Below are 72089 nucleotides of genomic sequence, written 5' to 3'. Positions count from 1 at the left end.
GTTTTGGTACTTGAAAACTTGTTTTAGTTGGTGTAATGTCTTTGCTAATTCATTTACGACAACTAGTTATCAAAATTACAAAGTTTTAAGTGTAATTTTGATTTATGAATGTGTTCATATTCATGTTCTTGTTCTTATGATGTTTTAGATGATCATAGGAATTATTTGTAACCTATGTGGTAGATTAATTCTTGATCATAATGTGTTTTAATGGAGTCCATAACTTGTCCTCAAGTTATGGAAAACCAAGAGTCACGCTTGAATTAAAACCATTAAAAAGAACACAAGAGTTAGAAAAATGAAGAGTCTTCATTTTATTACTCTATTAAACTCATAAGTTACAATAAATGAAAAGTTTTGAAAGTTACAAAACTTTCCCTCAAGTTTTGGAACAAGTAAAGTAAAGTTAAAACTTTAGTTCCAACACTTAGAATTTTAAAAGTTAAAATTCAATCCTTATACTTATATTATGATGATTTAATAATTATATATATATATATATATATATATATATATATATATATATATATATATATATATATATATATATATATATATATATGTATAAGAACAAAGTCGTCTTACCGCTAGTACGCCTCATTCACGAAGCCGGTCTATAATGTGGGTATAAGGTTGTTGCCTATAAAATAGTGACTTAATGGGTGTCTACTCTCACCCACCGCTTGCTTGACTGGTGGAGGGTCGTTAGCCGAACGGGTAAGACAAGGACTTATAAATTCTCATTCAAAGTATGATGAATATAATAAAGTAACTAAATCTTTTATTAAATTCCCAATCTTAGTTACTTTAGGAAAATGTGAATAAGGTGCTAATCCATGAAATTACACTTTACACTTTGTCTAAGTCGTTTGTGGAGCGTGTGTGGTTAACCGGCACACTAACTTGGACTTAACAAGGTAGGTAAAGGGTAACTTAAGGTTTATTATAGTATCGGTGGAGCGTGTGTGGTTTACCGGCACATCGATTGAGTGATAAACTTTAAGGGTACCAAGTGATTTGCATGGTTACTTCACACCTCGTTTTGTGATCCTCGGTATCCCAGTCACAAAACTTGGAGGGCACACTCGAGATTGAAACATGCCTTTGAAAAAGCTCATTGAATCTCAAAGAATCTAGGAATTTCTAAGAACCAAACAAAAAACCTTATACTTAAATGTTTCGGTTTTCGTGGTGGAAATTGGTGAATCGTCATTTACCTACCTTTCAAATATGGTATAGCTTAGACTACGGCATACCTCTTCTAAGCTATGTTATATTGTGATTGGATCCTAGCCTTAATATTACATTTGGGTGTTTTATTAAGGACACTCTTAATATCTAAACTAATCTTGTCCTCTTCTTTCAGATGTCTTCAAACAATGTTGCTTCTGGCTCGAATCCTAATGGCTCCTTTACTCTTATGAGTTTGTGTGGGAAAGTTACCTTTGATGGATCCAACTTCAATGAGTGGATCAAAAACATCAGGATGATTACCCGCTACGAGGACAAAGAATATGTCCTTGACAAGGAGCTTAAGGAAATTGATGAGTCCACTGCAACTCCCCAGGAGATCGCTGACTTTCATACTCATGAAAGAGATGCGACCAAGGTCGCTTGCATCATGTTGGCCACAATCACAGCTGAACTCCAAAAGTCTTATGAAGATTTCTACCCTTATGAAATGCACCAAGATTTGATGGAAAGATACCATCAAAGTGCACGACAAGAAAGGTATGAGATCATCTGCTCCATGATAACAGCCATGATGAAGGACAGGGAATCCGTCACGAGCCACATGCAGAAAATGCAAAGGTATGTGGATCGGTTGCTGAAGCTTAATGTGAACTTCCCTGAGGAGCTTGCAATAGATATCATTTTGCACTCCTTACCATCGTGCTATGATCAATTCCGCATGACATATCCCATGAACAAGGAAGAGGTCACCCTCAGCAAACTTCAGGGACTTCTCAAGACCGCAGAAACAGGTCTTAAGGGGAAGTCGGTTGCTATCACTCCTACTCCAAACTCAACTCCGGTTTTGGCAATCGGGAAAAGTCGAGGGAGGAAGAGAAAGAGATCTTCGAAGGGTACCAAGGCTCGGACCCTTGATGGCTCTTCTTCAAGTGGAACCAAGAAAGGTTTCATTACTCCTTCTTCTGACCCAAAAGAGGCTGAATGCTTCTATTGCCATGAAAAGGCTCATTGGAAGCGGAACTGCCCAAAATACCAGCAGGATGTGAAGGATGGGAAAGTCAAACCCAACCATGCAGGTATTTACACTATCATTTCTAATAACTCACCCCATTCTAAATCTTGGGTCCTTGATACCGGTTGTGGTATTCATATTTGTTGTGACTTGTAGGGACTAAGAAGAAGTGAGGATGTGGAGCAAGGAAGAATAAACTTGATCATGGGGAATAGGAAAGCTTCACCTGTCACCAAGATTGGAGTTTATACTTTATCGCTAAGTAGTGGGTTTAGTTTAGATTTGAATAAATGTTGTTACTCTCTAGGAATGGCAAGAAATATTATTTCCTTTCATGCTTGATACAAACAAGGGTTTACCTTTTCGTTTAATAATGAAGTTGGTTCTATTGATTCTTTCTTTAATAATGTTCTTTATTTTAAAGCATTACCTTGTAATGGTGTGTATGAAGCTGTGTCTGTTGTAGATAACTTAGGAAATAATGTTTTGTGTATTGATTCTACTAATAATAATAACTTGGATAAAGCATCATTATGGCATTGTCGCCTTGGACATATAAGCAAGAAACGCATAGGCCAACTCCAAAAGGATGGAGTCTTGGAGTCGTTTGACCTAAAGTCAGATGATAGTTGCGAATCATGCTTACTTGGAAATATGACAAAGTCACCCTTCACAGGCTCGTGTGAAAGGGGTGAAGGTTTGTTGGACCTTATACACACGGATGTGTGTGGACCATTCAAACATGCCACAAGGGATGCTAATCGTTATTATTTGACTTTTACTGATGATTACAGTAGATACGGATATGTCTACTTAATCAAACATAAGTCAGAGACTTTCGAGAGGTTTAAGCAATTTAAACAGGAAGTCGAGAATCAATTGGGCAGGAACATTAAGATGCTTCGATCCAATCGAGGTGGTGAGTATCTTAGTTCAGAGTTCCTCGACTATCTAAGGGAATGTGGGATTGTCTCACAATTGACACCTCCCAGGACACCGCAGTTGAATGGTGTGGCTGAGAGGCATAATCGAACCTTGTTAGACATGGTTCGTTCCATGATGAGTCGAGCTTCGCTACCAATCTCATTCTGGGGGTATGCCTTAGAGACTGCCGCCCATATTCTTAATCTAGTCCCTACAAAGAAAGTTGCCAAAACTCCTCACGAGATGTGGACTGGTAACGTAGCTAAACTAGACCACATCAAGATTTGGGGTTGCGAGGCTTTCGTGAGACGCGAGACTCATGATAAGCTCGAACCTCGAAGCGAAAGGTGTATTTTCATCGGCTACCCACAGCAATCCTTTGGTTACCTCTTCTACAGACCTAGTGACAATGTGGTCTTTGTAGCAAGAAGAGGAGTCTTTCAAGAAAGAGAGTTTATAAGCCAAGGAGACAGTGGGAGGCAAATTGATCTTGAAGAAATTCAAGAGTCAAGTGGTGAAGGAACTTCAAACTCTAGCCCTCAACTTGAGGAGGAAACTCCTGTTGAGCCAATTGACGAATCTGTACCTCTGAGGCGTTCCACGAGAGTTAGGAGTGCACCTGAGCATTACTATGGATTCCATATTACTGCAGAAGGTGAGACACTTATTAGTGATGGGACACTGGTAAGTCAAGATGACCCTAACAGCTACGAGGAAGCCATGGCAGGCCCCGAGTCTGCTAAATGGAAAGAGGCTATGGATAGCGAGATACAATCCATGTATGACAATCAAGTTTGGAACTTGGTTGAAAATGTACCAGGTCGTAAGACGGTGGGGTGCAAATGGATCTTCAAGAAGAAGACCGACATGGATGGTAATGTACACACTTATAAGGCTAGACTGGTTGCAATGGGGTTCTCACAAATTCCTGGAGTGGATTATGATGAGACCTTTTCTCTGGTAGCCAGGATTAAGTCTATTAGGGTTATGTTAGCCATAGCCGCATTTCATGACTATGAAATTTGGCAAATGGATGTCAAAACCTCTTTCCTTAATGGAAAATTGGCTGAAGATGTTTACATGAGTCAGCCAAAAAGTTTTGTCAGCAACAAGTACCCTAATAGAGTGTGTAAGCTTGAGAAATCCATCTATGGATTAAAGCAAGCACCTCGCAGATGGAATCTTTGCTTTGATGAAAAGGTCAAGGAATTTGGCTTTTCTAGGAGTGAAGATGAATCTTGTGTGTATGTCAAGGCTAGTGGGAGTATAGTTAGCTTTTTGGTATCGTATGTGGATGACATACTACTCATAGGAAACGACATTCCAACCCTGCAGGAAGTAAAGTCCTGGCTTGGGAAGTGTTTCGCTATGAAGGACCTTGGTGAAGCTGCCTATATTTTAGGGATAAGGATCTTGAGAGATCGGAGTAAAAGACTAATTGGACTTAGTCAGAGTACCTACTTGGATAAGGTGCTGAAGAGATTCAGCATGCAGGACTCCAAGAAAGGAGAGTTGCCTATCCAGAGTAACGCCAAATTGAGTAAGACACAAAGCCCTAGCACTGAGGCTAAGATAGCAGAAATGAGTCGAATACCTTATGCTTCGGCTGTAGGATTGATCATGTATGCTATGACGTGTACTCGACCTAATGTAGCTTTTGCCCTGAGCATGGTTAGCAGGTTTCAGGGGAACCCTGGCAAGGCACACTGGACTGCGGTAAAGAATATTCTCAAGTACCTACGAAGGACTAAGGACTCGGTCCTTACCCTCGGTGGGAGTGATGACTTGAGAGTTGTAGGGTGTAGTGATGCTAGCTTCCAGACTGATAGGGATAATTTCCGCTCTTAGTCAGGCTGGGTCTTTACCCTAAATGGAGGAGCAATTTCTTGGAAGAGTTCCAAGCAAGAGACAGTGGCAGATTCTACTTGTGATACAGAGTATATTGCAGCTAGTGAGGCGGAAAAGGAGGCGATATGGCTGAAGAACTTCATTGGAGACCTTGGAGTTGTACCAGCTATTAAAGAGCCAATGGAAATTTTCTATGATAGTGAAAGTGTTGTTGCCTTACCCAAGGAACCAAGGGATCACGGGAGATCCAGACACATCGACAGAAAATACCATTTCATCAGACATCGGATCGAAGAAGGACTCCTCGTGGAAAAGAGGGTATCATCAGATGAGAATCCGGCAGATCCCCTCACGAAGGGACTGACTCGGGTTAAGCATCTCCAACATGCTCGGAGCATAGGGATGAAGGATGATATTAGATTTAGTAGTTAGATAACCTCGAAATTTGTAAAGTGTAATTGACATTTGATGATGAATAAAAAATGTTTTATTTATGAATAAAGTGTTGCTATATCTTGTCAATCGTTTACTATATTTCTTTTTGCATGTTTTGACTTCCAGAATAATTTTTTGTTTGGTATAACATATTATTCAAACCTCCACAGTCAGTCATATGTCGGAAGTAGGTATGAATCAAGACTGTCATGTTTGGTTGTAGAGGTCTTGGACAAGGCTACAGCAATCATGAGTGCTCATAAGTTCTGAGCATTGGACTCAACCCACGCTCACTGGAATCACTTCATGGAATTCTATCTCGAGTGATCGTGAGACGGTAATAGCGTATAAGTCTTCAAACCTAGAGATATGATTTGTTACTTACAAGTTGATTATGCATTGACTGTACGAAAACGCATTGGTAACTCGATGTTATAAATCGTGCTCTTGTTTGTAATTCAATGAGTGGTAGAACAAACATATGAGTCGAAGTTTATCTGTTCCTTCTTGGATTAGAAGCTGATATCTGGGCCCCTCGATGATTTTGTTTTGACCCATGTACCGGGCCCGGTTAGAACTAAGTTGATGTGTTCAATTAAGTTCTTTGTCAAACAAATCGGAAATCGGGAAACAAACTGTTGGACAATAAGTAAGACATTGTTCCATGTATTTGTCCGACTGATATCTAAGAATAGAGGATTATATGATCACTTATCTTAAATGGCGTACCATCATCTTCTCAGTTCCGAGAAACCTTGAAAAGAGCTACGATTACCGATCGGTTCCTGAAGTCATACTTGCAGTAATAGTTAATTGACTTATCCAAGTGGGAGACTGTTGGATAAGGTGTCTAAGTCCATAACTATTTCTGGTATGTACTTGACCCGACCCGGCATGGTCCATTTGGGTTGCATGGCACCATGCAATTGGATAGACTAAATGAGAGAAATAACACTTGGAGATTATTAATATATTATAAGTTCTAATATATTAATAATATTATTTGATTATTTTGATCAATAATTAATTTAGAATTAATTAAGTGATCAAAAAAGAACTAATTAAATATATGGGTTGATTATGTAAATCATCCATATCTTGTATAGTGGGCTAAGAGGCTCCATGGATTATCAAGTTGGGTTCTACCCATAGGATGCTCCATGGATGCTCCATGGGAGTTACAAACCCATGGGTCATGGAAATGAAGAGTCATGACACATTAGGGTTTACATGGTATAACCCTAGATGTGTCAACACTATATAAGGATCTCATTCTCCGCCAAAATCCGCGACACTAAGAAAACAAGAGGGCTAGGCCGATTTCAAGAAGTGTGAATAATAGAAGGTCTTGGAATGATCGATGGAAATTCTGTTCCATGCGACAAAGACGAATACTAAGTGAAAAATAATGAGTCAAAGGCAATGAACAAAGTTATTTAGCATTCAGCGGTTACTGTTCATAGTCAATGCTTCGACCGCTTCGAATTCGCATGATTGTCACTAATCTTTAGCGTTGAATCAGCGATTACTGTTCATATTCAACGCTTCGACCGCTTCGAATTCGCATGATTGTCACTAATCTTTAGCGTTCAATTAGTGGTTACTATTCATAGTCAACGCTTCGAAAGCTTCGAATTTGTACATTTTTTACTTTTCAAAGAATGTCAAATATTTGTTTGTTTGCAACAAATCAAAAACACAAAAAGATTTTCTTTTGCTTTTATATTTTCGAAAAATTAGAAATCCAAAAAGATTTTTTTTGCTTTGTCTTTAAATTTTCGACAAATCAAAAATCCAAAAAGATTTTTTTTGTTTTGTCTTTAAATTTTTGAAAAATCAAAAATCCAAAAAGATTTTCCTTTGTTTTGTCTTTAAATTTTCGAAAAATCAAAAATACAAAAAGATTTTCATTTTTTTGTCTTAATTTTCGAAAAATTCAAAAACAAAAAAAAATATTTTTAAATTTTGTTACAGCCTTTGCTGATGATTTGGAAGGGAAAAAGGAGGCAGTATTGGGGATAGGTAATTTTTTTTCGTATGCATCACTATCTTATTCATTATTCGAATTAGTTAGGTTGTCCCTAAAAGCATGCTGCTGCATGTCAACCAAAACCTCCATGACTCAATGTGTGTGTACGAAAGCCTTACTGAAATTTTTTATACGAAAAATTATTCCCAATCAGGCTTATATTCACAGTAGTCTATGAGCTACCTTACTCTTCCCACAATGAGTTAAGAGTTTTCTGTTTAGTCCAAAACATAACAGAGGTACTTTTCGTCTCTTACACCAATCTTTTTTATCAATACATTCTTACACAATCACGCACAAAGACGTATGTCCGAGAGGTCTCTGATCAAACCCATCGAGACCTAGATATATAAAAATTATGTGTTAATGACTGACATCATGAGTCCGTGATGAAAGTGAATCCCAAACATCTTGAAACTTAAGGAATTGATGGGGAACATTGTTCCAGATATTAACGAAACTTTTGATTCCATACCAAAATTTGAAACTCCAAATCATATTCATTTCGAATGCGTGGGCTTGATCAAACATTCGAAACCCAAGATGTTTGTTACCCAACAAGATCCAGCACACAAACTTTTTTCATGAATATGATTTCAGTGTGAGGTTCATTCAAATATCCTTGTCATGATCATATTTTTCAAAGCCAACTTGTCACTGACTACACTGGTCAAACAAGTAATTTCTGTTAAATTTATCACCTTATGTTTAGGTTGACATGTAACGAAATTTTAAACCAACCCAATAATTACTTTTAAAAGAAGCCATTTGATGCTTATCAAAAGGTAGTCGATTGTACTTCACGGGAACATACACAAGTTGTTGATCATCTCTCTTGATGATAAACAAAGCAACCTTTGCCCGGGGTTTAACTGCATTCGTGTGAAATTGCATTTTTGACATCACTACATTCCAATTTTTTTTAATTGTTTCTTGTCTAATCTTTCTTTGGCACACTACACACACGAAATCCTTGAGGTTCTGAGTAATACCAACTCAGACTAATGATTTCGAACATCTGGCATATGAATTCGATTTTCATCCCAAAATTGAAAGAGCCTTGCCTCCATTCGAAGGGCTCTAACGGTTACTATTCAATAAATGGGATAGTGACAGGCTGTATAACCGTGACGTATGGTATTCAACCCGGTTTTCTAGGAGATGTGACAGACACTTTTTAACGCATGGCTAACTTTCCGCCGAACTGGTCTGATTTTCAAGGTGCCACGTCGGATCTCATTAAATGCATCCCGCTTCAAATTCAAATCATCCAGCGTTACATATAAAAGGGGGTTTAGAGTACATTATATGTTTACGCGATCAAACACTCCAAAATTCCCAAAATTCTCTGTTCTTCATCTTCTTCAAACCCTAACAATGGAGACTACTTCTCATGTTGATGCTTCCACCGAAGATACATCCTCAGTACCAGTTATGAAGATTCAATCTACCAACTATTATGTAAATGGTGAACTTTCGCAGTGTCCGGAGGAATTCAAGATGCTAATTGTTACGTTAAAACACTCTGTTTTATCGAAAGCAATGTTCAACTATTTTTCTGTCCCGTTATCCTGGCTTTCTCAAGCAGGATCTACAGCTACATACAATCAAGCCACTGATTCGATTACCTTTCTTTTAATCAATGATAAAAAGGTTAGGCTTTCCAAGAAACTGTTTTGCCAGATTCTTGATATTCCAAATACACCTCCGTTTCTTGAGTTTCAATTCTCTCAGATCATTCATATGTTTAATGAAATGGGATATCAGCCCCCATTTTCAAAGATCTGTGATTTTAAGAAGTCTGGTCTTCCAAAACTATGGAATTTTTTGTTTGGAATATTTTTGCGCTGTTTAACCAGAAGAACAGTTGACTTGGATAAAGGAAGAATGGAGATATATGCCATGGTGGCTGGTCTGTATTATGATCTTCATACTGATTATTCAACACAGCTATGGCAGGAGTTCCAGAAAGGGGTAGAACACACGAATGTTGTTCATGACATTTCGTGTGCTCGATACTGGAGTCTTATTTTACAACATTTCTACAACAAGGAAGGTATCCTGGTTTCTAATCAAGAAGAAAAGGTTACTTTTCAGTCTTATCATTTTCCAAAGGAGGTCGTTGATGATACTGACGAATTTCCAAGTGTTGCTCAGATTTCCGATGCAATGCTTAAAAGAGTGGATCCTTTGAATCATGTCTTGCAGGCGTATTTAAAAACCTTCGATTCTTCTATACCTACGGGAATTTTATTACCACGCAAAGCAAAGAAGACTAAGAAGTCAAAGAAAGATGAGCCTACCTCTCCTGAGAAGAAAGCGAAGGGCTCAACCTCATCCAAATCCACAAAGCAGAAGCTAGACAATGTTGTTGTGACAGTCGAAGCAACGAAAGTGATTACGCCAGTAGTGGAAGAGTCACAAGAAAATGTGGTTATTCCTTCGAAAAAAGGGATGTTTTGAGGAATAAAGATGAAATCCAAGCATAAACGCAAGTCTTCATCTTAGAAACTGCTTAGTAAACCTCAACTTTCTCATCAAGGAGTAATGTTTCGTGAGGTTTATGTTCCTATTTCTCCCGCATCCAAGAAACGAGCAGCAGAAGATATGGCGAAACATTTATCCCAACCAAAGAAGAAGAAGACGAAGAAGGCTAGGAAGATTGTTTCATCAAGTGAGTCTACTGAAGAGGATGAACGCGTACCAGATACTCCAGAAGTCACCTCTATTCTTACAAGCTCAATTCCAGAGACCACTATCATATTCACCCCTGAAGTTTCGATTACCTAGTCAATTTTTGAGGAGGTAAGAACTTCAGGCTTGGGTGAAAATGTTTCGAAGGATGCAGATCAAGGTCCATTTATCTCTACTCCTTTTGAATCATTCGCTTCTATTACACCGACATCAACCATTCCTCTTACTTCAACTACTATCTCTCCAATCTTTGAACACATCCTCAATCAACCAATCACTTCCATGTTCTTCTCTCAATCAACTGATACCACCAAACCAACTTCACCCACTGAAACAGATCATGAAGGGTTTGGAGGGACATTTGAAGATTTGGAATTTCATGACGAAGAAGAAGATTTCCCTGATCACATGCTCATGATCATGAAATGATACAAAATTTTGAATCAAAATTTGAACTCCATTATTCAATCCCAAGTTGATCTTGGAGGGGGTTCATCAATTTCCAGTTTGGAGGTTGATTCAATGTTAAAGATGTGTGATTCAAGAATAATTGCGAAAGTGTCAGGTATGTTGAACGCTTCGGAGACAGTGCTTATGGAGAAGGTTGATTATTCAGATCAAACAAATGAGCTTCGTCTTAAAAATCAAAGATCTGATTTTCTGGGAGAAGTGAAAGATTTACGAAGCGTAGCAAAAGAACGACATGTTCTTTTTGTTCAGGAGGTTAAGAAGGTGAGAGAGGATGTGAATTTGAAAATCCAAGAGCTTCATGAAGAAATGAACAAAGAAATTTTATCTATTCAACATGATTATGTGTCTTTACATCAGAAGGTCGATATCATATGTGATGCAGTGACTAAATTTGTCAAAATGTACAAAGGTTTGAGTCCACAAATTGCTCAAATCTCCATGTCTGAAACTGAAAATTTTGAAGGAGTGATGAAGCTGTTGAAAGAGTTGAAAGAGATATCCACAAAACCAGTTTCGTCTCCCTTGATCACTCCTGAATTTTTGTCACAAAAATTTGTACAGTTCGAAGCTATTCTAAACAAGCAACTTGTTCCATTCTTTAGCATATCTAGTCTTCTTCCCACAACAGCTGCCCCTCCTGTTTTCACAGGGGTGCAAGGGGGAGAAAGGAAGTCCACAGAAGAAGAAGCGAAAGTTATGGGCAAGGTATTTTCTTCGAACATCCCATCAACGAAGCCAGTGTTTGTATCTGCTCAACCAGTGACTTCAACAATTGTTACAACATTGCCAACTACACAAACAATTTCGAAAGGAATTGTTATTGGTAAACCTTTGGAGTCTGGTGGGAGTGGTTCGAAGCCAAAAGACTTAACTGAAAAAAAAAATGCTTTGAAAGACAAAGGCAAATAAATTTTAATTGAAAAGTCCAAGGAAGAAAAGAAGGCTGAAGCTGAAGCTGAACTCGAGAGAATGAGGCTTGTTCAAAGCATCATGACTCAGAGGGCTGAAGATCCGAAGGGTATGAATAAAGGTGATCCAGCTAAGCATTACAATTATGAAACAATCGAAGCCTTGGTTGCCTTTAACCACATGTACTCATTTGAAAAGAAGCCAAAACAGAGTTTTGTGGTTACAAACACTGATGCTTGCCAGTTGGATTTCCATGTAAATGAGATGATGTTCATCTTGCCTCAATTTAAAGCAGAAGGGAATTTCAAAGAAAAGGATGAAGGAACCCATATGAAGATTTGATTTCATGCGGTTCTGGGTAAAACACCTGAGGAAGTCTGGTCACTAATCAAGATTAAAAAGGTGATTAGCATGAAGAAATATGTGGTCTTCGAAAATATTGTTCAAAATGTAAAATACATTGTGACCAGGGAAAATGGTAAAACATGCAAATTCACCATTGCTGACTTTCCTCTAATGAACTTGTATGATCTTATACAAATTGCATTGCTTCTTAAACAAAAATCTTTCTCATATTTGCAAAATACTGATCCTGAAGAATTCAAACTTGGAGTTGCTCAAATCAAAATTTTCATTGAAAACTATTATGAGTGCCTTGCACTAACTGATGTGGAGCTGGCAACTGCGAAGGAAATGGAAGTTAAAGTTCCAATGGCTCCTTCATTGACTCTGGCTGAGTTAAAGAAGTTTGTAGATGGAGAAATATGTTTAAAGCCATTTGGAATTGTTTTAGCTGGGAAGGATAAAGCTAGAAAAGCGAAGAGATTTTTGTTTCAAGCCAGCGAAGTGGAGAGATATTCAACATCTAAATATACGAATTTAATTTTTCGTATGAACCACTGTAAAAAGAATAATGAAGGCGATAAGAAGGAATGAAGAAGATTATTTCTTGGTACACTGAAGTTCGAAGAGTTTTGCTTTACTCCATCACTCTACTTATAAACTGAAGACTTCAACTTTTATTACAAAGGGGGAGATTGTTAGGGTCAAAGTGTTGTAATAGTCGAAGTTTGTATTTAGGGTCTTCGAACCTTTCTGTATTTTTATTTTACTAAGGCATAATATTCGAAGCATAATGTTTTAGTCCTTAGTATATTTTTTGTTCGCTTTCCTCTCCTATAAATAGGAGAAGTTACTATTATCTTAGTAACGAAGTCTTTACAGAATATTGATTGTACTCTGTAAACTTAGAAAAAGCGTAATAGAGCCAAATAGATCATATTTACATCGGTGTTCAAATCTCGCATACTTACTTTGAATTAACTCTATAATTCAATCTATACTTGATTCTTTGATTCATCAGTTACTTATTAACTTTTCATTTTCATCTTGAGGAATGTTCGTGTGCTCAATGAGAAGAGCATTGTATTCAGCTTGAGTTTTGATGATTTTCCTTGTTACAGTGTGAGAAAACATATACTAGGTTATTACTTCCCATATCAAGGTTCCATGTCCTTGAATACCCATAATGTAGTCTTCGATGTGCAACGCCCATACTTCGTAATCTTGCGGAAAAAGGATTGGGATTCTGGTAGTAAATTCAATGTTGTTGGACCAATTGAAGGAAAGAGTACGAGGAGCTTTCGTTTGCATGATGTCGATTCACAAAAAACCTATTTAGAATCGGATGTGTAAAACAATAATCGAGTTTAGGGCAAGATAAGGACCCAGATTAAACATCTACAATCGATGAAAACGATGAAGATGACATGAAAAGATCCACCAAAAACGGAAAACCCTAATTACACTCGACAAAAAATTGGTTATGAGTCACACAATCTCATGGTATGATACCAATTGATGAAATCATAAATAATAGATCGATAGATTCGAAATAGTAAAGGAATCAAAACAATAAGAGCAATGATCGAAGTTGTGCTGAATGAATAATAATAAATGCCTTAGAAGAGTTCGACTTGAACTTTTCTGTAAAGACAGTGTAGGGAATCATAAAGACGATTAACCCTACTATGATATATGCATGCTCTATTTATAGCCTAACCCTAGCAGCATAAATGTGGATGGATAGGCCCAATCCGTTTAGTAAAGGCTAAATACATACATAGTAAATTTGACACAACACATTAAATAACCCAACAATACATACACAATTCATACAAACTACTAGCATCTTAATCATAATAAACCATGGGCCGACATTGGTGCCTTCGACCCGCCAAGAACACTAAGGTAACTTACCTCAAACCGTTGAAAATTAGATAAATGCTTGGATTGTTGATCCGGATAATCCCAGCGCTAACCAATCAAATAAAACAACAATTAATAATTGGGCCATAAACCATAACTAGGAATTTGATTCATTTGTCCAACTCCCAGGGTAAAAGACCATTCTACCATTTCCTCACTTGGCCCAATAACCGAGGCCCAACCCAAAGGCACCAAAAGCCCAATATGGCCCAAATTTCTGAATGATACTGAAATCCCATCATGGCCCAATCCAAGAAGGCACAAAGTCTAATGATGGCCCAAAGTCAGAAAGACTAGTGGCCCAACAAGGCACAAAAACCTAATAGTCTAAATTTGGCCCAAAACGCAAAAGTCAACGAAATTCAATGGCAGCTGAGTACGCCCAACGCACTCAGGCTTATGCCCAAACGTACTCCCTCCGTGGCTAATATGCGCAACTCACGAGTTGGGTAAGCTCACCCAAACTCCCCATTAAGAGCTTAAATAGTTAAGACACTAAGCCAAATTCTCATATATGATCCTAAATGATGTCTTAACACATAAAGTTGGCAACATTACACCTTTTCATGGCCTAATGGGACCCAAAACTCAAAAAGAACCATAATAACAACCCTACTTATGCATGGTCCAAAATAACTCATCAAGATTATATTTTTATGAACAAAGGACCTAAAAAATGCCAAAATCTACCATCCCTAGCTTCTGGAGTAGCTCATACTCTCAAGCATGGCTTAAAAGACCATAAAAGCATAAAAGAACAAGCCCTAACTAGATCTAACTAACCGATCCATCAAGTTAAGAGCTTTATAACTCAAGTAGATTGCAAAGTTGATGAAGAGTCTGGATCTTTATGCTCCAAGTCCACCAAAGCTTCACCTCCTTCAAAGGATCTAAAAACACCACAACATCACAACAATGGCTCACAAACACTCAAATGAATTCTAAGTTTTCGTCCTTAGGGTTTTGAGAGATAGAGGTTTGTCATAAGAAACTACTAAGGCAACTTAAGTTGGTTAAATATTGCACAAACCCTAAAAATTAGGGTTTGCCCCAGCCGAGCGTACGTCCTACGTACTCCTACATACACCCAGCGTATGCTAGTTTCCTCCGCAACCAGACTTCGACCCTATATGCCCAACGTACTTATAGCGTACACCCAACGTACTCGGCCATGGAGTAAAACCACCAAACTTCCGAAGGCCATAACTTTTTCGTTCGACGTCCCATTTCGATGTTCTTTATATCCATGGAAAGGTAATGAGAATCGTTACAATTCTATCAACTCTCTTTCGCCTTAAAACTTCCTAAACATATAAAATGCCCGAATTATCACTTTACGGTTATACCTTTGGGCTCCAACAAATAGAAAAAACTCTCAGATCACCTAATCTACATTATCCACATCAAAGGGGTCTAAATCTCTCCTTCCTTAAGACCCATAGCCTTATGATAACTAATATCCGGGTCACGACCCCGAATTAGGAAACAATTCGGAACACGGTGTTACAACTATGGTATGATTAGATCGATGATTAATATAAACACATATGAATATATAAACAAATTTTAAGCATAAGGATAAGTATCTGGACGCAAAATTGTAAAAGATAAGCATGCGTGCAAAGAGATTAACATGGATGCAGATAACAACATACACACACACACACACACACACACATATATATATATATATATATATATATATATATATATATATATATATATATATATATATTCAACAAAACTAAGCATAAGGGTAAGTATTTGGAAGCAAAATTGTAAAAGGTAAGCATGCATGAAGATAACGATCTCAAAAAAGCGTAGGCGTTGAAATGAATGTAGATAAACATTTTAATATATAATCAGGACATCGACAAACGATACCATAAATTTGTGTTTCATACTTAAAGTTATGGATGGTCGTGTATTTTTTTTTTCTATCAAATGCTTAAATGTTTAATATTGATTCATTTTATATATATATATATATATATATATATATATATATATATATATATATATATATATATATATATATATATATATATGACACAACTTATAACTAGCTCACTTGGTTAACATGAAGGTTTAAAATAACAACTAACGGGAAGCTTTTGGATTGAATCTCAAGAAAATGAGAAAAATATATAATTATTGCCGTTTAAAAAAAAAAAAAAAAAAAAAAAACATTAGGTCATTTTGGAGAATTGTTTAATAAAATATCACCATCATCATTAATTCGGAAATGTTAACCCTCAATGCCCAATATACTCAAAAAGCATTTATGATCATTATACGAGAGAAAAGATTTTTTTTTTTTTTTTTTTTTTTTTTTTCCACAAACAGCCATCAATTTAGTATGTCTCATCTGCAAACTAGTGGTTTGATCTACGAAATTGTCAAAACAACTATGATCATTATACAAGAGAAACGACAAATTTTGCTAATTCATTTTTAATTTTTTTTTAGATTTAGACGAAAAAATTATATTTTCCACAAATAACCATGAATTTCGTACGTCTCATATGCGAATTAGTAGTTTGATATATGAAATTGTCAAAACAACTGTCAGTTTAAAGAAAATAAAATAAAATAATTAAATTGGTTATTATAATGCAAATAATAATAATAATAATAATAATAATAATAATAATAATAATAATAATAATAATAATAATAATAATAATAAATTTTTGTGGGATGAATCTTCAAAAAACCATTTTCACATCAATAAGAGTTTTATATTAATGTTAAAAAAAATGTCTAATTTCATAGGTTTAATCAGCAAAATAAATTACTGTTTAAAATGTGAAAATCGTTGGCCTTTATTTTGTAAACAAGAAAAAAAAAAGGTTTTTAGTATTTTATTTTATGACTTTTAAGGAACATTTTTACAATAAGAAATGGCTTTAAATTACTACAAAAATGCTAGATTGAAAATGATTAGTTAAAACAAAATTTGGAAAAACTCAATAAAATGTTTTATATTTTAATCTCATATTCGATTTAGTCATTATATGTTTTTTTATTAAATTAAGTTTCAAAAACTTATAATTATATTCATTTTGACCATTTTATTCAGTAAACATGTCATCTCACTTTCAAAAATTTACTTTTGTCATAAATTTTGTTTTTTAATACAGATTCGATTCAAAATTTATAGTTTTGGTCCAGATTTCAAATTTTGTTATGAATTTATACCAAATTTAGTTTTTCACATTATTTTTTTTTATTTCAAAATTTTATTTTGAATATGTTTTTTTTTGTATAAAATTATATTTATACAAGAAACAAAAGAAATAAAAAACTCATTTTTCACATAAAAATCTTATTTTATATATATATATATATATATATATATATATATATATATATATATATATATATATATTGTTACACAATATTTTTGTATGTAAAATACTTATATAAAAACATTTTTTTAACATTTTTGTATAAAAACACGTATTTTATAAAACATCATAAGTTGTCCATATGCTATTTAGAAATCTGACATTTGGTCCCTAAGGTAAAAAACTATAAAAAATTGTCAATGTGGTTTCAAAACTTTTAACAAAAGGTTATTATAGCTCATTTTGTCAAGTTTTGTCCGTTAACTAAAAAATATTTTCATCATTTCATTGATGGGCATTCTGCAAAACATATAAATTCTATATGTGCATGTAACCCTAAAATTGATTTATGTTTTCTCTAATTGAACATACAACTTGAACAACAAAATAGAAAACCATAGCATACTAGTATATTTTCGAAATACACAAGTCAAAATACACAATTAAGGTTAGGAGAATCATACCTTGATTGTTATATAGTAATAACAACACAAATCTTTGTGTTGTTGAAGCCTTGAGAGCAAGCGTCACAAATGTCTTGCCTCTAATTGTTCACACCCAACACTAGCAAATGAAGTTGATTGAGAAAGAGGAGAGAGGCTCAAATGTTTGGCTAGCTCTCCAAAGCATTGAGTGGCCGAAAATCATAAGGTTATGCCATATTTATAGTGCAGTCAGCAAAACCCTAGATAAGCTGAAATCCTTGCTCAACTTAAACCGAGTAATAATCCACTTCGCTGTTTATCCACCTAGGAAAATTCTAGAATCCCTTTAGGCTTCAAGAAACCGTCCAACCCATATAGAGGGTTCTATAGTGTCTCTTGCTCAACTAATGAACAATTACATTTCAGTTTGTCCACTTTTAATTAATTTCTTTAATCCTAAAATTAATTCAAATTAATTTATGATTAAATGTTAATTAAATATTACTAAGTCTAATTAATATATTATTTTCATAATATATATTTAAAAATTATTTATTTCAGTTTATTAATCAAATAATAAATCAAAAACTCTCTCTCCAAATAACATCCTATCTACTTGCTAGTCTTGAGGGCAACCCAAAAGGAATGTGCTACTATCAATTCAAGTACATACCAATTATAGTTATGGGCTTAGAAACCTAATCCAACAGTCTCCCACTTGGATAAGTCTAATAATTATAGTTTTTAGTATAACTTTTAAATCTGTTTAGCAAATTGTAGCTCTCAAAGCTGCTGTTGAACTCTGACCTAGTCAGAAACGTGTCCTAAGATAAGTGATCAAATATTCCTTCATTTTACAAGATATTGTACAGGCATGAGAATTAGATTATAATTAATCTCATTATCCAAGTTTTGTTTCCCGATTTCTGATTCATGACGACTGAATTCAGACTGCTAATTGATCCCATCAATTTAGTCCAGGCTTGACCAAGGACTAGTAAATCAACACCAAATCACCGAGGTGCCCAAAGACATCACCTTTCCCATTAGGGAAAAAGGAAAAAATACGTTTACAATATTTTGTCATCAAATCATGCATACCAATATGTTTTATAACATCAAGTTACTAATGTGTTTACACATTATCAATGCACAACTGAATTGTAAAGAACAACTCGTATATCTCTGTCTCATGAATATAAGATATTATTGTCTCACAATTACTCGTCGTAAAATCCATCAAGTAATTATCTGAGTGTGAGTTTATCCAATACTCAAAATACACATTATCAAAGTACTCGTAAACATTGTAGCAAAGCTATTCCTATGTTTTAAACCCTTCAGACAATTTACAATCCAAATCATGACAGTCTTAATTCACTATTTACTCCGAAAAGTACTAGTGACTGTGGAATGATAAATAATCAAATTATTTAGGAAGTAAAAACACGAAGTGAAACATAATAATAACCTAATTAACTATCATCTCAAAACCATTGAAAATAAATAAAACTCTTATTATCTAATCACCATATTAATTAGACTTTATTCATTGTATAATGTTTTGAGTAATCAACTAAACACTTGAACAAAACATTCGTCATGCCATGTTATAAACATGCATATTATGTCTCTCTATTGTCCTTCCTTTGTGAACATATCGATTGGACAGTATTCCAATGATGCTCGTTTTACAATTCTAAATTATTGTCACTACTAAAAGTGTGTTAGAATTCCAACCTTACATGCATTGTCCTTCTGTGATGTCGAAGCTTTAAAGTCACAAAGACTTAGTCAACGATATTATAGAATGTTCCATTGGAACTTTGTTACTAAAAACAATTCCAAACTAATGAAGTTTCAAATTCAAGATACACTCCTTGAACACATTCCTTGCATTAAAGTTTCTAACTCACATGTAGATTTTAATAATTAACTCCCTCTGTGGAAACATTTCCATATTCCCATATGACCATCAATTTTTACCAAGAATCATCCCAATCTAAAACATGTCACTATAGTCCTTCCAAGCAATACCAGACTTCCAACTGTCCATAAGCAACCAATTCTTTTGGTGTAACCTCATAATGTTCTTGAATGTTGTATAATAACTTTAGTCACACCAAGTTCTAGTCCTTTTCCCTTTGAATGCCCAAGACATTTGGAAAAATCAGAACAAGTGAATATTATAGAATATGTAATCAATCCTATATTTGAATCATATAGGACTCGATTCATTATGTCTTACATAAGGACCTGATGTCTAATCGGTCTTTTGCTATAATATTTCCATATATCGAATTTCCTATGTTGAACTATTTCAACATGATATTCATATATGACCAAGACTAAGTTCTTTTAAACCCTTCAATCTAATGTAATGGATATGTTTTTTTTGGCTAAGCATTAATGATAATGTAATAGTCTAAGTCAACCATTGTAACATGTTTGAAGTAATAAAGATGTACTATTTGATTGTTATGTGCTTTATACTTAATTATTATGATTTAATAAATTAAGAATAAAAATAAGCGTTGAAAACAAAATTTTAGATAAAACTGATATCTATTTAGAAAATTGTAGTGGTCGTAACAAGGATTCCGGAGATATAAAGAATACTAAAATCCGAGTTATAACGAAAAAGTTATGACCTGTAAAAGTTTCGCGACAAAACCGGCACGACACCGGAAATCGTAAAAGTTAGTTTATGATAAAGTACTTATTAGCATTAGGCTTCTAAATGAAAGTTGCAGATTACGTCTCCACATTTGTATGGATATAAAGAACGTCAAAAATGAACCTTGTATGCAAAAGTTATGAACTTTCAAAGATACAGCTGTCTGAGAGCATGCCACGTGTCATAAAACCCTAATCCGACTGGGCTCATGACGTGAGCACTAATTTCCATGACGTGAGGATTCAAGACACCACATTTTGAAGCTAGAAGACACATGGAAAGTCTACAGGATGTTAAGTCAAAAGCTGACGACGTGAGCAATGGATTTCTCACAAAGTGAGGAGTCAAACAGACACCATGCAAGCCTAGAACGCAGATGGCAAAGCTACGAGATGATCAGCCATGGATCACGACGTGAGCAATGAATTCTCACGATGTGAGAGACCAAAAATGACACTATAAATATAAGTGCGAGGCTGCCCGATCTATGTTCGCAAAACTTCCACTTTTACACCCTAAACTTTCTTGTAAGCTATCCTAACACCCTCAAAGCCTGGTGAACCACCCTAACACCCAAAGAAAGCCCCTGAACACCCGAAAACCCCGAGAAAATATTTTTTTGTGTCGAAACTTTGCCCGTGTAAATGCCCGGTTTTTGAGAAAACATTCCGGTTTCATCGAAAAATATTGTTTTAAGGGATGAATTGTTGTCCAATCACCATCTTATCAAGTGAGTGTAGTCACTTTCATCTTACACATAGATATGAAGTATTTTCTATAAAATACGTGTTATGTGGATATATATTTTTTGTTTATTTGAGATAGGTGTTGAATGAATGTTTTATACACGTTTTAAATTTTATATGTATTTTTATCTACAAATATGTTGGGTAAAACATGTGTAGATAGAATAGTAGATGTGTGATAAAATGATGAGAGGCCTCGATGTTGTTGTTGTTCCAGTCGTCTAGCGGAGTATAGATGACGACCACAGACCTTTCTAGACAGTCCAGGGGAATCGTATCAGGCTCGCAACCTGTAGGTGTTTGTGAATGATGTGTTAACTGGTGTACTCCATCCCCCTTATGGTAGCCTTACGAACATATATGGCTGAGTAATCCCCTTAGCAGTAAACTCCATCCCGTTGATGATCCTTAGGCTAGGTCCCTTGTATAGGTGTTTAGGGACGTAAAGTGAGGATAACAGGAACGGGTAATCAAGGTTATTGTTGGTTGATTAAATTAACAAATTTATTGTTGGTTAATAAAATTAATAAATTTATTTATTGTGGGTTGAAAACCATATATGCTCACCGGGCTCCCAAGCCTGACCCACACTGCTTTGTGTATTACAGGTAGTGGAACAAGAGCATAATTGGACGATGACAAGGGATTTTGGATTATATGCCAGTAGATGTAAATAATTGTTGTAAGGTCTATATTATATTGTTTATGCTTTTGATCTGTATCGATGTTGACATCCCATGTTTGTAATGAAATGGAAATACATTTCTTTTGATAAATTCTTTGTAAAATTTTATCATATTTTTTTTTGGGGACAAATTCTGCAACACTTTTTCTTTGAAAAATTACTCTGATTTTATTTTAAAAGCATAAACAAAATCGGTCTTTTCTGGCCGTGAAAATGGGGATGTCATAGTTAGTATCAGAACATTTGTTTAAGCGAACTAGGAATTTGTAGGATTTCTAGACTTAACTTAGAATGCTAAGTGATGATCGTGAGATGAGTGTTGAGCATATTTTAGACACGAGCACTAGTATATTTTAGGAAAATGTCTAAAATGATTTTATGTGTTAAATGATATATGTTTGACATATATGCCATTATTTGTTCGGATACATGATCTGTTGCTGACCGGATCTAGAAACCTTATGTGTTCAGGATTCTAAGCGTACAATACAACTAGCATGTAACGTTTCAGAGTGATAAGGAGAATTTATATATATATATATATATATATATATATATATATGTGTGTGTGTGTGTGTGTAAGTGTGTGTGTGTGTGTGTATATATATATATATATATATATATATCGTGAATAAAGATCTAAATTCGCCTAATTTAGTGTATAGATCATAATTGCAAGAACCTGAAGTGGAGCTGGAAATGCAAATAAAAATCAGCAACCTTAACCCCAAGTGATGTAGCAGGTGCCTAAAGCAGGAACTGCACCAGAACCAATCACAATGGCTGGAGCGCAAGCCATGATTCAAGCTATGATGGCTGAACAAAGAGAGGAATTGAGACAATTATTATTAAACAACAGGAATGAACCTTCAATGCTTGTTAAACAACCTGAATTAAATGACGATCAGTCAGAGGAAGGAAATTACAGTAGATTTGTTGGTCAAACTGAACCACTTATGGTTAGGAGGAATAACCAAGAGGACCGAGTCTATAGAAATGGCTGCAAGTACAAAGACTTTATGACGCACAAGATGTCAACTTTCATTGGAAAGGAAGATCGCATCGGAGTAATCGATTGAATCTCGGAGGTGGAATTAGCCTTCCTGATATGTGGCTGCAAAGGCAAGCTACAAACCATATTTGTAGTGCGTCAGTTCAGAGGTGGCGATGTTCGCTGGTGGAACAATCTGGGGAAGACCCTTAGCCCTAATGAGCCACTTCAACGGACTTGGGCAGAGTTCGTGGTGCAATTCAAGCACAAGTACTGCTCGACCCAAAATCTACTAGAGCTAGAGAACCAATTTCTGACATTAAAGAAGGGAAGCATGTCCATCGATGAATACACCAATAGCTTTACAGACGAAATGGAGTATGCTTTGCATATTTTCCAAGACGTGTTAACAAAAATCGACTGGTACGCAAAGGGATTTCAATGGGAGTAAGAGGTGCCAGTGCGTCAGGCACTTACTCTGGAGGCAGCTATCTGGGTTGTCAAGTCTTTTGAAGATATGATCAAGGGACAACCTCCAACTAGGTTGAAGTTGGCGAGAAGAGAAAGTTTAAAGGAACTTCAGGTTCCAATAAGAAGAGCAAGTTCTCTATGTCTGGTTCGAGGAAATTTGGAGGAGGAGTCGAAGAGAAGTGGTGTGATAAGGGTAAGAAGAAGCACTCTGGGAAATGTGACGGAGAAGTCACTTGTTTTAAATGTGGAAATCTTGGGCATTATGCCAATGAATGCACTTTCAATAAGAAAGTTTGTTATGGGTGCAGCAAAGAAGGGTGGATTTTGAGGGACTGCCCGAAGAAGAAAGAGGAAGCAAGGCCCAATCTCCCACCAAAGCCAAAATTCGGAGCTTTCCAGATGACACTGGAAGCCACAAAGGATACAACAGATGTCACTTCAGGTACCTTTCTTTTAAATGAATTGCCTACCAATTTATTGTTTGATTTTGGAGAAAATTACTCCTTTATATCACATAAATTTGGTGCAAGACTAACATTGCCTATAGAAAAATTTGATGATGCCCTAATCGTAGAAGTAGCTAGGGCAAATTCATACCTGTTAACGATTGCATTAAAAATATTGTCATCGACTTGAACAGAAACGAATTCCACGGGGAGCTATTACCCATTGAGTTGAATGGTTTCGACATCGTATTGGGGATGGATTGGCTTAGCGTCAATGATGTCGTGATACTGTGAAAGAAAAAGATAGTGAGGGTAAACCTGCCTGGAAAATAGTCATTTATGGTATATGGAGATAAGCGTAGAGTAAATTCTGGAATCATTTCCCTAGTGGAAGCCAGAAAATATTTATCTAAAGGATGCACCTCATACTTGGCATTCATGATCGATGCTAAGAAAGAGAAAAAGATATGCAAAGCATACCGGTGGTGTGTGACTATCTGGAAGTCTTTCCAGAAAATCTTCCTGGATTTCCCCCTGATAGACAAGTGGAGTTTCGAATAGACTTGTTACTAGGAACAACAACAATAGCAAAAGCAACATATCGATTAGCACCAACAGAGATGAAGGAGCTTATGATGCTACTTCAGGAATTGTTGGACAACAGTTTCATTTGACCTAGTTCACCACCCTGGGGAGCTCCGGTGTTATTCAGAAAGAAGAAATATGGAATCATGAGGATGTGAATAGACTACAGAGAGCTGAATAAGGCAACAATAAAGAACAAGTACCCATTGCGAAGGATTGATGACCTGTTTGATCAGTTGCAAGGTTCGAGCTATTTCTCAAAGATCGATCTTAGGTCAGGATATCATCAGCTAAAGGTGAGAGAACATGATATTTAGAAGAATAAATTCATAACAAGATATAGACACTACGAGTTCTTGGTTATGTCATTTGGACTAACAAATTCTCCAACAACATTCATGGAATTGTTGAACAGTGTTTGTAAACCATTCCTCCATGATATTTTGATTTTTTCAAAAAGCAAGCAGGAGCATGACAAGCATCTGCGAGAAGTGTTTGAAGTTCAGAAAAAGGAGAAGTTGTATGCAAAATTCTCCAAATGTTATTTTTGGATTCAAGAAGTCTAATTTTTGGGTCATGTGGTTAACCAAGAAAGGATAATGGCTAACCTAACTAAGATTGAAGTTATAATAAAGTTGGAACAACCAAAGAGTCCCATGGAGATCTGAAGCTTTCTGGGATTTCCCGGATATTAACGAATATTTATCCAAGGCTTTTCTTCGATAGATGCTCCATTGATAGTTTTGACCCATAAAGGAGCTGCTTATACTTGGAATGAGAAGCACAAGGAAGCATTCGAGAAGCTAAAGAAGACGTTGTGTGAAGCTTCTATTCTTTCGTTGAAGACTTAGCAGTTTATAGAGATACATTTGGAGTTGGATTAGGTTGTGTTCTGACCCAAAGGGATAAAGTGATAGGATATGCATCGAGGCAATAAAAGAACATGAAAAGAACTACCCCACTCATGATTTGGAGTTGGCAGCGGTAGTATTCGCCCTAAAGATATGGAGACATTATCTTTATGACACAAAATGCAAACTTTTCACTTATCATAAGAGCCTTTAGTATCTCTTTAATTATAATAAATTGAACATGAGACAACTACACTGGCTAGAGTTGCTTAAGGATTACGACTGTGAAATACTTTACCACCATGGTAAAGAAAATGTTGTAGCTGATGCTTTACACAGAAAAATGAGCCTTGAAAAGAAAAGGCCAAGAGCATAAAGAATCGAAGTTGTCTCAACCAATTTAGAAAGCATCAAGAAAGCTCAAGAAGAGGCTTTAGAGAAAAAATGACCGAAAGGAAGAATGCTTGGGCAAAACGTTAGTGTTTGATACAAACGGTCAAGGACTAAAGGTATTCCAAGATATGATTTAGGTACCTAAGATTGGAGGAATAATAGATCTTCTGATGGAGTAAGCTCACAAGACCATAAACTCGATTCATCCCGAAAGCACGAAAATGTATAAGGATCTGAAACCCTACTACCGGTGGCCGACGATGAAGCTCGATGTTGCAAAGTATGTGGCCGAGTGTGTGACATGTGTGAGGGTTAAGTCACAACATCAGAAACTGTATGGGAGTTTAGAACCTTTAATTATACCCATGGGTAAATGGAAAGACTTCACCATGGATTTTGTGACTAAACTACCCAGAACAAAGAGCGGTCACGACATGATTTGGGTTGTCGTTGATCGGTTTACTAAAAGTGTACACTTCATAGTAGCCAATGAAAAATGGTCTATGGGTAAACTTGCAAATGCTTACGTGAAGGAGATAATGAGACTTCACGGTATTCCTTTAACGATTGTATCAGATCGTGATAGTCGTTTCACGTCAAGGTTTTAGAGAAGTCTCCAAGAGGAATTGGGTACGAAATTTTGTCTAAGTATAGCCTACCATCCGCAAACCGATGGTCAGAACGAACGAACGATTCAAACATTGGAGAATATGCTAAGAGCATGTTCCCTGCAATTCCAAAGTAATTGGGATGAACATTTACCTATGGTAGAATTTTCCTACAATAATAGTTTCCACTCAAGTATCAAGATGGCACCTTATCAAGCTTTGTGTGGACAGAAGTGTCGAACGCCATCATGTTGGGTTGAAGCTGGAGAAAAGCAGTTTATAGGACCCAAGAGAGTCCATTAGACTGCTAAAAAGCTGAAAGTGATTAGGGAAAGGATGTTAGCAGCTCAAGATCGCCAAAAGAGCTATGCTGACAAGAAAAGACAACTGATAACATTCGGAGTTGGAGATTCAGTTTTACTTAAAGTCTTGCCATGGAAGGGACTTATAAGATTTGGTAAAAGGGTAAAGTTGATTCCAGGGTTTATTGGACAGTTTAAAGTTATTCAAACGATTAGGAACTAAGCTTACAAGCTAAAACCAACAGAAGAACTAGATGGTATTCATAACGCTTTCCACGTGTGTTATTTGAGAAAGTTCATGGGAGAAGTTCCTGACATAATTCCAATTAATTAAGGTTGGATGAAAGCAAGAGGTTAATTAAAGAATCGGAGGCAGTTGTTAACCGTAAGACTAAGAAGTTGCGAAGAAATATGGTCGATTTAGTGCTTATGCGATGGAAACATACGAATGGGCCAAATCGCACCTGGGAAACGGAGAGGGACATGATGAGTCGCTATCCATATTTTTTTGTTGATATATGATTATGGGGGAGAGAATTGCAACTCCCGTGTTTCTGGGCTAAGCATTAATGATGATATAATAGTCTAGGTCAACCATTGTAACTTGTTGTGAAGGAATAAAGATGTATTATTTGAGTGCTATGTGCTTTATAATTAATTATTATGATATAATAAATTAAGGATAAAAATAAGAGTTGAAAATAAAATGTTAGATAAAGCTTATATCTGTGAAGAAAGTTGTAGTGGTCATAACAAGGATTCCGGAGATATGAAGAATATTGAAATCCAAGTTATAAAAAAACTTATTACCTGTCAAAGTTTTGCGATAAAACCGGCACGACACCGGGAATCGTAAAAGTGAGTTTATGATAGATTTTATTTTATCCTTAGGGTTCTAAATTAAACTTGTAGAGTACGTCTCCACCTTCGCGTGGATATAAAGAACGTCGAAAACAAAGCTCGTATTCAAAAGTTATGGCATTCCGAAGATACAACTGTCTGAGAGCATGACACGTGTCAAAAAACCCTAATATGACTGGGCTCACGATGTGAGCACTAATTCTCACGAAATGAGGAGTCAAAACACCACATTTCGAAGCTAGAAGGCACATAGCAAGTCTAACGGATGATAAGTTAAAAGCTCACGATGTGACCAATGGATTTCTCATAACGTGAGGAGTCAAACGGACACCATGCAAGCCTAGAACGCAGATGGAGAATCTATGAGATGATCAGTTATGACTCACTACATAAGCAATGAATTCTCACGATGTGAGAGACCAAAAATCACACTATAAATAGAAGTGTGAGGTTGTCTGATCCGTGTTTACAAAACTTACACTTTTACACCCTAAACATTCTTCTAAGCTATCCTAACACCCCTGAAGCTTAGTGAGCCACCCTAACACTGAAAGAAATCCCCAGAACACCCGAAGACCCCGAGAAAAGAGTTTTTCAAGTCGAAACTCTTCCCGTGTAAAAACCCGATTTTTGAGAAAACATCTCGGTTTCATCGAAAAAGATTGTTTTAAGGGACAAATTCTTGTCCAATAACCATCTTATCAAGTGAGTGTGTGGTCACTTTCATCTTACACATAGATGTGAAGTATTTTCTATAAAATATGTGCTATGTGTATATATATTGTTTTTTATTTGAGATGGGTGTTGAATGAATTTTTTATATAGGTTTTAAACTATATATGTATTTTTATGTACAAATATGCTGGGTAAAACATGGGTAGATGAAATAGTTGATGTGTGATAAAATGATGAGAGGCCTCGATGTTGTTGTTGTTCCAGTCATATAACGGAGTATAGATGATGACCACGAACATTTAAAGGCACTCTAGTTGAACGCTCGCAGGCTCGTAACCTGTAGGTGTTTGTGAACGATGTGTTCACTGTGTACTCCATCCCTCTTATTGTTGACTTACGGACATATATTATTGTGGAATCCTCTTAGCAGTAAAGTCTATCCCGATGATGATCCTTATGCTAGGTCCATTGTATTGGTGTGTAGGGACATAAAGTGAGGATAGCAGAAACAGGTAATCAGGGTTATTGTTGGTTGATGAAATTAATGAATTTATTGCTAGTTGATGAAATTAATAAATTTATTTATTATGGGTTGAAAAACTTATATGCTCACCGGGCTCCTAAGTCTAGCTCACTCAACTTTCTGTATTACAGGTAGTGGAACAAGAGTATAGTTGGACGATGACGAGGGATTTTGGATTATAGGCCAATACATGTAAATAATTGTTGTAAGGCTTATATTGTATTGTTTATGCTTTTGATCTGCATCAATGTTGACATCCCAAGCTTGTAAGGAAATGAAAATACATTTCTTTTGAGAAATGCTTTGATCAATTTTATCATATTTTGTTTTGGGGAGAAATTCCACAACACTTTTTCTTTGAAAACTTACTCTGATTTTAGTTTAAAAGCATAAACAAAATCGGTCTTTTCTGGCGGTGAAAATAGGGATTTCACATCTAAACGTTTAGATTTGAAACAAAGTATGAGTGTCCTCTCCCTTAAGCCTTACTATAGCAAAAAATTTCCAAGCTTTTCAACTTGAAAATTTGTAAACTTTTTTCCTACAAATAGTATTGCCAACTTGCAAAACTTAGCATAAAACCTATGCTCTCACTCGCTTAACAATTATGCTCCTAATAGCACAACAATCATGCTCCCACTAGCTTTAACATCTATCTAGAAACCAACTAGACTTTCAGAAATCAATACTCTTGATTTTCTTACTAAAGTGAAGATTTCTAATACGTGATGCTTCGATAAATCTCTAACCAGACTTCTCAAGCCTATACACCTTTCACTAGATAGCATATATGTGTGTGTTCTAAACCTTTCAAACAATCTGAACTATGAAAAGGGATACCATAATCATATTATGAATTTGAGAATGAAATTATCACAACTACTAACTATAATGATGTTTATTAGGTTTTTAAAATCTATTAGCGAAAGTGCTTCCTCATAATCATTCTCATGAATTAGAGAGAATCCTTTTTCCATCTAGTTTTTTTACGGTGTACATGTTCTCATCCATGTGAATGTATCATTTACAACTTACAATCATAAGATATGGTTTAGGATAAATCCTAACTCAAATTTACTTCTGCTTTTATTGACTGTACTTTGCTTATTCTTAATTTCTTGTCATCTACTAGCAAAAGGGTCTACTAGTACCTCCATGTTGTTAAGCATCTCACCCATATCGATCAATGTACTTTTACTAACCAACGTGCCCTGTCTTTTGCAGTCAAATGAGAACCATAGAACTCATAAGTATTTCCAAGTCAACTAGAAGGTGCACAAAAACAAAATTGTGTCAACTTAATACGATAGTTTATCAACCTCAAGTCTTATGCTAGTGATAACTACAGGTTTTATTCTTGATTGAATCCTGAAATTCTCAATATCAATAAGACTCCCACCGAATTCTTGACATATAAGATTCTCTCTCAAGAAATATTCCTTGACGAGCAAAGACAAATATACAAAAGTTAGTGTGGATTCTCGACAAGAACACACTTCATATAATTGGTCTTAGTTTATCATTTGTTTTAACAAAAACATCACAACTACCAATTCCAAATGTGCTAGAGTGAGAAAACATTATTACTCCACATTTCATGAGATGCTATAAACCTACTTAGCATGAAATAAGTTTCAAGATATAATTCGAAGTAACTTGCACATGACTCTAAAACTTGATTAGAAACAAAGTATGACCCATCTCTTGACTGAACCATTTCAACAATATCTTATTCTTCTTCTTAGTCAAACAATTTCACTAAGACATTCTCCGAGGATCAACTGTGATATAGTTCGACAATCATTAAGATGATCACAAAACACGATACTAAAGTACTCCCCTTTTCTTTCAGATTGAAGAAACTTTTATCTTTCTGCCTAATAGATTATTCTTATTTGTTCTACTACTCTTTGAATCTTTTCAAAGTATCAGAATCATGCTTAATCTTATAAACATAACCACACTTACTGAAACATCAGTAAATTATGATGAATAAACATATCATCCTTTGTGGTGGATCTGAATAGTCCATATCAACAAATACTAGATCCATTAGTCCTTCACTATGACTCAAAAAAACATGTGGTCAATGAATTAGTCGTAATCTTCTAACGATCAAGATTCTCATGCATCACACAATTCATATTGCATGATTCCATGTTTCTATCCAATTGAAACTTGGGTGATGAAAATTCTTTATCACTTAGTTTATTATGACACTACCACAAATGATATAATAAGAATTAAATGCCAATTAACATTGCTAGTAATAGAAATGTAACCCACATTTTCATCGATACCATTGCAAGGAAATATAAGGTAAACCAACTATATAAGCCAAAATTTCAGTTTTATTGATAATAAATGAGCATTTTGAACTTGTCTTTACAATGCATAAAATGGAAATAATCTTTCTAGACATTTCCTAAGCAATCTATTAAATTATCATAACTCCTAAGCAGCAGCTTCAAATTCTGATCATCGAACGATCTGCCCGAAATCCATTTCTCACGCTCAAAATTAGTCATTTTTCTTAAGCTTCATTCTTTCTCTTGCATCCTGCAATACCATCAAAATGTGATCATCAAATTGTCACAACTAGCATTTTAGCTATGAAATTCTGATCATCGAATGATCTGCCCGAAATCCATTTCTCACGCTTAAAATTAGCTCATTTTTCTTAAGCTTCATTCTTTCTCTTAGATCCTGCAATACCATCAAAATGTGATCATTAAATTGTCACAACTAGCATTTAGCTAGGAAATTTTGTACTCATGGAAACATCATCTATTGTGATACATGTAATTCTTATTTGAAATCATGTACTATACTCAATCAATGACAACTAACCTAATCAAGATTCATGAATAAAGTTCAAAACTCAATACAAAACGTTTCAATAGTCAGCTAAAGGTTGAAAACACTAAGAATCTTGGTTCAAGCTGATGTTGGACATGGATTTTATTATTGGGCTTCATCGACCAATAAGCATTCAATCGTACTATTTTGGGCTTAGAACCCTTAAATGGGCTCTATTTGGACCCACATCCATAAAACTTAACATTTTGGGACATATGGGTCTAACATGGAATTGTTTACCTTTTTGGGCCATATATGATTCCATGTACCCTAATGTACTCTTATTGGGCCGTAAACCATCCAAAGGGCCAATTGGCAGAAAAGCATTTATTTTGGCCTCATAATTTCGAGCCAAAGCAAGTAATGGCCCAAATTAATCTACTTCTTTCTTCTAGTCCAAATTTTCGGCCTATATGTAAAAAAGGAAATGGAAGGATGCATGGATTAGACTAATGAAAACTAATAACTACATAACATGTATCTAGAATTCACATACATCCATAAGACCATTACCCTCCATGAAAAACCTTCTCTTTCCCCTCTCTTGTTATACTCAGCCAAGGCAAACACCACCCCACCTCTATTCTCTAATTTCAAAACACTTCAAAATACTCTCTAGAAGCTCTTCATTCTTCCATCATAATTTCGAGATTTAGAGTGCTTTCAAGATGATTTTTCACCACTATCACCATCCTTGGTAAGTTTTTGCTTAGATCCATGGTTTAGCTTCTTGATTTCTTCAAAAACATCTCCTCCTAACTCATACTATTTTGTGAACCATGCATCTTAGAGCCATTTAAGTTCCAAAGTTCTTCAAAAAGCTTACTAGGACCAAAAATCTCTCCATTTCATCTTCAAAACCGAAGCAACAAAGCAAAGGTGAGTTCATACCCCCCCTTGTTTTTGGTTTTTATATGTTTTTTTATTTGGGGGGGGGGGGGGGGTTGGGGTGGGGGGAATACAAGTATTATGTGTAGATCTATGTGTTATTACATGTTATGTGTGATTTTCTTGGTTTATGCTGTGAATATGTGGTAAAACTCTACAAATCTTGAAAACTTTAACCAAAATGGGTGAGATTCATGAACTAAAACATAATAGTCATTATACTACAAAGATAAAAGTGTACTATAAGCTTATGATGTGAAAAACAAAACAAAAATTATGTATAAGGATCATTTTGTCAAATAAAGTAAAGTTTTGGCAAAAAGTGACATTTTCAGTTTTATAAAGATCAAAAAGGCCATATTTTCTTAAAAAATTTGTTTTTATGATAATCACCCTTTTAAAGGACCAAATTTGGAAATTTTGCCATAATGGGCTTAAAAATTGGGCCCAAAATGTGAAAATTTCGAGTTTATAGGGATTAAAATGAAATATTATCAAAACATGAGCCAATAACAGGAAATGAATAGAAATAAAGGCCAAAAATGTAAATTTTCTAAATTGGGTCGAAAATGTAAATTTTTATAAAACAAGGGCTTGAAATGTTAATAAACACATTTTGGGCCGAAATTTTAAAAAACAAATTTATAAATGGGACAAAATGCTATGTTTGATGGTCTAATGGGCAAAAAATGTTATTTTCACCAAAAAGGAACACAAATGTCATTTTATTTAAATAAGGGTTAAAATGAAAGTTTCGGTGAAAAATGGGCTTAAATAGTCAAAAAATATTTTGGGTCAAATGTGTCAATTATTGAACAAGTGGACCAAAAATATAAATTTTTATAACATAAGGGATTTAAAAATCGTATTTATATACATATACTAAAATATATCATTAAAAAATTAGATATTTTATAGCATCACGAATTAATGCTTCGTCTAGAAATACTATACCACAACAAACATACAAGAATTAGAGAAATGGTATGAATATTGGGTCTAATACTTCCTATACATGCATATTGGGCCTTTGTGACCCGTTTGCATGTTTATTGGACCCAATATATTCAATCCATGTCTATTGGGCTTTAGTAACCCAATGACATACTTAATGAGCCTAAATTAATTTTTACATGTTACTAGGCCTTAGTAGCCCATTAACATGTTAATTTTACCTGGAGAGATTCATTGTATGCTTAATGGGCTTCAACATGTTCGTTTGCATGCCATCAAGCCTAGAAATAACTTACATGTCTAACAAGCCACAACTGTCCTTATTCATGTTTGTTGGGCTATGTCTTTTTGCATTCAAGTATCACCTGGGGTTTGTAAATCAAAATATGTTTAACATTAAACATATTCATGTGACAATCATTGGGATCTAGTAAGAACTATCGGTTGACACCATTGAGTGTTAGGTTGTAGCCTGTAGTTATAATCAGAGTCTCCTGGAGGGAAAGCGAGAGTTTGTGTATAGATCTATACGGGGGTGACTCCCCCACACCATAGTTGTTTGCTACAGTTAGACTACGCCAGTCTAGAGTGACAAAATCTTGATCAAAACCGATGTTTGGAAAAATGCCAAGACAGACGAATTAGTAAATTATTATGCATGGTTATAACGACTCATGTAAAGATCCATTACCATCGATACATTATGGAAATCAAACTTCTTAAATCATAATTATATGAAAACAATTCATACGATCATACAAGGATTACGACGCATTTATAAATCAGACAATGTTGGATTTTCTGGGGAATGCTTTTATTTATTACCTTCTACTTACAACAGATACAATACAAGGAAATTTTTGAATTGCTTATTTATACATGTTTTTACAAAGGAAATCACATATACATTTATACTTGATCATGACATCACTTTCATACAATTTATAGAAAATATCGGATTTCCTGGGGTATACAAACAATACAAAATCTTTCAGTCAAACATGCTTATGAACTCACCAACATTATATATGTTGCACATTTTCAAAATAACTTGTATTCTCAGGTAATCGCTAAGCCGAAGAAATCGTCAAGAGTATTTTGGAAATTTTGTTATGATATGTTAATCTTCGTACAATTCTTGTTTTGGAAATTGTGTACTATAAGACAATGTATTTCATGTGAACAATACCGGTTGTAATATGTAACGCATGAGGATGTTTATGTTATGTTTTATGTATATTCATTGTGATGATATTTTAATTGATAGTCATACGAGCCCTCAGACATTTTCGTCGTCTGGTTCGGGGGTGTGACACGAATCATGTACTAAGAATCTATGAATGCGAACTTATTTAAATGAATGGATGTACCTGAAGTAGAGTCATAAGGCTTGACTTTACCATCTCTACGATCTTTAAGGTAATCTGGGCAGCTTTGTAACCAATGTCTCTTCAATTGGTAATAGAAACATATAAACTGTTTAGGGATAATAGATGGAACTATCTCAGAATTAGTCTTTCTCTTTACCATACGATCAAACGATTTGACCTTGTCCGATCCCTTTCCATTGGGACGAAATTTTTTTATGGACCACCATTGTCAATGTCCATGGAAACTTTGGAATTTGATACTTCAAACACCTTTGCTTCACTTGTACTCTTAAGCATTTCTTCTTCAACAACGATTAACATAATGTAATAAACAACAATCGAACATATATGAATATAAATAAACATAAACGAATGTTCATAAACATAGATGAACGATGGAAATCATTGTTCATGTTCGTTCGTTTAACTACATGAACAAGAATTTGTGTTCGTCTTCATCCATTTACTAAACAAACAAACACAAACGAAATTCTCATTTAATGGTTCACGATCGGTTTGCTGAATGTTCAATTCGTTTACATCCCGAAACATATATATGTAAAACTTTTTTTTTAAATAATTTTGTATGCAAAATACCTATTTATAAAAACATTTTTTATTTGAAATACCTATTTATAAAATTTAGTTATGTGAAAATGCTTGAAATACACTTACATAAAATATGTTACTATACACAAAATAAACGTATTTGTATAAATTTATCAATAAAACTTGTTTGTATAAAAACATGTTCGAATACATAAATATATATAAATATATATAACTATGTTACTATGAAATAGGTCTAAGTGTGTGTATATACAAATGAATTTATTATAAATTGTATTTATATATATATATATATATATATATATATATATATATATATATATATATATATATATATATATATATATATATATATATATAAATACGTGTTTATATACAAAATTGTTTTTTTTAATTATATAGTTATTTTGCATACAAATTTTTTTAAACAAAAAATTATATAGAAAAAGAAGTGTTTTTTTTTTTTTTTTTTTTTTTTTGAAAATTATGTTTTTTTGTATAAATATGATTTATACAATGAACAAAACATATTTGAAACAAAATACGAAAAGCATCTGTAAAAAACTAATTTTAAGATAAATTAGTAGCACATTAAAAGTTTGGCAAACAATATAATTTTTAAAAGTTAAATGACATGTTGACCCGATAAAATGATTGAAATGAATATAATTGTCGGTTTTTTGGACTTAATATATATATATATATATATATATATATATATATATATATATATATATATATATATATATATATATATATATATATATATATTGATTATGAGACAAAAACTTCAAAAATATATATTGTGAAGATAAATAAAAACTATTTTATAAAAGCGTCCCATAAACCCATAATCTTAGCCAATAATAATATATTCATTTTGCAGCCTATTACTTAAATAATACCTGCAGACTTCATTGCTAAATATGAAAAACACTATTATTATTTTTTTTCCTAAAAGAAAGCTTATAAAAATTAATCAAATTTATATTTTTCTCTCTTTTCCCTTTATATATCCGACACTTGAGGATCTAGATAATTACTATCAAAGTTGCTCATTTTCAGCAGTAATTGATTATTGATGGCCATCAAGGATGAGTCCAGGCCCCTACTCAATGACGGAACCGGTAGGAGACTAGGACACGTGATCGACCCTCTTTAAATTTTCTACATGATATGATATGTAGATGTTAACTTTCTTTAATATAAAATAAAAATAATAATAATAATAATTAATTTCCAACTTCCCAAAAGAACACCATAGTCAAGTTGTAGATTTCACTCCTCGTTCACAGATTTTCATACTTTCCATTACCCTTGCTGTTCCCGAGATTGATTGAAGGAGTGACCAAGAAGTTAAATTTCCCCATCATTTTACTACAAGTATGGAATGGAAAACAATAGAAGTATGGATGGTTTTATGTATTTATCACTATAGCTAGACAAATGGCAAAAAAAGTTAATAAAAGAAAACCCATAGTAGTAGAATATGTCCATTTTTAAAGGTTCCTAATTGATTAGATATATGTTTATCTCCTTGGTTCTATGATATATTTGAAAGAGATATCAATAGGTTCTGAAAATGATGCAGATTAATTACTTTCAGACAAGATGTAGTCTCACATTTGTGTAATACATACATGTGGAACACGAAGTGTATTTTAGGGGCTATTTTTTTATTGGCATTGCTAAAAAATGTCGAACTCAGTAGAATTCGAACTTGAATCAGTTCAATTTTGATATGTTTCACATTAAATGTCGCATATCGCTAGTCCGCGATTGATAATGGTTACTTTAGACTACTTGGGATTTGGATGGAGGTCATGATCGAAAGCTGTTAAACAAATGAAAGGACTATTAATGTACTTGGTGATGTACAAATTTGTACATGAGAAGCTTTTTTTACTTATTTTAATTTTTTTTTAGCTCGGAATATTTTTAATCTACCATTTAGACTTGAGGGAGTCATGCGCTATGCGAGGGTCACTAGGCCTCATCGTACTTGTTGTAGACCGCCTCTGGCTTGCTCCCAGTGCTTCCCTGAATGTTGGTCTTGAGTTTTGATTGACTGTTTCTTTTTATTTTGGTATTTTTTTATTTTTTTTTCCTAAATAAACCTTATTATAATAACACATTATCATTTTTTTATATCTATTTTGTGTGCTACACAAGTTAAGTTTATGTGAGATAAAAAAAAAAAACTACAAAATTTTATAGATGTCCTAAAAGTGATACCATTCCTTCTAACCCTACTAATATTCTATATATTTTTTTTAATAAAACTTTGAAAGATTGCTTGTTGAAATTTACTTTTTCTTTCTCAGTCCCACCTACGTCTTATTTGAGCCAATTATAAAATAAATAATTACTATAAATACCGAGACATAATCATATGACTCTTGCATGATAAGTGATAAAGGAAGAAAATTACTTTTTTTAACAATAAAAACCAAGTATACTTACAAAAATTATCCTATTGTTAAGGCTAAACCAAGTGGTGTCAAAGGCATCCACATCTCGATGTTCTAGGGTGAGTACTGGCGATTAGGGATGGTAATTCTCGACACGACACGCGACACGACACGAAATAAATGAGTTTGGGGTGAGTTTCTCAACCCGCCAACCCGCTAACCCGTCAACCCGCCAACCCGTTTATTAAACGGGTCGTATATGGGTTTCTCAAAAAATAAACGGGTTGACCCGCCAACTTATATTCTTAATAAAAAAAATTATATTTTTAAATGTATTTATGTATCAAGTATTAATATTTAATAAGTATTATATAATATATACAATTTATTCATAGACCATTTGATTGTTTTGATATTATTACTCGTGGTGGATGGTCTAAGGTCATAAGTCGTAACCTATAAGACCATGTCTGTAACATGTTTCTATCAATGTTTTTAATTTCCATTTGGATGTTTAAGATTTAAATATCTAAAATTTGGACCCACGAACCCAAATCTGACCCATGAACCCGCCAACTTGTGAACCCGTATAAATAAATGGGTTAGGGTTGCCACGAAGTCGTGGGGACACCACCACAACATGGCAAGGCAAGGTTGGGACACATGTTTCATTTAAGCCACCACAGTGTGACAGTATAGGCCATGAAATGGCAGCTGGTTGGTGGAAAACCCTATTTTTTCAGCTTTGCTCCATTTTTAAAGGAATGAGGGTTTGCTCACCCTCAGCCTCTATCAGTCTCCTAAAGATCTAAAGAAACTATAATCTCCTTCCTTCATTGTTGAATCCCTTTTTAGTGTTCATAGAATTTCTTGAAGGAATAAGAAGTAAGCTAAGATTCAACTAGCAAGTCCCCATTCTTCGTCGTAGCACTCTTCCGGACCCTTGTAAGTGTCCAAAACTCGATTTTTATCATGTTACCTTATTAAATCTTGAGTTTTGGCCCTTAATCATCGTGTTTTTGTTAGTTGGAGTTGTGAGATCTCATAAAGTTTGCAACTTTATGAATTTGTAGAGCATTTGGTATGATTGTTGGTTTGGATCTGAAGTATAGTTTAGTTTATGAGCCATGCATGAGATTTTTATCAAAAACCCTTATTTTGACTCATTATCACTTCAAGACATACATTGGACATGCATGTCTATAAAGCACCAACTTTTAGGTTAGTTTTGGTGATTGGAACCCTTATGGAGTTAATAGGATATGGACTTTTTGGAATAGGTGCTTAATGGATGAATATATGTCTTGTTTAGCCTTTTTGGAACCTAGGGTTTGAGATTTTGACATTTCGGGTGGTCTTAATGGATAAATTTGGAAACTTTATCCTTATAGACCATGTTTCAAACCAGATCTGAGCTTTGGAACTCTTAGAATCGAAGAAAACAGCTTAACCGATTAAGTTGTTGGAAACCTAGCCTCCACGACGTGGCCTTAGGTCGCCACAACATAACGACTAGGGAAAACTTGACTATTTTGATGATATGGCCTTGGATAGTCATGATATGGCGGTTGACTAAAGTCAACATTCACCATTGACTTGAATTTTTGCCAAACTCCTAGTTTTGGAATAAGAGCTAAGGGCTTATCTGGTATAACTGTATGGAAGGTACGTAGCAATATTTCTAGTAGTGAGAGCAATAGAAATAGTGTATCGAATGAAAGGTGAGTCTTCTCACCGTGCTTATGGTTCAAAGGCACCAATGTCGACCAACTGGATTGTACTATGTAGGTTGCTAGTTGTCTTTGTAACTCTTACATGTTTGTATGTTTTGTTGAAATAAACACCAAGGCTGGGACCGTAATTGTATGCTTGGGTTGAAAGAAACCGCAGGGTTAGGCCAATTATTTCATGTTTAGGTTCAAACATACCACATGCATGGGCCATGATTATATATTAGGTTGGATTATACCCAAGGGTGGGCCCAAATATATATATATATATATATATATATATATATATATATATATATATATATATATATATAATATGTGGTACTTTGGGGAACTCAATAAGCTTTGTGTTACACCCCAAAACCGGAACGACGGAAACATTCTGGGGTGGATGACGTCATATCAAGTATCACAACATATGTAGTATAGTAATCAAAGTACAACAACCATTGCATTAATAGTAATAGTTTTACATGGTTTACATTACATAGAAAACATCAAGTAATACAAGTAATGATATAGGTGTAGCTTGGTACTAAACTGTCTTCATCCAAAAGCTCCTCGAATGTACCTATCTAAAGCTGACCTGAGAATACAAGTTATTTAAAAACGAGTATCAGCATTTTTATAAATGTTGGTGATTTCATAAGTATTTAGTGTCATTTTATCCAAATAACTTTATAAAAGTAGTAGTTTTAAAGTATATAGTGGATTAGAGACTGTAATGCTCGCAGATCCGGGCTAGTCAATTTAGAGGCAATAAGTGTTGAAAACGAATTTTTGACAAAAGATTATTTAGAATAAATAATCTTTACCAAGTTGTAGCATATGTTACAAGGTTTCTGTACATATAAAGAACGCCGAAATCCAAGTTATAACGAAAAAGTTATGACCCGTTGAAGTTTCGTGACGGAACCGCCACGATACCAGGAAGCATAAATAGTGAATTTACGATAGAGCGAGATTTAGCCGTATCGATCTAAAAGAAAGTCGTAGAATATGTTAAACTAAGAACATCGATAAAAAGAACGTCCATATCTGACTTCGTATGAAGAAGTTGTGATTTTTTGAAGTTTCAGATTAGTAGTGTAGAGCCCGAAATTCGAATGTTAGATCTAGCGGTTTTTAGCTGACACGACCTTAACAAGAATTGAAGATCTCGTTAAGAGTAGCGTAACGAGAAAAAGATGGGTGAAAACGGACGTCGGATGAAGAAGTTATGAGAATTTAACGGACCAATCCTATCCCGGCCTGTTAATAATATAAAATTTAAAATCGAATCAAAATTAACCGACGGAGTCTAAATGAAAGTTGTAGAGTACATTCCCTCCTTCGCGTGGATATAAAGAACGTTGAAAACGGAGCTCGTATGCGAAAGTTACGAATTTTTAAAGTTCGTAGTCAAATTTCCGAAGCCTGTTGCTCTATTGATGACGTGGCAAAATCTTGGCCGTCGCTTGCGGATCATGGCTCGCTTCGGATGAAGGACACGTCGCCTCTCGGACGCCCGACATTCTCCTTACGCGTCGCGTTCAAGGTCGGAACGCCTCGCATACTTCAGCCTCCTGCGGTCCAGCTTGAGCCACGTCGCACCCTTCGGAAACTGCCACCTGCTGATCTTATCCAAGCCATTACGCCCAGCGTAGGTACACCCAACGTACCGAGGCCTCGTGGGCTAGAAAAGGGGGGCCGAGGCAGCTTCATTTTTCACTCCAAATTCCACTCTCTCTCTAGCTTCTTTCTCTCTCTAAGTGCCCTAAACCCTCTTAAACCCTAGATAAGGTCCCTAGCACCCTAAGGAAGCCCCGAGGCTCTTGGAGTCCCGGGGCAAAAAGTGTCTTTCGGTTTCGAAACACAGCTCCAATTAAGTTCCGGTTTTCGATAAAATTGACTGTAAGTGTGCTACGCTTACACAATTTTTAATATAGCTTTCAAATAATTATAGGAATGTTATTAGGTCCTTAAAATAATTATTTGGGCTATTATTATGAGTTATATTGAGTGTTATTAACGCTTATATAATAATAATAATAGTCAGACTAATTAATTTATCGCGGTTATCGTTAGAGTAAACCCTAGTGGTATTCGTACTAGCTTTTATCGAAGGAAATTGTTTTGAGAGTATCGAAGCATTGTTCGAGTACTAAGTCACCACCTTTCAAGTGAGTGCATAGTCTCTTTCATCTTACACATAGATATGAAATATTTTAATATAAATTACGTGCGATGTGTGCATATTGTCTGAATACTTGCTATGTATGCTGGGTGAATGATTTTTATACATGTTTTAAATGATTTAAACTGTATATGTATTTTATATCTACAAAATGTGTTGGGTAAAACATGGGTAAATGAAATAGTTGTTTTGTGATAACACAATGGGAGACATCAGTGTTGTCAGTGATCCAGTCATCTAGTGGAGTATAGATGACGATTATGGACGATACTAGACGATCCAGTGGAACGATAGCAGGCTCGTAACCTGTAGGTGTTTTTGAGCTAGGTGCTCATTAGGTATTTTTGAACTGAGTGCGTTCACTAGGTATCTTTGAACTGAGTGTGTTCACTAGTTACATTTGAACTAAGTGTTTACCAGATGTTTTGGACTACGTGTTCACCAGATATATTCCATAATCCTTGGTAATGATGGACTTCATGTTGATTCCTTAGGATGATCCATAGGAATAAATAAACAAGGAATAGCTGATTCTTAGGGTAGATCCTTAAGACTAAAGAAGATAATGGGATGAGTAATTTGGTTGATTGTTTGATTGTTTAAACATAATAATTATATTATTGTGGGTTGAAAACCCTATGTACTCACCAGGTTTCCCAACCTGATCCCACTTAGCATATATATATCACAGGTGTTGATACGAAGTCACTTTACACTGAGAGATTTAAAGAGATGTAGATCACTAGTGTAAATAAATGTAAGTTCTGTTTATGCTTATGTTTCGGTATTAACGATGACATCCCAAATGTTTTGAAATGAATAAAATACGCTTCTTCGAAAATGTTTTAATAACGTATTTATCATGTTTTTCTGGGAACAAATTCCGTAACATTTTTATTAAAAGAAGTACTCTGATTTTTATAAAGCATAAACAAAATCGGTCTTTTCTGGCCGTGAAAATTGGGATGTCACAGTTGGTATCAGAGCATTAGTTTAAGCGAACTAGGAATATGGATTTATTTCTAGACTTAAACTTATAATGCTAAGAAATGATTGTGTGATGTGAGCACTAGATTATTTTAGGAATTATGCCTAAAATGCTTTTATGTGCTAAATGGTTTATGCCTTATATGTTGTTATTTATTCGGATCTATGGTCTATTGCCAACCAGATCTGGAAACCTTACGTGTTTAGGATTCTAAACGTACGACTACGATATTAGAACTACCATGTAAACGTTTCGGAGTGACAAGGATGATTTAAACGTCAATCCTAAGTAAGGGTCTAGATTCACCTTATTCGGTGTATAGATCAAGATGGCGAGGACCCGTAGCGGAAACGTGAATGCAAATGAGAATAGGAACCAACCCCCAGTGGTTCAGCAAATACCTGTTGTAGAAGAAGTTACACTTGAGCCAGTCACCATGGCTGGAGTTCAAGCCATGATTCGGGCTATGCTAGCTCAACAAAGGGAAGAAATGAGGCGGATGTTGAATAGGGATGAACCTACTATGCCCACTGAGCAACCCGATCTGATTCCCGAGAAATCGGAGGAAGGGAACTACAGCCGCCAAGTGAGTCAAGTGGGGACTCAAGGTGATCAAAGGGATGGTCCGGAGAGGAGAAAGGACAAGGATGGGCGAATGTACATGAATTTCTTGGGTGCAAAACAACCAAGTCTCTCAGGAAGCCCAAAGCCTGTTCAGATTATGGATTGGATCTCCAAGATGGAGATGGTGTTTGAGAGCTGCGACTGTAGCGAGAAACAGAAGACTGTCTTCGCTATAAGACAACTAAAAACTGGAGTTTTGAGCTGGTGGAAGCTATTGGCAGATACGATGCCACGAGGAGAAGACTTAAGGATGTCATGGGAAGCGTTCTTGGAACAATTGAAAATGCAGTACTACTCAAAGATAGATCTGATAGACCTAAACAACGAGTTTCAGAACCTAAAGAAAAGGAAGATGAGTGTTGATGAGTATGCCACCACATTCACTGAGAGGATGAAGCTATTCCCCTACTTGGTACCTACTGAACTCTCCAAGATTCATAGGTTTGCTAACGGATTACCCACTGACTTTGGCCCAATGGTCAAAATGGCAACTACCTTGAAAACAGCTGTTAGGGCAGCTAAGAATGTAGAGGCCCAGATAAGAGAAAAGAGTCTAGAAAAAGATAAGGCAGGAGAGAAGCGGAAGTTTGAAGGATCTTCAAGGTCTAACAAGGAGAGAAAATTCTCAAATCCTGGAGGAGGAGGTGAAGCAAGATGGTGTGATAAATGCAAGAAGAAACACTTTGGAAAATGCGGCGAAGAGGTGACATGTTTCAAGTGTGGAAAGTCTGGGCATTACGCCAATGAGTGTACATCCAACAAGAGGTTGTGTTATGAATGTAAAGAAGGGGGGCATCTTTCAAAGAATTGCCCAAAGAAGAATGAAGTAGCAAGGCCAAACACGCCACCAAGGCCAAGGGCATTTCACATGATCCTCGACGAAGCGGAAAACCATGCGAAGAATCAAGGATGAGGACTTCATATCCGAAGATCGAGTTATGCAGTAGCCATAGTATCGTATGTTGTAGCCTATTAGAGGCATAGTCTAAGGTGAACTTGAACACCTATGTAATAGTTTCAAGAAATAATAAAACCTTCGTTTTGTTATCTGATGTGTTAAACTGTTATGTGATTTCTTCTATGGTGACTTGGGGACTGCGAGACAATACTTGGGACGAGTATGAGTAAGTGTGAAAGGTAGTAGATGCATATACTACCGGAAGCACAAGACTCATGCTTGGATCAGGGAAAGTTACAAGGTTACCAAGAAACTAGTAATTGATACCGTTTTATTCAAGTATGTCGTTACCATCGTTTTAGTAATGACTAAAAAGATTGTTGATATTCCGACCCGAGTGGTCGTATCAAATTGAGTCCGACTATGATGAGAATGTTACAACGTTCAGATAACCAAGTTCGATGTAGCACCGACTTAAGCTAGAAGAATTAATCAAAGCGAACAGTAGAAGTATCGCGATGGTTGCTAGAGATGCTACCTTTTAAGATGTGACTAGAACATGAAGGAAGGTATAGATTGTTCTGGAATTTGACTCTAAGAGACCTGAGTCCAAGCAATGCATCACACGATGATAGGTCATTAGAATATGACACATCGTTCCATTGTAGTATTAAAGAGAACTTATCCTAAGTTCATATCAACTGGGGATTGACATTGTGACTTGAAGGTCATAATTTGGAATCTAACGTGAGATAGAGAGCGTATACAAGATCGAGCACCGCCTGCAGTCAAGGAGTCTAAGAGTTAGATACTCGTTCGAAGAAACATCGAAGTTATGACTTAGGATGAATCGATAACAAATGGAGTCATCATGTGAGCCCTGTTTCGTTAATGATTTCGGGACGTAATCATCCTAAGGGGGAGATAATTGTAACACTCGTAGATCCGGGCTAGATAATTTAGAGGCAATAAGTGTCGAAAACGACATTTTGAAAAAAGATTATTTAGAATCAATAATCTTAACCAAGTTGTAGAATATGTTACAAGGTTTTCTTACATATAAAGAACGCAGAAATCCGAGTTATAACGAAGAAGTTATGACTCGTTGAAGTTACGTGACGGAACCGACACGATACCGGGAAGCGTAAATAGTGAATTTACGATAGAGCAATATTTAGCCTTAGCGATCTAAACGAAAATCGTAGAATATGTTAAACTAAGAACATCGATAAAAAGAATGCCCAAATCTGACTTCGTATGAAGAAGTTATGATTTTTCGAAGTTTCGGATTAGTAGCGTAGAGCCCGAAATTCGAATGTTAGATCGAGCGGTTTTTAGCCGACACCACCTTAACGAGAATCGAATACCTCGTTAAGAGTAACGTAACAAGAAAAAGATGGGCGAAAATGGATGTTGGGTGATGAAGTTATGAGAATTTAACGGACCAATCCTGTCCCGGCCTGTTAATAATATAAAATTTAAAATCGATTAAAAATTAACCAACGGAGTCTAAACGAAAGTTGTAGAGTACATTCCCACTTTCGCATGGATATAAAGAACGTCGAAAACAGAGCTCGTATGCGAAAGTTACAAATTTTTAAAGTTCGTAGTCAAATTTGCGAAGCCTGTTGCTCTATTGATGACGTGGCAAAATCCTGGCCGTCGCTTGCGGATCACGGCTCGCTTTGGACGAAGGACACGTCGCCTCTCGGATGCCCAGCGTTCGCATCGGACGCCCAGTATTCTCCTTACACGTCGCGTGCGAGGTCGGAACGCCTCGCGTACTTCAGCCTCCTGCGGTCCAGCTTGAGCCACGTCGCACCCTTTGGAGACTACCACCTGCTGATCTTATGCAAGCCATTACACCCAGCGTAGGTCCGAGGTACGCCCAGCGTACCGAGGCCTCGTGGGCTATAAAAGGGGGGCCGAGGCAGCTTCATTTTTCACTATAAATTCCACACTCACTCTAGCTTCTTTCTCTCTCTAAGTGCCCTAAACCCTCCTAAACCCTAGATAAGGTCCCTAGCACCTTAAGGAAGCCCCGAGGCTCCCGAAGTCCCGAGAAAAAGTGTCTTTCGGTTTCGAAACGCTTCTCCAATTAAGTTCCGGTTTTCGATAAAATTCACTGTAAGTGTGCTACGCTTACGCAATTTTTAATATAGCTTTCAAATAATTATAGGAATGTTATTAGGTCCTTAAAATAATTATTTGGGCTATTATTATGAGTTATATTGAGTGTTATTAACGCTTATATAATAATAATAATAGTCAGACTAATTAATTTATCGCGGTTATCATTAGACTAAACCCTAGTGGTATTGGTACTAGCTTTTATCGAAGGAAATTTTTTTGAGAGTATCGAAGTGCTGTTTGAGTACTAAGTCACCACCTTTCAAGTGAGTGCATAGTCTCTTTCATCTTACACATAGATATGAATTATTTTAATATAAATTACGTGCGATGTGTGCATATTGTCTGAATACTTGCTATGTATGCTGGGTGAAAGATTTTTATACATGTTTTAAATGATTTTAACTGTATATGTATTTTATATCTACAAAATGTGTTGGGTAAAACATGGGTAAATGAAATAGTTGTTTTGTGATAACACGATGGGAGACATCAGTGTTGTCAGTGATCCAGTCATCTAGTGGAGTATAGATGACGATTATGGACGACACTAGACGATCCAGTGGAACGATAGCAGGCTCGTAACCTGTAGGTGTTTTTGAACTAGGTGCTCATTAGGTATTTTTGAACTGAGTGTGTTCACTAGGTATCTTTGAACTGAGTGTGTTCACTAGGTATTTTGAACTAAGTGTGTTCACTAGTTACATTTAAACTAAGTGTTTACCAGATGTTTTGGACTACGTGTTCACCAGATATATTCCATCATCCTTGGTAATGATGGACTTCGTGTCGATTCCTTAGGATGATCCTTAGGAATAAATAAACAAGGAATAGCTGATTCTTAGGGTAGATCCTTAAGACTAAAGAAGATAATAGGGATGGGTAATTGGGTTGATTGTTTGATTGTTTAAACATAATAATTATATTATTGTGGGTTGAAAACCCTATGTACTCACCAGGTTTCCCAACCTGACCCACTCAGTTTATTTATATCACAGGTGTTAATACGAAGTCACTTTACACTGAGAGATTTAAAGAGATGTAGATCACTAGTGTAAATAAATGTAAGTTCTGTTTATGCTTATGTTTCTGTATTAACGATGACATCCCAAATGTTTTGAAATGAATAAAATACGCTTCTTTGAAAATGTTTTAATAACGTATTTATCATGTTTTTCTGGGAACAAATTCCGTAACATTTTTATTAAAAGAAGTACTCTAATTTTTATAAAGCATAAACAAAATCAGTCTTTTCTAGCCGTGAAAATGGGGATGTCACAGAGTCCTTTCCAGAAAATCCTATATTTTCTAATTAAAAGCAGTCTTCTACCAAGACCGGACAGAGTTATGTGGTAAAAAGTAATTTTTCCTTAACACTATCATTATCAAAGTGTGGTATTGATTGTGAAAGAAGGTAGGAGAATATTAGGGAAATTAACATATGCCTCAGCAGTGAAGACTGCTGACTAAGGCAAAAAAAAATCATAGACTCCAGGAGAGTATCGATTGAAAGGTGCGCCTAGCTCAGTCTAACAAAAAGGGAGACACAAACCCCAGATGGTATCAAATGAAAGATACGTCTAGCAATGTCTAAAAACAGTGAGCACAAACCCCAGGCAATATCAAATGAATGATACGTCTAGAAAGGTCTAAAAACAGTGAATACAATGTATACAGTGTTGAAACCCGTTACCTTAAGGGCATGAATTATAAGGTAACCCCGAGATACTCGTAACCATACTAATAGACACTAGAGAACTTGACGCCCTGCAAGCGTCGGTATGAATATGACATTTGTCACCCCTTGGCTTGGTAGGCCGTGGACTGTAGCTAGCAGTCAGGGTGCGGGGGTGTGAATCCCGTATAACTATACACACAATGTCCGCTCTCCCTACAAGAGACTCTGGTTACCAACTTGACAACGAAGAAGGCCGTGTATTGAAGATGTATCTCGTGTAATGAGATCTGATGTAAAATACTGGACTAAATATAGAGACTCACAACTGAACTGACTAATGTAAACCTATATGTATATGCTTGTATACATAATATATACCTAATGTTCAAACGACCTTTAGACGGACATCCGATCCCACCAGAACACATCCAATGAAGAAAAGGAAATAGGGCGAACTAGCCTTCCTAAGTCCTTTAAACATTATTTATATAACTTATACAAGCACAGGCATACATTTAACTAAGTAGAAGCATTTAATGAAGTTTAAGTGTTTAACAAAGTAGAAGTGTTTCACAAAGTATAAGTATTAATGAGTAGGGGCGTATCGTGAAGTAGAAGCGTATCGTGAAGTATAAGCGTATCGTGAAGTATAAGCGTATCGTGAAGTAAAAGCGTATCGTGAAGTAAACGCGTTAACAAAGTAGTAGTGTTTAACTAAGTAGGAGCATTAACTAGGTAGAAGTATAACGTAGCAGTAGTATCTAACAAAGTAGGAGTATAAAAACATGGAAGAAAACTTTGATGAAATCTTTCGAAAACCTTTATACTTTAAGAAAATCATTCATAAACAAGTTTGATTATAACCTTGGTAAAGTAGAGAAAACCTTTATTTAAAATGATGTTGTAACAGAGTTTGAAATAAAACATACAACACGAGAGGCAATTTGAGAAACGCTTTGAACACATAAAGACGTTTTAGAAAACCATTTACAGTATCATCCTTGGTAAAACAGTTGACAGTATAATGAATCCTTGTGCATGCGGGTTATCAATCACATGTGATTGATATGATAACTGGCATGTTTAACTTGTATTCCCCCCTTAAAAGCATGTAAAAACATTTAAAAGGTTAATTCAGGGGTATGAACTCACCTGATGTAAGTGGATCCGACGAAGGTGTCGGTTGGGTGCTCGGTGTCAAATAAAGACTTCAACACACTTTGTGACCTATTCACATATGAAGACATATTTTTGCAAGTAATTAGTGATTTAAACTCTAATTAAACACATATAGCCATCCTAATGTGATTAAAGGTCTTATGGTTGAGTGCTAGTAGATTAATGGGTTGCATGGAAAGAGTGTATGACCACACCATGTAGTTTACTCTCCTAAAACTCACTTTAAGTGAGTTCACGGTTGGGAGGCCACACCCCCCATGATTTTACGGCTGTAAACTCATGGGAGGAGTGTTTTTGAATGATTTCAAGTCTCATGTGGTTCTAGAAATGGTCCTAAGGAATTATACAAGGCTATAGGGGTGTTTAAGGGTCCAAGAGTAAACTCCCTTGGAGTTTACGGCCCAAAGGCCACTCCCTGGGAGTTTATGGCTGTAAATCCTATGGTTTATGGTAGTAAACTCTCATACCACCCAATTCCTTGATTTCTAGTCCTTTGGTTTAATTCTAACGAATTGTAGTAAGGGTATAGGGCTCTTTAGGGGGCTTAAACTCCCATTTTTCATGATTTAGGGGAGTTTACGGCCGAAGCATGTGCTTGGGCCGTGAACTCTATTTCACCCCTCAAATGTTTGTGTTTAATTGCTCCAAACCCGAAATAGCAAGTCCCTAAGCTATATCTTAAGTCCAAGGGTGGTTTGGAAGTGTTTTTGGACTTGATTATACAAGTTTAGAGGGTGTTTACGGCCTAAGCATGTGCTTGGGCCATAAACCCTCTTTTATTCCCTAAAAATTGTTGTTTTGAGGTTCAAACACTTCTAGGTTAATTCCACAACTAGTTTCTAAGCTCAGTTGAAGGAAAATTGGGACTTTTGGCACCATTATAGGTGTTTACGGCCTAAGGAGGTTCTTAGGCCGTGAACTCCTTTTTGATGGTCATTTTGGGTGATTTTTGAGCTATTGTAACAAGAATTGATGTCTAGAACAAGTTATGGTAAGAGATCTTACGTTTTGGAGGCGGAAACTTGCGGTTTTGAGTCGAAAACGAGCTTGAGAGAGAGGGTAGAGAGAGGAAATGGGTTTACGGTTGTAAAAGAGTTCTATGGGGTGTTCAACTCCCTATATATATGCCTTGGGTGTTGCCCCCGGTATATGACTACCCGATGCTAAAGCTTATCGAGGTTTAAACCTTTTACCCGGGTTGAATGGTCGTAATAAAATAACTTTTTCCAATTAAACGGAAATGTAAATTACATGTTTTTATTTATTTTATCATGACGATAACAACATAAAATATAAATAAATAAAACATTTATTTATTTGACAACCTCAAATTAACAAAAGTTTTATAAAATAGAACATCTTGTTAACGGAAACGGGGTAATTTAACGGAATAAACTTTGGGTTGTCACATCATCCCACGTTAGAGGGAATTGCGTCCCGAAATTCAGGTTTAGGTAAGGAAGTAGGTATGAATGACCTAGTAATGAGATGAAGGTACTTCCTATTAGGCTGGTCCTCGCACTCACAAGTGAACTCCAGCCTTTGCTTGGCATTCTATCAAAACTTCAGTTACAGGATGCGGATTCCGTCTCGTGCCATTAGCGATTCCTACTGGTTCTTCTACGAAGTTAGGATTCTCAATGGTTTCTATCAAGATGAGTGGGATACGAAGAGTCACATCGGGCAAGAACTTATCAAGTCTAAGAAGTTGATCGATCTAGGATGAAGCTTGTGGAATATCCGAAAGTAGTAGCGGTCTGACGAGTGGTTGGACCGATTTCTAAAAGGAATCTCGGACGGTCCTAAGCTCTTAGAAGGGTAGAGCTTTTCAGTACTTAGAACATAGTGTACATCTATGGCAAGACCATCACTGGCGTGATCGCCATTCCGAAGTTCCTAACGTTCTCTCTCATACTGGAAATGTAGTCCTTCAGGTTGTTTCTAAATCATCGGATGGATTTCATGTCTACGGGTATCTATTTGCTGCAGAGTGTCTATCTCAATCTCGTGCAAAATGAACTTACACCTCTGATTGTTCAGATATTTCTAACGGATTCCCTCAGGGTCGGGGAGATAGGGTTTCACCATACGAGTGTTGGACTATCTCGGGAGGTGGTCCTACTATTTCTGCGCGAGATAGTATTCGTCGAACACCTAGTAGTCCAATGAATCTCTAAGATGTTGGTTTATTTCAATGCGGAAAGCGATTGCTCTTGTATAACTCATCGACTAACACCTAGACTGGTGTCAAGTCTATAATCTCTTCGGGATTCTGGGTTATAAGGCTTAACGCAACTACTTTTGCAGTTTGATCAAGTATACTTGGCTGTGGAGGTTATCTTGTGGTCCTCGGTATTCTAGTGTTTACTTCGGAGAATGTAGTCTATCGTCTACAAGGCGACGGTTACTTCCTCCATGTGATGGGGCGGAGGATCCTAGGCACTACTCGTCTGTAACGGGGTGGACGAAGTGCCTAAGTGGTGCGAACACCCTCTGCAACTACTCTTCCGAAGGTCCTGAGTTTTCTCAGTCCAAGTCAAATCTAGTGAGTATAGGGTTCCATCACTCGGAACTTTAATCTACTCCTCCACTCTTCTAAGCGTTTAACTCATCGCAACTTTCGAATTTTTGGGATATCCGCTGAGATGCTTAATTCGTGGAATTAAGCGTGAGTGGATGGTCGTAGTCAATGTCCTTGCCTCTTACGAATTATATTTCTTCACCAACCGAGGGTGTTAGCTACTATGTTGGCTTAACAGGGATGACAACAAACTTCGGATTTGTGGTCATTATAGTAGCTCAACCCGCATGGGTTCTGACTCTAGTTCCTATTCTATGGAATAGGATGAGGGGTTTTACTATGAGGTTCGTTCACGAACCTGATTGCGAGGTACGAAGGGTCTTTCTGGGGAATCTATGGAGTCTGCTTCAGGTGGTTATCGTCTTCTGGAATGCCTGTAGTGTCTTTACTTCGGTTTATTTATGTCTAACAAGGGTTGGTTTACAGCGCGCGGTACCCTTCTCCTGGGTACTTCGAAAGGTTTGAAATAAGAGTGACGATTGGCGGATCGTATTAGTGTTTATTATTTTATTTTTTTTAGGTTCGGAAGAACCTTTATTTGCCAAAATGGCTAGGGTGAAATTTCTTTTTACACAACACTATGGAGTTACACACGGTTGCACTAAGTAAAACCATGATCGATAGAGGCGTCGAAGTTGGCATACATCGACATGATATAGAATGAGGGTCAATAGAGTCATGTGCCGAATGGGCACACCAGTTCTTGGCATCTCGGGTTTTGTCCTGTGCATCACTGTCACGGATACTTGGACCGATAGAGTTGACGCGGAACTATAGAGAGTCCTGAATGTTTCTGAATAGAGTACCTTTTCATGAATGGATTCTTACGAGGCATTCCTATAATAGCCTCACATATACTAGTCATGTATAATTAAGGTGGGGAGGACTGTTGACTGAGCGACTGCGCCTTAAATCCACAACCAGATGAGGAACAGGAAATGAGGCGGCCTTCACTCACTCTAGGTCTATCCATCTCAATTATACATGGTCGTAACGTATATGTTTAGCCATTATAGTTTTACCTGATGAAATTTTAAATTTTATAATAGTGCTGCGACTTTCACCTTAATGGGGAAGTAATTAAATTTAGAATTAGCCTTTTTATGTTTCCGGTTAACTATCTGAGATTGAGAGACGTACCAAAAATCTACCGGGTTCCTTGATGCTTCTCTCTAAGCATTAGGGTCAGACTCCTCCTGAGTCTTTGTTGTTTCCTTCAGTTTGGATAGTTCTTCATGAAGTGCCCATCCTTACCACATAGATGGTAAAATGGGTTGTCTGCCACATTGGTGGTTGCTGTAATAAACTCAACCAGGATTCTGCAGACGCGAGCGGCATGGCCCTTCATATTGCACCTAGCACAAAAGAGTTCTCGACAGCTATCACGATGGTGGTAATTGTACTTGCTGCAGCGGGGAAGGTTTCTTAGGTATGGTCTTCTTGAAGTTGGGAGGGAAGGATTGACAGGGGTATTGACTGCCTCAGCTCGTTGCCCTTCGGAAGGACCTTGAGCCGAGGTACTTCCCTCCCCATTCTGGAACCTTCTCTTTAGTAAAGTTGGATGAGGTCCTATGGTGGTTGGGTATGCGGTTGAGGGTTGCTGTTGTCTGTGGCTAGGATCAGAATTTCCGATAGGGCTCTTGCTAACATTGGCGTTGTTAGCATTCAACTGAGCCCTGACAGCTGCAACGGCTGCCGAGACTGCATCCTGGTATGTAGCTTCATCGAGTAGGAGAGTAGGTTTCTTGCTAGTAGATTGGTTACGCTTGCTCGGAGCCATGGTTTTTCCCTACACGGAAAGGAACTCAAGCGGATGAGAGACGATGGTTAACCTTGGACATATTTGTCCTTACTGTATTAGGCAAATATTTTTCCCGTGCCTCGGATATTGGTTGTCTGAGTGTCGACCTACATCCCTATGATGTAGTCCTGGTGTACAACTTAGAAGTATGAGTATCGGAAGAAGCTATAAAATGGGAATCGTTCCTACTAAGTTACGTTTATACTAGGAAAGGTTTCACTCTCCGGCTTGGAAAGATTTGGGAACAGTTGGGAACGAAGTCCGCGGGAAGAAAAGCTCATGAAGAGTTATGGCTAAATGTCCTTAATAGAGGTGTTGGGATCCGCTCTAATCGTGTTACTGGCATCGGGAAATGGTGATTTACCTAACACATAGTGTGAATAGTGTAACCACTAACTCACTAAATTGTATTATTTTATGCGTGTATTAGCATGACGAACACGAGGAAAAGACACTTCTCGGGTTCCATGTACTGACTCCTTCTGTCTACCTCGTATTTTTTACTGGGACCGGTGTTGGTTTCCTTTGGGTAGTTACCTAGGGTTCTCTCCTCGTATAGACATATTGAGTCTCTACTCCGCCTTCCTTCTGATTCTGACTCTGAGTGTCATCGCATCAGGATGGATGACTGGAAATCTCGGAAGTTTAGATGAATTTCCCACCATGTCCCTAAAAAGATATAGGCACTTGGCGATTTCAATAGTCTCGTCTTGGTTCATTTATTTCCTAACTGGAAATCCTCTCAATGAACCTCTTATGGTTCTGCATCACCTCTTCTGCCGAGTACTGAAGTGGGTAAGGTTTTCTACAGGGTTCGTGTGAGAATGGAAATGTATAAAGAATCCTAAGAGATTATTAACATTTCACTGGAAGATCCATATCGAGTTCTGCTATGATTACACAGGGTATACAAATCATATATAGCTTAGATCCGATAGGCCTTCGAATATGTGATACTACCTTATATCCACATCCAAACAAGGAAAAGGAAGTAGAGTGAAACCACACATTCTTAGCCTATGGGATCCTTATTATATATAACCTTGGGAGTATACCATCTATAATTGTAGGTATATCAATAAGGGTCTTTTTATTTTTTCACACAAGGTTATCTATGGATCCTAAAATACCCCTATGGTATTTTAATTTCTTGTTTGCTTCTTATCTTCTGGATATGATTCTGGGATTAGCATGAGTCTTTTAGTATTCCAAAACACTCCTATAGTATTTTTAAACTTTTTGTTTGGCTCTAGAATTCCTAGTTGGTAAGTTTCAAACCTGTTACAACACCACTATCACTCCCAAGCATACGTTCATCGCATATCGAATAAATGTAGTTGATCAGGTTACATTTATTCCAGCTTACGATTACATAACTGCCCAGGTTTGACGGTAATGCTCAACATCCGAAGAATTTTATTCTTGTTGTTCCTGTGATACTTGTGTTTGAGTGTTTAGAGTCTGGATGTTCTTATACTTTGGTAAAATATGGTTATATTTTAAAGTATAATTCTTGGTCAGAGTGTTTTATCCCTATGCATTTATAGGATTTATATCTTTTATGAATTGATATACTTAGCTCACTATAAACAATGATCTGATACCAATCTGTCACACCCCAAAACCGGAACGGCGGAAACGTTCTGGGGTGGATGATGTCATATCAAGTATCACAACATACGCAGTATAGTAAACAAAGTACAACAACCATTGCATTAATAGTAATAGTTTCACATGGTTTACATTAAATAGAAAACATCAAGTAATACAAGTAATGATATAGGTGCAGCTTGGTACTAAACTATCTTCATCCAAAAGCTCCTGGAATGTACCTGTCTAAAGCTGACCTGAGAATACAAGTTATTTGAAAGCGAGTATCAGCATTTTTATAAATACTGGTGAGTTCATAAGTATTTAGGTCATTTTATCCAAATAACTTTATAAAAGTAGTAGTTTTAAAGTATACAGTGGATTAGAGTCCTTTCCAGAAAATCCTATATTTTCTAATTAAAAGCAGTCTTCTACCAAGACTGAACAGAGTTATGTGGTAAAAAGTAATTTTTCCTTAACACTATCATTATCAAAATGCGGTATTGATTGTTAAAGAAGGTAGGAGAATATTAGGGAAATTAACATATGCCTCAACAGTGAAGACTGCTGACTAAGGCAAAAAGAAATCATAGACTCCAGGAGAGTATCGAATGAAAGGTGCGCCTGGCTCAGTCTAACAAAAAGAGAGACACAAACCCCAGACGGTATCAAATGAAAGATACGTCTAGTAAGGTCTAAAAACAGTGAGCACAGACCCCGGACAGAATGAAATGAATGATACGTCTAGCAAGGTCTAAAAACAGTGAATATAGTGTATACAGTGTTCAGACCCGTTACCTTAAGGCCATGAATTATAAGGTAACCCCGAGATACTCGTAACCATACTGATAGACACTAGAGAACTTGACGCCCTGCAAGCGTCGGTATCAATATGACATTTGTCACCCCTTTGCTTGGTATGTCGTGGACTGTAGCTAGCAGTCAGGATGCGGGGGTGTCAATCCCGTATCGCTATACACACAATGTCCGCTCTCCCTACAAGAGACTCTGGTTACCAACTACTTGACAACAGAGAAGGCCATGTACTGAAGATGTATCTCGTGTAGTGAGATCTGATGTAAAATACTGGACTAAATGTAGAGACTCACAACTGAACTGACTAATGTAAACCTATATGTCTATGCTTGTATAAATAATATATACTTAATGTTCAAACGACCTTCGAACGGACATCCGATCCCACCAGACCACATCTCAATGAAGAAAAGGAAAAAGGGCGAACTAGCCTTCCTAATTCCTTTAAACATTATTTATATAACTTATACAAGCACAGGCATACATTTAACTAAGTAGAAGCATTTAACAAAGTTTAAGTGTTTAACAAAGTAGAAGTGTTTCACAAAGTATAATTATTAATGAGTAGGGACGAGTAGGGACGTATCGTGAAGTAGAAGCGTATCGTGAAGTATAAGCGTATCGTGAAGTATAAGCGTATCGTGAAGTATAAGTGTATCGTGATGTAAAAGTGTATCGTGAAGTAAAAGCGTTAACAAAGTAGTAGTGTTTAACTAAGTAGGAGCATTAACTAGGTAGAAGTATAATGAAGCAGTAGTATCTAACAAAGTAGGAGTATAAAAACATGGAAGAAAACATTGATGAAATCTTTGGAAAACCTTTATACTTTAAGAAAATCATTCATAAACAAGTTTGATTATAACCTTTGTAAAGTAGAGAAAACCTTTATTTAAAATGCTGTTGTAATAGAGTTTGAAATAAAACATACAGCACGAGAGGCAATTTGAGAAAAGCTTTAAACACATAAAGACGTTTTAGAAAACCATTTACAATATCATCCTTGGTAAAACAGTTGATAGTGTAATGAATCCTTGTGCATGCAGGTTGTCAATTACATGTGATTGATATGATAACTGTCATGTTTAACTTGTATCCCCCCCCCTAAAAGCATGTAAAAACATTTAAAAGGTTAATTCAGGGATATGAACTCACCTGATGTAAGTGGATCCGACTAAGGTGCCGGTTGGGTTCTCGGTGTCAAATTAAGACTTGAACACATTTTGTGACCTATTAACATATGAAGACATATGTTTGCAAGTAATTAGTGATTTAAACTCTAATTAAACACATATTGCCATCCTAATGTGATTAAAGGTCTTATGGTTGAGTGCTAGTAGATTAATGGGTTGCATGGAAAGAGTTTATGACCTCACCATGAAGTTTACTCTCCTAAAACTCACTTTAAGTGAGTTCACGGTTGGGAGGCCACATCCCCTATGAGTTTACGGCCGTAAACTCACGGGAGGAGTGTTTTTGAATGATTTCAAGTCTCATGTGGTTCTAGAAATGGTCCTAAGGAATTATACAAGGCTATAGGGGTGTTTAAGGGTCCAAGAGTAAACTCCCTTGGAGTTTACGGCCCAAAGGCCACTCCCTGGGAGTTTACGGCCCAAAGGCCACTCCCTGGGAGTTTACGGCTGTAAACCCTATGGTTTATGGTAGTAAACTCTCATACCACCCAATTCCTTGATTTCTAGTCCTTTGGTTTAATTCTAACGAATTGTAGTAAGGGTATAGGGCTCTTTAGGGGGCTTAAACTCCCATTTTGCATGATGTAGGGGAGTTTACGGCCGAAGCACGTGCTTGGGCCGTGAACTCTATTTCACCCCTCAAATGTTTGTGTTTAATTGCTCCAAACCCGAAATAGCAAGTCCCTAAGCCATATCTTAAGTCCAAGGGTGGTTTGGAAGTGTTTTTGGACTTGATTATACAAGTTTAGAGGGTGTTTACGGCCTAAGCATGTGCTTGGGCCATAAACCCTCTTTTATGCCCTAAACATTGTTGTTTTGAGGTTCAAACACTTCTAGGTTAATTCCACGACTAGTTTCTAAGCTCAATTGAAGGAAAATTGGGAAATTTGGCACCATTTTAGGTGTTTATGGCCTAAGGAGGTTCTTAGGACGTGAACTCCTTTTTGATGGTCATTTTGGGTGATTTTTGAGCTATTGTAACAAGAATTGATGTCTAGAACAAGTTAGGGTAAGAGATCTTACGTTTTGGAGGTGGAAACTTGCGGTTTTGAGTCGAAAACGAGCTTGAGAGAGAGGGTAGAGAGAGGAAATGGGTTTAGGGTGGTAAAAGAGTTCTATGGGGTGTTCAACTCCTTATATATATGCCTTGGGTGTTGCACCCGGTATATGAGTACCCGATGCTAAAGCTTATCGAGGTTTAATTTTTTTACCCAGGTTGAATGGTCGTAATAAAATAACTTTTTCCAATTAAATGGAAATCTAAATTACGTGTTTTTATTTCTTTTATCACAACGATAACAACATAAAATATAAATAAATAAAACATTTATATATTTGACGACCTCAAATTAACGGAACTTTTATAAAATAGAATATTCTGATAATGGAAACGGGGTAATTTAACGGAATAAACTTTGGGTTGTCACACTTTGTGCTTATAGATTTATGTTTATGGTTTCAGGTACTTCCGATACGAATGGGAAGGGCTCGACGTGATCACACGACATCCCCCCACATGATTCCACATTTAGGACTATTTTTACTCTGATGATGTTTGATATACTATATTGTGGTTCATTTTAAGACATTTGATGTATGGTATTACCGATTTATAAAATGAAAAATTTTATCATTGTTTTTGGGACATTACATGGTTGTATCAAAGCCTTGGTTCGAGGGATTCGGGTACACTTTCGGGTGTGTCAGAACCTAAACTTAGGAATTGAAAATCTTTTCCAAAGAAAAATGAATTTTCTAAAAATATTTTTACGAAGAAGAAAAGGGGTGTGATGCGTGCCATTGGCCGAGCTCAAGTAAGTGGTTCCCAAAAATACTCATACCCGTGTGTTATGATTATTATGTCTGATATGTGGAATGCATGCTAGAGTATGGCTAAGGATACCCTTAGGAATTGTATGTGAGAATTTCCTAATTTGTATGATGTCTATAGCATATGAGGATTAGATGTTATGTGATACTTGGGATTGATATCGGCTCAGATTAATTGCTAAGTGTATGCTTCAAAAATTGTACACGATTAGCTTCTTATAGATCTAAAATGACTGGCTTAGCCTTATTCTGTGATCCTTGTTTGGTTGTGGAATTAGGGTATAATCATTATTTGATAGTCTATGTGATCCTATTTTCTGTACAACTTGCATGCATAAGGAAACCAATAGTGTTGGTTGAGATTCTTAGTATTGTAGGACGATCGAGTTGAGAATTCTCAAAAAGAGCCTAGGAAATGCCATAGTAGGATATGTATGTTGTTTAGCATAGGGATGGAGTGTATGGTTTTAAGTGGGGTAACTTAGAGGATTCATGATGGTCCTTGAGGAAAGTATTTATAAGTATGGAAGGTAGTATTGGGCCCGTACTACTGAAAGCACAATATCTGTACTCGAGTCAAGGACTATCTCAGAGATTCTAAGCGGCCTGTATAGTGGAAGTTCCCTTGAGATTATGTTGATCTTTTATATGTTTGTATTTTAGTTAAGTATGGTGACCACTCGAGGGGGAGCTTTTGAATATGGTTCTGGCTATGGTTCCGAGCAGATGGATGAACGGCTACATGAGTTTATCACATCAGATATTACTCACGTAATCATGAAGGCTACCCCTATGATTTCCAGTACAATTAAGGAGGGGATTATAGAGCTTTTGGGTGAGTGATTCGGGGCCTTATGGGTAGAGATTTCTGTGAGATAGTTAGGAGCACGGACTCCCTCGTTTTGGGAGTTCAAGGCTTGTGGAGCTCCATAGTTTTTTGGAGATAAGGACCCAATAGTAGCTATCGTTGGATCGCTAACATGGAGAATGCTCATCGAATGAGCTTCTACCTTGAGGGGGTGAACGTGGGCTTTACCTCCTGCCTCTTGAGAGACTGAGCATGTGATTGGTGGTATGAGGTTGGTCATGCACTAGGATCTACGGCTATGGTGGCCATGAGTAGGGAGGAATTCATAAAGAGATTCTAGGAGGAGTTTTCACTGGTAATGGAGGTTTACTAGTTGGTGAGGGAGTATCAGGACCTTCGTCTGACTACTAAGACTGTGGTGGAGATCAACGTGAAGTTTTGATAGAGGGCTCTATTGGTTGTGCATTATGCTATGGAGGAGGAGATGAAGAAGACATGATACCATGATATGTTGAGGGATGATATCAGAGAGTTTTTGAGCTTCTCAGGGTGTAAAACCCTAAATGACATGATTGTGAGAGCCTGGGAGTGGGAGTTGAGTTCGAGCATTAGACGAAGCGCAAGTCGGAGAAGGTACAGACAACAGTGGGCCAGTCTTATAGGCCAAAGACTTCTGATTCACACACCAGAGTCCAGTAGGGTCAAAGTTGTTGCAACAAGGCACATGATGGGGCATGTTAAGCGATATATTCAGGTTGCTTAAGATGTGGATAGACTGGTTATATGAGTAGACACTACCGCTAGTGAGCACATATTTACCTTCACTTCAGTCATGCTGGCCATAAAAAGGCTGATTGTCTGAGACTAACGGGAGGAGCAGTGCTCGTGCCGACCACCATGAGGATCACAGATTGCCGCCATTTTAAGGTGGAGACACATGTAGTAAAGAGTAGGGCATTTCAACTGACGGCTGATGAGGCGAGAGTAGCACCTGATGTGGTTCTGTGTATATCTCCGTAACTTATATATTATTATTTCCTTTTTATGCTATTATTTTATTTGATAATGTATAAGTGTTTTCATAGTGAATGGTATGGTTGATCATGTTCTATACGATTCGGATGCTACCCAATATTTTGTATCTCTTGCTCTTAGCAAGAAGCTTAGTGATGCCCCTAGGATTTTGGATTATTCGTTGGAGGTAGAGATTGCTGATGATTGCTTAGTGATTGCATCAAGGGTTCATCGAGGGTGTGTTGTGAACTTTCTCAGTAAGATATATTATATTGATTTGGTTCTCATTCCTCTATGAGGGTTGAAGGTTATTATAGGGATGGATTGGATGGGACCCAATAGGGTCATGATTGACTGTGAGCACCAATTAGTGTGAGTTCGAACCCTAATTAGGGGAGAACTGGTTATTTAGGGTGAGGGTGTACAGTACAAACCGACTCTTTGTTCAACAACAAGGGCTATGATATATTTTAAGCAGACTTGTTCTAGATTTTTGGTGGCGGATACTCGAGTTGGTGGCATAGACACCGTGAGTGATGTAATTGTCGTTTGGGATTTTCCTGATGTATTTCCTGAGGATTTTTTTGGAGTCCCTCACAAGAGGTACGTTAGGTTTCAAATAGATTTATTTCCCTGTGTCGCCCCGACAGCTAAAGAAGCATATCAGTTAGCAATGTCGGAGATGAATAAACATTACCCACTTCTAAGGATTGATGACCTATTTGACCAGCTTCAGGGTGCATCTCTATTATCCAAGATTGATTTTTGGGCAATTTACAACTAGATGAGGGCCAGAGACGAAGATATGTAGCAGACATCCTTTAGGACCTGTTTTGGTCATTATGAGTTTCATGGTGATGCCATTCGGGCTCACTAATGCACCAACAACATTCATGGATCTAATTAACCGGGTATGCATAATGATGCTGGATCAGTTGACAATTTTGTTTATTGATGATACTCTGGTCTACTCCAAAACTAAGGAGCAACACGCGGATCATTTGCGGGAGGTATTAGAGATGCTGAGCAGGGAGAGGCTATATGCCAAATTCTCCAAATGTAAGTTTTTATTGTGTAAGGCGCAGCTCTTGGGGCACATCGTGATGTGGTGGGAGGTTTTGAAAACACCATTAGATATTTGGAGCTTTCTAGGTCTTGCGAGTTATTATCGAAGATTTACCGATGATTTACCTAAGGTTTTTGTACCATTTACCCACTTGACGAAGAATAATGTTACTTTTTCAGTGGGGTCTCGATCAACATACATCTTTTGAGACATTGAGACAGAGATTATGTGAGGCCCCAATTATCACCCTTCCCAAGGGCATGGATGATTTTTTAGTTTATTGTGATGTGTCTATATCGGAATTAGGGGATGTACTCATGTAGAGAGGTCATGTGATTCCCTATTCTTTGAGGCAGCTGAATCCTCATGAGGCGAATTACGATACTCATGATTTTGAGTTGGGGGTGGTGGCTTTTTCCCTTAAGATATGGAGGCATTATTTTTATGGGGTTAGGTTCACTATTTACGCTGACCACAAGTTCTTGAGATATTTGATGGACCAGCCAAATCTGAATATGAAGTAGTGGAGGTGGTTGGATGTGGTGAATGATTATGAATGTCTGATTCTCTATCACCTCGGGGAGGCCAATATTGTGGCCGATGCCTTGAGCCGCAAGGCAGTAAGTGCACCTGTTGGAGATATATATATCTGAGGATGGTTATTGTTTCTCCTCTTTTAGATATGATCAAGAAGGCTCAGGTAGAAGGATTGAAGAAGGAAAATTTAAAGGCAGAGCGAATCAAAGGGCAGATTCCATTGCTCGTCAAAGTTAGTTTGGGCTTGTTGACATAGTGTAGTAAGGTTTGGGTCATGACTACAGGTGAGGTTAGATAGATAATACTAGAGAAGTCTCATAATTCAATGTTTTCGATCTAAATAGTGTTCACGAAGATGTATATGGATTTGAAGTTGAGTTATTAGTGGCCTTGTATGAAGAGGGAGATAGCATGGTTTGTGGAGCGGTACTTGACTTGCCGGAAAATCAAGGCCGACATCAGAGACCTCATGAAAAGATACCTCTATTACCCAATCCCATGTGGAAATGGGAAGAGATCAACATGGACTTCATCAAAAAGTTACCGTGGATGACATGTGGTGTTAACTCTATCTAGGTCATCATTGATAAATTGACCAAGATTACTCATTTCATACCGATAACTGAGGTGGTGGTTTAATTTTGGAGAAAGTTTCATGAGGAGTTGAGCAGTCAGCTGCATTTGAGTACAACATGCCAACCCAGACCGATGGATAAAGTGAGCGATCGATTTAGACGTCGAAGATATGCTTAGGGCGTATGTGCTAGACTTTGGTGGGAGTTGGAATATTTATCTACCACTGACTGAGTTCTCTGACAAAAACAACTATCATTGGAGTATGGATCGATCACCTTTCGAGATGTTGTACAGAAAGAAGTGTAGGACCCTGGTTTGTTGGGGTGAGGTCAGACCTTAGGTCATAGGGAGTACTAAGATAGTACTCAAGACCATTGAATTGATATAACAAGTGTGTGATATGTTGCGAATCGCTCAAAGTAGAAAAAGTGTTATGCTGACTAGTGATAATCAAACCTCGAGTTATATGTGGGGGATTTTGTGCTTCTAAAGGTGTCACCATGGAAAGGTGTTATCCAGTTTTGTAAGTAGGGCAAGCTAGGCGCCCTATATATTGGTCCTTTCGAGATTATCGTCTGGGCGGGAAAGGTTGCATACCGATTGGATTTGACTGAAGAGCTCAATCAGATCTATAATACTATTCATGTCTCTCAATTATGGAAGTGTTTAGTCGATGACTCTGCAGTGATTCCTTTGGATGAAATTCTATTTAATGAGCACCTAACCTACGTAGAGAGACCCTATTGTGATTCTTAACAGAAAGACAAAGGATATGCGCATCAAACTGGTTAACCTAGTGAAAGTGCAGTGGCAGCACAAGAGGGGTTCTGAGTGGACGTGGGAACCTGAGAACGAGATGAGAGAGCATTATCCTGAGTTTTTTTTGAGGTGACGGACTTTAAGGATGAAGTTTGAGTTAAGTGGCAGAGAGTTGTAAAGTCTAAATCTAGGGTTTTCTCACCCTCAACCTCCATTAGCCTCCAAAAGATCTGAAGAAAACCTAATCTTCTTTCTCAATAGTTGAATCCCTTTTTAGTGTTCTTGGAATTTATTGAAGGAAGAAGAAAGAAGAAGTGAGCTAAGATTCAGCAAGCAAGTCTCCATTCTACGCCCTAGCACTTTTGTAGACCCTTTTAAGTGTCCAAGACTCAATTTTTATCATCTTAGCTTGTTAGGTCTTGAGTTTTGTCCATTAATCTTCATGTTCTAGTTAGATGGAGTGGTTAGATCTCATAAAGTTTGCAACTTTATGAATCTATGGAACATTTGCGATGAGTGTTGGTTTGGATCTAAAGTATAGCTGAGTTTTTGAGCCATGCATGATATTTTTATCAAAAAACCCTTATTTTGACTCATTATGGATTGAATACATGCATTAGACATGCATGTCTATAAAGCACCAAATTTTAGGTAAGTTTTGGTGTTTGAAACCCTTCTGGAGTTAATGGGCTAAGGACATTTCAAAATAAGTGCTTAATAGATGAATCCATGTCTTGTTTAGCCTTTTTGGAATCCGGGGCTTAAGATTTTGACTTTTTGGGTGGTCTAAATGGATAATGATGGAAACTTTATCCTTCTAGAGCATGTTTAGGACCACATCTAAGCTTTGGATCTCTTGGAATCGAAGAAAGCAACTTAACCCATTAAGATGTTTGAAACTTAACGCCTACGGTACGGCCTTAGGTTGCTACGATATGGAGACTGGTAAAAACCTAACTGCTTCAATGTATGAGGACCATGACATGGCCATGGATGTCCATGGCATGACGGTTGACTGAAGTCAATGTTGATCGTTAATTTTGACCATTGACTATTGACTTGAGTTGTCTTTTGGTAAAACACCTAGTTTTGGAAGAAGAGCTAATGGATTATCTGGTATAACTGTACATGTGGTGTGTAGAATTGTTATTTTTGGAAGTGAGAGTAGCGACTGATAGGTGAGTCTTCTTGCTTTGCTTGTGGGTGGAAGGCACCAATTTTGGCCCACTACAATGTGTTATGTAGGATGCTAGTTTTATTTGTGACTCTTTTATATTTGTATGTTGTGTTAAAATAATCCCCATGGCTGGGCCCATACTTGTATGCTTGGGTTGAAAGAAATCCTAGAGTCGGGCCCATTATTGCATGTTCGGGAATGAAACATACCCCAATGCTGGGTGCATGATTTGTATGTGGGGTTGGGTTATTCCACAAGATTGGGCCCAACTATATGTATGGTATGTGGTTCTTTGGGGAATTCACAAAGCTTTGTGCTTACAGTTTTGTGTTTATGGTTTCAAGTACTTCCAGAATGAAATGGTAGGGTTCAATATGATCACAAAACATCTCCGTCATGATTCCACATTTTGACTATTTTTACTGTGATGATTTTTGATATATAGTATCATGTTTGATTTTGAGAAATTTGATATCTAGTAATAATGATTTATAAAATGAAAATTTTTATCACTATTTTTTTGGGGACTTTGCAAATGATCTTTCTATCCGATTTACATATCATTAAAACTAAATAAAATTTTGATTTAGAATTACTTTTAACTACTCTATGGTTAATTTCAGTTTCTTTCAATAGCTTGCAGATTTTAAAAAACATACATGGTCTGCAGACTACAAACGTTTTAACTTCGGAAAAAAAAAACAACACCATAATGGCATGGTAGGTAACTTGACCCATCTACTTTTTTGTTACAAAGTAATATTTATAATTTATTTCTACCTACCTAAAATTTTACATGTGACATATCTTAATTTGTTTAACATAAATATTTGATATATATCAAAACTTTTAAAGCACACATGTTATATATTATTAACCCAAATACTTAATTACTTATCTAAAAATAACCTAATATAATTTTTAATGATGATGTAATGTTATATATTGAAAAATGAATGATTAAATATTCGGTGATAGGTTAATGTTATATATTGAAAAATGGTGTTTATGTAGTATTTGTAATGACATACTTGTGAAAAGATTTCAAGGTATTAAACCTCGTTAACTATAATTGTAAGAACTTTCTTTTTGTTAATACGACTTGACCTGCTACTAATTTTTTTTTGGCTAATTTTAGTTTTATACATCAGTTTCATTTAAATATTGAACCACATGTGTTTAAATATTAAACCACATGTGTTTATGTTCTAGACTCGTCACTAAGGTTGAGAGAAAGTACCATTGGTACTGAACCGAACAGGTATTGTGTATATAGTTTTGTGAAAATACTCGATACTAGCAAAATGGGTGAAACATGATTCAGTACTTTGGTACCTGATACCGAAAAAAAAAAAGGAAAAATACTAGACTGAATCAGATTTTTTTGTCAGCTTTGAACTATCATATCAAAATAATGTAATTGTTTTCATACACATTATTTTATGTGTTATATACACCTTACGTTTTGGGAATCACTTTAGTTAAATTGATATTAATTAAGTTATTCTGCCTTAAACAAGGGTTGTTCGGGCTATTTTTTAAGCAGGTTTACTTTGTGCATAATTTTTTTTTATCATCTATAAATTGTCTTATATCTCTCTTATGAGGTCAGAATGATATTAATTATTTTACTGCCATATCTCCTCTATCATAGCTATAACTTAGGCATCAAAATCAATTTAATTGGATTAATACTCTCACTTTAATTGGATTAATATTGGTTGAGTTATAGTGCCCCAATAGAGGTTTTTATTGCTCTTTTTATAGCAATTTTAGGTGTAAATAGAAATTTTCATCATGTTTGAATTGTCATATCTCTCTCATATGTGATAGAATGACTTCATTTTCTCATGCATATTTTCGTTTGTGTTGGCTACAAGTAGGCACTAGGATTATCTTAATTAGCCGTGCATTTGTTGGGTTATACACATTCATACTTGGCATGTTGGTATTGAAGAACTTGATATTGATATGTAAATACCAATACTAACACCATTAACTACAATTCTCTTTAGGATTCGGTGCCCTCATTTTGGACCATTCGGTTTTATGTACCTTCATTCTATATTGGTAACTGATATCGAGGTCATTCCTATGTTGCCCCACCTAGGATTTACTATTTGTGACATTTTATAATAGGGTATCTTATTTGAACCCCTATTGATGTGGCATATATATATATATATATATATATATATATATATATATATATATATATATATATATATATATATATGCGGCCTACACACATCTACACATCTACACATCTACACACAAGGGTCCCATTATTGGGGGTTTATTTATCAATACTCGTTACAATGAGTTATGGTGATGACAAGTGCATGCGTGTGATTATGAAAGAAAAGAGGGAAAAGAAGAAGAGATAGAGCGAGGGAACAAAGATGAAGTGTTTTCGACAATTGATTTCTTATGCATGTTGAGGCCATGACCCAATGTGTCGATGCATTAGATATGACATGTTGAACTTGCCAAGCTCTTTACTGCACCCCTCAGTTTAGATTAATCTATACTTTCAACTTCTCTTGTAATATACGATGCTTTTAGCTGGCCTTTGGTTTATTAGTGAATTATTCTAAAAAGTAAAGTGTAAGATCTTGGGGAGTTAGGGTTAAAAATAATGAAAGTCGATGATTGCCTCCTCCGATTAGGGAAAATGTTATTTTAATTAAGTTGTAGAAACCATTAGTGGAGAAACTATTGAACAAGCTTCACATATGGAAGGTTATACGAGAAGAACTTGGTGTAAGTGCTTTACAGGTATGAATATATCACTATTAGGTAATTGGTGGTGGCGGATCATCAAGGAACCTAATGTTCTTTGCCACAAAAAGAAAATGTAAGAATAATAACTCATAATGGAACACCCGTTCCAGGTATGATTAATTTCTGAATGTTAAACTTTTATGTTTGGATGGCCACAACGTGTATGAGGTTCACCATGGCTTGGTGGTAATTTTTTGGATCACAGGTTTAAATAATTCACCACAACGTGGCTATAGGCACCACGGTGTGGCATGTGTTTTAGAGAAAAACCATAATCTTTGGGATTTGGGCCATATTTGAAGAACATTAAGGCTAGGGTTTTGTGATCATTCAACATCCACCACCCTCTCAGGCTCAGAAACCCTAACCATATCCTCCATTACAATTATGAACTTATTCTTGGTGTTTTTATTAATCTTTGAAGAAGAAGGAAGCCCTTGGTATGGTAGTTACCTTGAAAACACCATCTGAATCAGCTAACACACCTTCTAGACCTTGGTGAGCATGTAAGACCCAACATTTTTCCTTGTTAAGTTGCTATATCTTTTGATTTTGTCCCTTTTCTTCATGTTTTGATGGGATTGAGCGGTGATATCTCATAAACTTTGCAATTTTATGAATCTCCAGGCCATTCAGAGTACATGGTGCTTTGGATTTGAATTAGAAATGATTTTTGGTGTCATGCATGGATTCTTGGCCATTAACCCTCATTTTGACCTAATGGGAGTTCAAGACATGCATTCGAAATGCATGTATGAAAAGAACAAATTTTTATGCTATAAACCCTTCTGGAATTGTTAAACAATAGTTCTTCAAGATTAAGTGCTTATTGATTATGCCACGTTGTGTTATTTCCCTTTTGAGCCTAGGAGGTGACATCTTTATCTCTTGGAGTGACATAAGGGATAAAGTTCGAAAATTTATCCATTTAGACCATAGGATGGATCAGATCAGAGTTTTAGCTGTTAGAATCATAGAAAATGAGTTAATCCATTAAGCTATTAGGAACGCAGTGCCCATGGTGTGACCTTAGGTCTCCATGGTGTGGCGACTAGGCTTAAGCTTATTTGTTTTATCATTTCATTGTCACGATGTGACCAAGGATGGCCATAACTTGGCGACCAATTTGAGGTTGACTTTTGTCTTTTGACTGTTGACCATTGATTCAGACCAAGTTTGACCTTAGGTTATTTGGGAAATTCTAGTCAGGAGACTGTGGGATGGGAGCAATTGAGCCGGGAGACTATCGCCTGGGGGTAATCCAGTCAGGAGGCTATGGATCCAAGATGCAATGTTTATGTATTACTTTGGGGGAAACTCACTAAGGGTTGGCCTACAGTTTGATTTTATGGTTTGATTTATATTAGAGGTCAGGGGCAAGGTGAAGGCGTGATTTTGAACATTATCCTAGATTTTTATTTGACTTACGATTTGGGGATACTCTGATTCATGATTGTTGTTTTTGGAAACTATGTTTTTGTGTAATTTATGGTTTTTGGAATGGTTTTAAAAATGAATTTTTTTTTATGATTTTTGGCATTTTACAAGTTGGTATCTACGCCCTGGTTTAAGTGGACTAGATGAACACTTGTGTGATTCCAGACTCAAACTATGGATCTGCAAAATATTTTTCATAATTAACTTTAAAATAACTAAAGGAGAGGATGTTATGTGTACAATCAGTCAGAGCTCAAGTAAAGTTATTCCATAAAACACCCACACTTATTTTATGTGTATTACTGATATGTTAGAATGCATGCTATAAGTTAGAATAAAGATTTGCTCAAAATCGAATGATAGAATGCCTATTAGGAGATATGCCTATTATAGAAGATGCCTTTCGTTACGTGTTTCATGTAGAGTTCTTCTGCTCGAATACTAATTGCTCTGTGCTTTATGGGACTCATATTGTTGGATCATAAGACTAAGTGTAAGAATTAGGGTTTATAGGTGACTCTTGGAATTCTACACTATATATGTAACCTCTAAGCCTCTAAAATCGGCACCAAGAGTATTCTAAGAGGATATAACCAATTTTTTGGTGCTCCAAGGTCTCTCTCATTGTCATCAAGTTGATGGTGGTGTTTCGTGAAACATTTGAGACATCAGACTTGAGTTGCTAAGCTCTTGAAACACCAACTTCTACAAGCTACAACAAGAGGTAATCATCTAACTAGGTTTTATGATTCAAATATCAAGTTTTTATGCTAGTTAGCCTTCATGCTTTGGAAAAATAATAGTGTATGTATAACAAGAGAAAACTTATATTCAAAGCATTAGGATTCTATGTGCACCATAGGAATGTTATAGTGCTCAAAACCCATTATTGGTATTAGAGCTTAGGTTGTTTTCTGTTATGTTGATGCATGGCTAATTGTTCAAAGTTAAAGCAAAAATGAAAATTGTTTTATGCCAGATTGAACTCAACGCGTTCCATGAGGAACTCAACGTGTTCATTATGAACTCGACTAGTCCATTGCTTGACTCAACGAGTTGGACAGCCTGTTGGCAGTTTTTTTTGCGTTTTTTTGGCCTACATTGGATTAGAATCATTACCACAAACTGTTTTGTATCATAAAATATGTTTTTTTTTATATGGTAGTGATTATTCTCATCCAATTAATAGAAAATTTTCAAAATTTTAAGATAATTGTTAGTTTATATGATAAGCTAATCATTTGTATTTTTTTGATTTGATGTTATCTTGCTTGATGAGTTAAATCAAGTCAATTTGGTAAATAATAAATTATATGATAATTTTATTAGTTAAATTTGATATAAATGTTTCTTGCAGAGTTTCAAACTTGTCCTCAAGTTATAGAATATGAAAAGTCTCATTAATGAAACATTAACTCTTTAAGTTATGGAATTCAATAGGTTTTGAAGAGTTTTAGAACTTGCCCTCAAGTTTTGGAATTTGAAAAGTCTCATTTATGAAACATTAAAATTTCAAACCCTAGAATTTTAAAAGTTCAATATTCAACCTTTATACTATTATAATATTAAAAATTCAATACTTATATATATATATATATATATATATATATATATATATATATATATATATATAACAAGTCAGTCTTACTGTTAGTATGCCTCATTCACGAAGCTAGTCTATAACGGGGGTATAAGGAAACTGCCTATAAAATGGTGGTTGAATGGGTGTCCACTCTCACCCACCGCTTCCTTGATTGGTGGAGGGCCGTTAGCCGAATGGGTAGGATAAGAAATTTATTCTCATTAAAAAGTATAATGATAATTATAAAGTAACTAATGAGTTATAAATTCCTAATCTTAGTTACTTTAGGAAAAATGTGAAAATGATACTATTCCATGAAATTGCACTTTCCACCTTGCCAAGTCGTTAATGGAGCATGTGTGTTTAACCAACACACTAACTTGGACTAACAAGGGTGGAAAAGGGTGGTTTGATGTTTGTAATAGATCAATGGAGCGTGTGTGGTTAACCGATACATTGATTAGGTGATAAATAACATCGATAGTACCAAGTATATTTGCATGGTTATTCACACATTGTTTGTGATCATCGGTATCCCAGTCACAAACTTAAATGGCATAATCGATATTTAAACATAACATTGAAAAGTTCAATGAATCTCAAAAGAATCGAAGAATTTCAATTCATTTAAAACTTAATACACTTTTTTGTTTTTCATGGTGGAAATTGGTAAATCGTCATTTATCTACCTTCAAATATTTTGCAACAGGATTACAACATCCCTCTTCCAAATTGTGAAATATTGTGTTGGGTCCTAGCCTTAATATTTCATTTGGGTGTTATGTTAAGGATTCATATCTAATCTAAACTTTCTCTTTCTTTTCAAATATCTTCCAACACCGCTTCTACCTCAAACTCTTCTGGCTCTTTCTCCCTCATCAACTTGTCTGGGAGGGTCATTTTTGATGGATTGAATTTCAATGACTGGATTCGGAACATTCGGATGGTCACTCGTTATGAAGACAAGGAATATAAATTCGATAAAGAGCTTAAGGAGGTGGATGAAGCAACTGCTACTCCTGAATAGGTTGTTGAATATAAGTCTCATGAGAAGGACGCGACACAGGTGTCGTGTATCATGTTTTCCACTATGGTAGCTAAACTCCAAAAGTCCTATGAGGACTTCTATCCTTTCGATATGCACCAAGAATTGATGGAAAGGTACCATCAAAGTGCTCGACAGGAAAGGTATGAAATCATTGCCTCCATGATAACAACAAAAATAAAGGATGGAGAGTCCATCATGGCCAACTTGCAAAAGATGCAAAGGTTTGTGGATAGCTTGCTGAAGTTGAATGTCAACTTCTATGAAGAGTTGGCCATTAACATAATCCTATACTCTTTACCTCCTTGTTATGATCAGTTTAGAATGACTTATCATATGAACAAGGAGGCGGTCACTCTAAGTAAGCTTCAAGGCCTACTGATAACTGATGAAAGTAGTTTGAGAGGCAAAGTGTCGATCCTACTCGTACTGTTGATGTCCTAGTCCTAGCAGTTAGACATGGGAACGAGAAGAAGAGGAAGGCTCCTTATAAGAGCCACAAGGGAAAGTCCTATGATTGATCCTCTTCTAGTGGGACCAAAGGTGGTTTTGCTACTCCCTCTTCCAACCCAAAAGAAACAGAGTGTTTCTACTGTCATGACGAAGGGCACTGAAGCGAAGTTGCCATAAATACTTGCATGACATCAAGGATGGGAAGATAAGGCCCA

This window comes from Lactuca saligna, chromosome 1 (assembly GCF_052625555.1).
Source record: "Lactuca saligna cultivar CGN05327 chromosome 1, ASM5262555v1, whole genome shotgun sequence".
In the NCBI taxonomy this organism is placed as follows: domain Eukaryota; kingdom Viridiplantae; phylum Streptophyta; class Magnoliopsida; order Asterales; family Asteraceae; genus Lactuca; species Lactuca saligna.
The sequence above is the reverse complement of the archived record's forward strand: the minus strand, read 5'-3'. Positions refer to the sequence as shown.